This window comes from Vidua chalybeata, chromosome 3, assembly GCF_026979565.1.
Source record: "Vidua chalybeata isolate OUT-0048 chromosome 3, bVidCha1 merged haplotype, whole genome shotgun sequence".
Taxonomy (NCBI): domain Eukaryota; kingdom Metazoa; phylum Chordata; class Aves; order Passeriformes; family Viduidae; genus Vidua; species Vidua chalybeata.
Genome location: NC_071532.1, coordinates 3,629,051 through 3,691,109, shown reverse-complemented (window position 1 = coordinate 3,691,109; position 62,059 = coordinate 3,629,051). Strand labels below are relative to the sequence as shown.

At 44.1% G+C, this 62,059-nt stretch overlaps 1 protein-coding gene across 1 annotated transcript; it reads right to left on the bottom strand.

Annotated features, from left to right (window-relative positions):
* Nucleotides 1–2,240: 2,240 nt before the first annotated feature.
* On the bottom strand, nt 2,241–29,358 carry MRPS5 (mitochondrial ribosomal protein S5). Its single transcript, XM_053939210.1, has 11 exons — nt 29,275–29,358; nt 27,767–27,904; nt 17,435–17,560; nt 16,905–17,138; nt 14,452–14,486; nt 7,770–7,860; nt 7,027–7,073; nt 6,309–6,366; nt 5,441–5,503; nt 4,173–4,309; nt 2,241–2,795 (listed from the first exon to the last, which is right to left on the bottom strand). The coding sequence occupies exons 1-11, from the start codon at nt 29,339–29,341 to the stop codon at nt 2,571–2,573; spliced, it is 1,221 nt and encodes a 406-aa protein (XP_053795185.1). The 5' UTR covers nt 29,342–29,358; the 3' UTR covers nt 2,241–2,570.
* Between the last annotated feature and the right edge of the window lie 32,701 nt (nt 29,359–62,059).

Genomic DNA, 62,059 nt, shown 5'->3' with positions numbered 1-62,059 from the left:
ATCTCCTTCCCTCTGCCTTGCTTTGCCCTTTGCTTTCCCCTTGCCCACCACACACCAGTTCACACCAGCCTGCACCAGTCCCCACCTCGTGTCCTTCTGTCCCTCCCCCACAGCATCAGCCCAGCCTTGCTGGAAGCCAGCACAGGGGAAAAGCAGCCGGGTGCTGCTGCCATGGGAGTGTCCATTGGCTCAGGGCCACCCTGGAGGGACACTGGGGGAGGCCCTGTGGCCCTGGTGTCACCTGGGCCCAGATTTTGCCGGGGGAGGGCTGGGCAGATGGAAGGGACACCCCCACCACTCACAGAAAGTGGAGCTGGAACTTTGATGCTCTCCTGGTGTGAACCCCAAGCAGCTGGGCAGGGGGAAGGGCTGTCCCTGCTTGGCACGGGGCTGCAGGGCCCCAGCAGGGGACAGTGACACTGGGAGGAGTGGCTGCTGAATTGCAGCAACCTTCCCTGCACGGTGGGAAGAAGAGAAAATGACACCAGAGAGGTTCACCGTGCCCAGCTTTCCTGTCATCTCAACACAATCCCAAAGACTGCCGGCCATGCCCTGGAAGCTGGGCAGGCCAAGGGAGCTGTCTGGAAAATGGCACGCCCCCAGCACTTCCTGAAGGGAAAGATGCTGCCCAGAGCTCAGAGAATCTCCCAGGACCTCCAGACCACGTGTGCTGCACAGCTCTTCCCCAGAGAGCCTGAGGGCAGCCCTGACTCCAGAATTTGCTGTCACTCTGCTGGAAACATTGGGCACGATGGACACTGCAGGCTAGCAAGCCTTTTCCCTTGGGGACACTTCCATGGGGCCAGTGGCACTCTGGCAGGGCTCCCCAGGATGTGGGAAGGCTGGCCCTGCCGTTTGTCGAACACAAGACACTGCAGTCCCTGCCTGCAGAGCTGCTCCCAGCCTGGCCCAAAATCTCACACCCTGCATTTGCTCAGGAATTCCCAGATGTCCCCAGACTGGTATCCCTCCATCGCTGGCATTCCCTTGCAGCTGTAACTGGATGCAGCAGCCCATTTAAAAAAGCCACATCTCAGCCTTTTTTTTCAGAGCATTTGCAAGTCCCATTCACACTGTTGAAACACTGGGCCTGTTGTGCCCCTGCAGCCACCACCAGGTTTCAGCTGGTTGTGAAAGTGGAATCCTCATCCCTGCCCTTCTCCAGCTTCCTCAGCAGGACGAGGAGGTCTGCAGGCATCTGCTCTGGAGAGCAGGCAATTACATGCTAGTTAAACCAATCTGTGCACCTGAAGGCAGGCAAAGCCTCAGTTCCTATTAAAAACAAGATTGCAGACATATCCATTAACTATGCCCAGATTGTAATCTTGGTTGCTCTTGCTTAACTAAGTGGTTTAACCACCACGTTAACTATTCTCCAAATATTTGCATACTGGATGCCTTGCCTCCAGCAATGTAGTAGAACCTCCATCTTCTCCTGAATTGCAGGAGAATAATTTGATTTTTAATAGAAAATTATGGCCAGCACCATGGAAAATGCAGGAGTTTCTCATTTTGCAGCCAGCTCTGTCTGTGAGCAATGAGCAATCTGTGTGCTGGGTAGAACATCTACACAAGCCCCTGTGTTAATATGAACAAACCTGTGGGAACAGTAAAGCCACAAAAGATTAATTTTATGTAGGGACCTAAGCCCGACAGCAGAGATGCCAGCTGAACATGAGCACACACTCCCCAACAGCAGCTTGATGTGCTGGTGACAAGAAACTTTGCAACCTGAACACCTGGCAATCCCTATTGAAGGTGTATTTTGACTGAGCTGGCAAACAGGAAAAAAACTTCATCCCACTGCTCAGCAGGCATGGCCTAGGAACTAGAATTTTCATTGCAAGAGTGAGATAAAACTCAATTAAATTCACCCTGCCTGCCTGTGTGTACACAACTGCTGTCTTTAGAAACCTGCACTGCAATCAGTGTAAAACATTGCTCCTAAATGTCTTTAACACCAGAACTCCAAATGCAAATTCCCAGGCTGGTCTTGAAGGCTTTCCAAGGTATATTCTCCCACACTACCAAAAGAGGTGGCCCGAGCATCTTTTGGCATTTGGGGAAATGCCACGACAGGCACGCAGAGATTGGGAGGCAGAACTGAACCCCTGAGCCCCAGCAGCGAGACACTGGGTGGGCACATGAGCTCCCACTACAGCTGCTTGCTTCAGCACCTCCCAGACACCAGCATTTTGCAACAACGACGAAAAGAAAAGAGGACCCAAACAAACCCAAACTAAACCCACTCTGATGATTCTTTATTGCTTTCACAATCTTGTATTTTCAACAGTTTCCCAAGAGCTTGTGAAAGGAACGTGGACAAACCATCCTCTGGAATGGAGTAAATGCATGCCTGAAGCTGAAGACTCGTTCTCTGGCTGCTTCCATCTGAACATTCCCACTCAGGCAGGCTCAGGGGAATTGTGGGAAAGCAAACAGTGCTCCTGGATGGCAGCAGTGACATGGATGGCACCTGCTGCCCTCCCCTGAAAGTCAAGCCCGGACACCCTGCCCTGAGCCCGGCTTTCCCAGCTGCACTGAGCCGGGGACGCGGAGGGACCCAATTCTCAGCACGCCGCCCGTCTGACCCTGGCCCAGGGAGATTTCAGCATTCCCTGCGCTTCCTTCACCTCCCTCCACTCCAGCTTTGTGTCTGGAACCTCCTCCTCAGGCTCGGGCTCCTCCCGGACAGTCCCCTGGGGCAGGGCCACCACGATGGGCAGGGGGCCCTGCTCCTCCCGGAACTCCACCACGTAGAGGCTCTTCTGGTTTGCCAGCTGCTGGTGAGTCTCCTGGGAGCAGGACAGGGAAAGGACAGCCAAAACAATGCTGGCTTTACTGCAGGCCAAAATCTACACGGGATGTGGGGCAGGGGAAAAAGACCCCAGGAAGTAATTTCCTAATAAACAGTTTAAGCACTGTGAAAATGAAATGGCTTATCTTACTGGACAAAAATTGAGATAGCCTGAGCTCAGATACACTAATCAGCCCTACAGTGTCATCCCAGAGGAACTTGCTTCTGGAAGGACATATCCTGCTCATAAACATGCCTGTTGCCATGTTAGTGCTCCTGTTGGTAGGAAGGTTTTTATGTCTTTATGTGGATATAATCTTTGTTTTGATAACAGAGAAGTGCCTGTTACTGCCCAGACAGGTGGCATTAACTAACATAAAGATACATTCATAAAGATATAAATGTAACATTATTTTCAATGACACCTGTCCCTTGCCTACAAGGTGTTTTGATAACACTCAGATTTTACAGAGTAAATGTTTACAGGCAACAGGAAAATTTTCCTACTCAGGGCAGTGAAGAAAACTTCAAAAGCAGTAATTTATACAGAAAGCCTTTCTTCTGTTTGTTCTGTGGAAGGTTCTCAGAGACTTCCCCAGGTGTGACTGCCCTGAGGTACTGCTAAGCTGGGAGATCTGTGACTCCCATCAGGCAAAGAGGATCACAACCCCCTCACCTCCTGAGGCTGACCTGATGACACTGGCCAGGGCAGGGTGACACACCTGACAGCTACAGCTCTGCAGGGCTGTGCTGGGAATGGAAGCAGCTAAACCTTGGCAGCCACCAAAACTGCAAACAAAGGAGATAACCAGGAATTTCCAGAGGGCTGACTCATCCTGAGGCTGCTGTTCAAAGGAAGGAGGATGAAATGCTGCATGCTGGAGCTTTTCCATCAGTTCCAGGCAGCTGGCTCAGACAGAGGCATCTCCATTGTGAGCACTCAGAGGTGGAGGGAACACCACCACCTCCCTGACTGAATTCAGAGATCTCAATTACAGCAGCAACAGAAGCAGCTGGGGCTTCACTCCTTGCTCAGTGGGAACTTAGAGCACAAACAAGCAGCAGCCACCAAACCTGGCCCACCATTCCCTCTGCCCAGCATTTCTCAGTAGTCAACAAAACCACACCAAATGAAAGCCCGGGAATTCAAATGTCCCCTGCAGACACCTGGCTGTGGAACAGACAGAGTTACACAGAGTTCCTGACTGGACAACTCCATCAAACTGCTGAGGAATGGAAAAAAAAACCCCTTTGCTGATTTTATTTGCCCTTTGTAAGATTACTTCACTTTAAGCCTGGAATATAAACTGTTTGCCCACAAACTGTTCCATCCCCTCCTGTCCCCACACCTAATGGGCACTGGGAGTGCACCCACCTGTAGGGTCAAGCCTCTGAAGAGAGCTCTGGTGATGTTAATCAAGTTTTTGGATCCAGTGACCTTGGCATACATGTCCTTAATGCCAATTAGCCTGCAGATGGTGATAATGGCTCGGTGGCAGTGCAGGCCATACCCTGGGGAAAAAAAAAATTACATAAATGAGCATTGTGTGATTATTCAAAAGCACACAACTGACTCAGAAGAGAGCACTGAGATCTCTTCTTTGCTGTTTTTGTTACCCAGCATGGTAGAACGCATTAGATGTTGCAAATGGCTCCAGGGGCTGTGCAGAGGCACCACTTCCCTTTTCCTGGCCCAGCAATTGGAATGAGTTACACTTTGTCACAATTTTAGTGGCACAGAGTGAAGGAGAGACAAACATATTTCAAAATCCACAAACACAGCAGAGGTTTGTGTGTCATCTGCATCCCTCTCCATAAAAGAAATGGAGATTTTATCAGCTCCAAAGCATAACTGTACTACATTGGCATTAACTGCAAATGGTTTCTTACACTTGCCAGGTTTTAATGCAGGAGAGATTTTTTTGAAGAGTCTACTTTTGCTCCAGAGAGGTTTGTTTCACATGGCTTAGCTCTAGTGATCTTTAAAAACTACAGGACAGCCTTGCTGCTGCTGAGTAAAGGACACAAAATAGAAATACATCCTGGGGACCAAATAGCTGGAAAGCTGCAGAAAAGGGCTAGAATGTTTATTCTGGTGAGTTTATCTGATTGGAGACCTTATCAATTAGGGAATTGAGGGAGAAAGGGGAAACCAGAAACAAAATATACAGAGACACAGACCTGAAAGAAAACCAAAGAGACAAGGAAAAGGAAAAAAAAAACACCCCCCTAACTGATGAGCTCTCAGGATACTTCAGGTGCCACTTCCAGAAGATCAAACTGACTTCACAACCACCAAGGCTGTAAAGAAAGGGAGACCTGCAGTGGGAGGGGTGTGAGAATTAACAGCTCTGTACAAACCCACCAGTGGCTGGAGCAGGACCAGGGTCCACACCTAGGTAATTCAGAACTGAAGGAATTACACTTAGGAAGAGTGAGAGAGCTCCCACCAGTGTAAAGGGGACAAATCCCAATTTCCAAGAGCAAAGCCATGTCAGCAACAGTAGGTATTTCTAAAGAAAAATGGCTGATGATTTTCAACATTGAAAACATGGTAGACTAGACACTAGATAAGTTTAAGTTCATAAAATAAATACCAGTCAGTAATTGTGAAAAATTCAAAATGTAAACTTCTTTAATTACCTTTGTTTTGTTTCTTCATGCGGATTTTTGTCCTTTTAAATTTCACAGAAATGTCGTGGTAAACTGGAGAGGGGAGAAAAAAAAGGCATTACAGATAAATTCTTCCTTCTAGAAGAGCTTTAGCTAGTGCCTTTCTTTTTCTGAACTATAAGTTGGTTTTACTCTCCCCTGACTTCTTTAAAGGTAAATTTCTGGAATAGATTAGGAATGCTGAAATACCTGTGAATACTATGTTACTATTGAAAAATAGGTAGGTGTGCCTCCAGTGAGCCTCATTTGGTTTTGAACTGAGCTCACATGACACAATTTGACTCATAGCTTTTTTTAGTAATCTAGTTTTTAACCTAAGATTTCCCCACAGGCATCAGCATTCTTGGATTTTCCATACAGAGTACTAACAAAAAACTACCAGGAAACATCAGGCTGAGCCTCCAGCCCAGGCTCTCTCCTGGTCAGCACACATGGATTGAGTCCCAGGGAATCACCTCTGACACAGAAAGGGGAAAAGCACAGGAGTTCACTGTGAAGAAAAATGCCCTGACAGTATCTGAGTCCCTTAAGTCAAACTGTGCCAGAAAAGATCTAATCTTGCTATTAAGAGCCTGAAATACTATGCATTAAGTACCCAAATTTTAAGCACAGATCCATGGAATTGTTTGGGTTGGAAGGGACCTTTTAAAGGTCAGCTGGTCCAACCACTCCACAATGAGCAGGAAAACCTTCAACTAGACCAGGTTGTCAAGAATTATATAATACAATGCATCAGATCAGAAAAACTTGATTTAACTTTTTTTTTTATGCTCTGCAAGTAGTTGCAACCAGTTCTTGCTGGCATATTCAGTGCTTACATTGAAAGAATAATACTTACTTGTGTGGTTCTGATACAGCTCTATAAAGTGTAAGCAACTTATTGCTTTATTCTTTGCCTAGGGAATAAAAGCAGAAAACATTTTTCTCCTTTAATTCTTCTGCTAAGCGTTTGCCATTTACCATTATTCAGTTAATTAGATAGGAAAAAAAGAAAGAGAAAAACAACTTAGGAAAACAAATTTGCCACGTCTAAACTCTGTGGAAATGAAGATGTTTAGTCTGGAGAAGAAGAGGCTCAGGGGAGACCTTGCTGCTCCCTACAGTGAGGTGGGGGTCAGTCTCTTTTGCCAAGAAGCAAGGGGTAGGATGAGAGGAAATTGCCTCAAGCTGTGCCAGTGGAGGCTTAGATGGGAAAAATTTCTCCCCTGGAAGGGTTGCCAAGCTCTGGACCAGGCTGCCAGTGAAGTGGCTCAGTCACCATCCCTGGAGGTGTTTGAGAGATGTGCAGACAGGGCACTGAGGCAGCTGCTGGACTTGGCAGTGTTAGATCAACAGCTGGACTGGATGATCTTAAAGGGCTTTTCTAACCTAAATCATTTTTTTCTGACCTAAATCATTCTATGATTATCTGCATCAAGACTAACAAAGCAAACACATGGACTTACTTCTTTGCAAAGACTACAAATTATACTGATTATTAGGGAAAAAAAACCCATAAGTGTGGGTATGAATTACTGTTAATTATCATCAAGTAAAAAAAAATTCAATCAACATACTTTCCTTAAAGCATTTGTCCTGTCACCTGCCTTCCCTATGGCAAAACCTGCAAGACAGAAAGAGGCATTTTATTGCTGAGAAACAGATGAAGCAGATGATCCTCAGAAAGAAAAGTGGAAAAAACCAAAGAGCTTCACAGCCACGTTCAGCATTTAAATTTCCATTCCACTGCACACACCATACTCAGCAAATGGTTCAGAGAAAAATCACAGAGACAAACAGTTGAGGAGTTATGAACACCTAACATCTGGATGCCAACTGCTTGTTGTCAAAGGGGAAAAAAAAAAAAAAAAGGCTTAAGCTGTTTTTGTGTATTTGACCAAACTTTGTTTCCAACAATTGAGTAGTGGTGACTGCTTCAGACAAAAGAGATAATCCACTCTGTTTAAAAATAAAGAAGGGAATGAAGAAAAAAAGCCTGGGACAACTTCAGTTCCATCATTTATGACATCTGGATTACAGTGCTAACACATTCCATGAAGAAGCTTTCCAAAGAAGAGGCAGGAAGAGTTTCTTTCTGCAAGAGAACCACACCTTCCTCTCTTTACAGATTTTCCTCCACTCCCAAGTGCAAGCAAAATTCAGCTGGAGGAACACACGAGGCCTTGAATCTTTCACATAAGCAAAGTTCAGCCAAACTCTGGCTGACCATGAATCCAGCTGTCTTACTAAAGCTGCCACAAAATATGCCATCATCAGATGTTACCTTGTACATGCAATAAATGATGCATTCAGTACATACCTGCAGCCCCTTTGCCATTCCCAACAACCACTAAGGCACGTACTGATTTTTTCCTGCCTTCCTTTGCCTTCATACAAAACACATTTCTCACCTGAAGAAAAAATAAAACAACACAAAGCTTCCTGTTATTGCACATAGTCCAAATGGGTTGGGTTTTGTTAGTTTTTCTTTTTTCTTTTTTTTTTTAAGAGAGTCAAGCTTACAAAAAAAGGTATCAGAGGTTTGTAGTATACACTTAAAATATCTATACTGCCTTTGTCAATGGGCAGCATCTGCAGTGGGACACTGGCTTCAAGGCATTAAATACATAAAGGTTGTTAAAAATCCACACTCAGAGAAAAAGCTACCTCGTGAAAGTTACCTTTCATGAAAGCAACCCCTCTGTTGTGCTCAGCTGCTCAACAGATAATGCTCTAATGCTGCCAGCTTTATGTGTGATTTCAAGCATGATGAAAAAACATGGGGAAAAAAAAAAGGGAAGTAATACTAATATTGAGAAAGTGACACCAATATTGAAGTGGCCCCCCTTGCATTTTAACATATTTTAGAAGCACTCTCAGGAATTGCTCAAGGTCTGCCGTTGCTTTACATGGATTAAAATTTAGGATTGAAATCTACTTGTATGCTGCAGAAGGCAGTCTCATTAAGAGAGGGGAAGAAGCCTGAAGCTGTGTCAGGGGAAGTTTAGGTTGGATATCAGGAAGAAGTTTTTCACCCAGAGGGTGGCTGGGCACTGGAACAGCTCCCCAGGGCAGTGGTCACAGCACCAAGCCTGGCAGAGCTCAAGAAGTGTTTGGACAACAATCTGGGGCACTTGGTGAGACCCTTGGGCTGTTCTGTGCAGGGCCAGGAGCTGGACTCAGTGATCCTGAAGGGCCCTTCCAAGTCACAATACTGCATGATTCTATCAGCAAGTCAGTGCCTTACAGCCCCCACCTTACATGGTCTAATACAGCCCAAAGTGCACAAGAGACAGATGAACAGGTGGGAGGGAGAGCATGTTCTGGGAAAAGGGAGCACAACCTGACCTAGAGAATGCAGAATGTGGCAAAAGGTCACTAAAATGGTGAGATAAGGGGAAGAGACTGGTTACATGCCAGCCCAAACCAGCTGCAGTCTGCTGGGGTTTAGAAATACTTCAGAGTTTGTCCTTTGGTGAACTTGGCTCATTTTTGATGTGCAAACCACAGCTCTGAAGCTGTGGCTAGCTGCCTGTGAGTGGGGACCCCTAACACCAAACAGGAATTCAGAATGTGCTGTGCCCTTAAATCCAGGTGAGAGGCAGCTAAGCAAGGAGCAGCTTAGGCAAGCAGTGATGTAGATTCATTATGCAGAACTGTAAATAATCAAACTGTAGAAATATGCTTGCATTTTTGGCTTTCAGTGTGCTAGCTTTACCCACAGCACCCCTGTTGGAGCAGAACCATAAATAAATCAAATAGCTCCACTGTGTGTGCATTGGCTTCTTGCACACTGGGTGAGAGAACCCAATTTTGGGACAACAGTCTGAGATCCTCTGTCCATCTGTTCTAGTTCCCTTGGTTTTGTTTATCTATTGAATTAAATGTTTATTTAAATGCAGATATGCAGTTTATATGCTGTATGTAATACAACAATTATATATAAAGTATCAAAAGATAATACATAGCAGATATAAAAATCCTTTTCCATATATGTAATTCTTCAGTAAGCTACTCTGGTAGTAGTGTTATGCATCTGAAAGTAGATTATTAGAAAATACTTGGTCATGGTTTAAAAATTCACCATAAGAAATCCAAACAAACAAACAAAAACAAACAAACAAAACCCCCCAAAACAAACAACACCCCCCAAAATTCCACTGCCTTCACTAGGTACAGATTATGGTTAGGGTTTCAAAAATTTCACCTTGCTTTCATTAAACTAAAGATGCTGCTTAATTCAAGGTGCCCACACATTCTAGACAGCACTTTGAAGAAATACCAGCCTTGCCAATTGCTTATTCCAAGCTATTTTTCTTTCTTCAAACTCATTACTGACAAGAACAAGCTAAAAAACCACACCCCATAGATGAAAGTGCCTGTGTAAATGGGCTATTTAGAGAAAATGCAAAATAATAATGGAAGAAGAGAGAGTGAAGCAGAGTCATCTCCCCAGGAGCATCAAGAGAATACTATTTTTGCTTTGCACACACTTTTATCTTCTACTGCCAATCTCAGCAGGTAGCTGTACAAAAATAGAGTCAGCATGTCAAAAATAAAGGATGTAATGTTTGTAGAAATCTCCTCATGGATTATTCCTCTCCCTTTCCAGAATGTGGCAATAAAGACACATGCAAAGAGCTTCTGTGCCACTCTTCAAACTGCACAGCCTCTGAAAAGTGACTGAAACCAAGGCACAACCACCCCTATGATCAGACTGCCACCCAAGTTAGACTGAAAGCCAATTTTTAAACTTTGAAAGCAGGTGCAGCACATGCTCAACCTAAATCACAGTGTACCTCAAATTAACTGTCTCCTTGTATCCACCATCCAGTGGTGAAATACTGCAAACTCAGCTTGCTTTCTAGAACTGAGGGAAGAGCAGCACCTCAAAACCAAAATGAAACCACCTCACACATTTATTAAGAGGAGAAACGACAATGTGGAAGTAAGTTACACTCAAAGACAGGCTGCTAAACATTATTATGCTTTCAGCAGTTGCACTTGGTTAAAAAAAGGGGTCAAAATCCAACACTTCCTGTGAGGTTTTGCTTCTGTAAGAGCCAAATGCATGACTGGCCAACTTGATTGCCCCTGGGAATCCCTCCTTTCCAGAAATCCTATTCTAGTCATGATTTCTAGGAACCTGCCACCCCTAGGCCACACTCCTGACACTGCCACTCTTTTGTTTTGCTGCTGTTATGCAGAGAAATGCCTGCACAGGCTGATCCCCTCATGGGCTAAGAGCCTCTGGTCCCAGCACTTCTCCAAGGTACAAAGGGAAAATGAGATAAAATGAGAGCAGGGTGCAGTGCTGAAAGAAATGCACTTCCATGCCAATGAGCCTAGACAGGGTCAGGGGCACAGCTAAAAGGTTTGGGAATTACCTAAAAGAACTGAGTAAATCAACTTGTTAACAAACCCCAAACCCACGTTAGCTACATCATGTCCCCACCAGCATTCTGTGCACCAAGGGTAGAGCAGATGGGTACACAATGGCAGAACATCTCCCAGCTGCAATTTTTACATTGAAATGGTCCATGGTCCTTAACCCTGCACCCTCAGAGGAGGAGATGCTCTCCCCATCCAAGTACCCTTACAGAAGGATGGGAGTGCAATTCCCCCACTGAGCTCTGCAAGCCAGCACAAGCACAAATGACACAAACACAAGCAGCACTCATAACCTTGTCCTGTTCCTCTCTCTCCTCTCCCAGTGTGGCTTCATACTACAGCTCCCAGCTGAGTACAGATCCTTTGGATTGACCCCCCAACGATGCATCCTCAAAAGTCACTCTGCATCTGCAATGGCTTCATTTCCTTTTCAAAGGATGAGCCATAATTATGCCCAATTAAAAGCTTCTGGGTGTTCCAAATGTCAGTTATTTCTTCCATACAGCCTGACAGGTAAGAGATAAAAATCATCAAGTATTTATTAAATAGAACCAGTTGAGGGTAGCATTCCTAATCTCTACTTTTAGGGCAGGCCAAAATCTTTTGAGTGCTCCAAGAGTATCAGAAATAGTGACCTCTCATGTTTTCCTGTGACAGGTGGCTTCAGGTGCTATCTTAAAAACTGTCTGAAATATTCATTGCCAGTCTAAAGACACTATCAGTATAATTTAGGGAATAAAAGACTTCCCTGTACTCTAAAAGCAAAATCTAGAGCCTACAAATAACTCTGAAGTACTTCTGAGGCAACATCTCATTAGAAGTAAATTATTACTCAAAGAGTATCCTTTGTACCATATAATTTTTTAGTCAGGGCTGTCAAACAATGGATCTCAGACACTGTAATTCATGCAGCATTTCTTTTTCACAAGGCTTTTTTTTTTTTTTTTTGCACCCATTGCTAAAACAACTCCCAATGGCTTATAAAAAGAAACAAAAGGGTTTGGGCTGTGCATTAAAGAATATTCTCTTTGTCACAAGTAGCAAGTCTACCAGCTTGGGCCAAGAAGAAGCCAAATGGACTGAGAGAAGAACACCTAATGCTACTTTGCAGTTCAACACTCGGACACAAATCTCTGAGTGTTTCTGTTGGTTTATTTAAAAATGACAGTACCATACCTGAACCATCTGGCTCAAAACCAGATCTACTGTGACACTGGAAAGGTTGCACTGACCCTGCTAAAATGGAGCTGTGATTGCACAAAATTCTTCAAGTTGCCTTCACCAGAAACAGGCAATGGAAACAAAGAAGCATGAACCAACCAGCAAGTGATCACCAAGCACAGTTTTCACAACTGGTAGAAGGCAATTTTCAGTGTTGGACAAAATCCCTTTGAGATCTGTCTTTTGCAAAGGGCTTTATTTATAACTTTATCTTCTCCTTTAGAAAGCTCCCCTTAATGAGAGACTCAAAGGGCCACCAACCTCATGCTCCGTGCCTTCAGGCCCTACAGAGCACAAGGTCTCACTTTCTAATTTTAATTGCACTACAAGGCAATTACTATTACAGCACAGGAAGTCATGTAGGCTACTTTTTTTTTTTTTTTTTTTTTGCTATGTTACCATGTTCATTTTGGAGAAAAAGAAAAGAAAAATTCATCTGAGGGTTGATGACACATGAAATGAAGCCTTCCAGTGAAAATAACAATGGCACATGTCAGCTGCACCTGTAGATTTTAATTACCACTGTGATTATATTATGTTAGAACACCAGTTAAGCATTACCATCAGTTCTATTTAAAGAAATTGTTCTTATCTCTAATACGAACAGAACAGGAAATGTTGCCTTAGGCTGGCAGGGAAAGTAAGAAACAGTTAACCCAACTTCTAGCTGATGTGAAAATCTGAGCTCGTCTCTACTCTATTTTTCAGCCAGGAGAAATCAAATCACAGCTTTTATGCTTCTGCATTACCAGAAAACACTTTAATAAGCAATTTCTCTCTTTGTTTAGCAAAACAGCACAGCCTTTTCAGTAGCACAATCACAACAGAAAGGCCCTATTTTAGCTTTGTTCATAAGGCAGTCCTTTAAAACTGGCTCTGAGTTTCTTGCTGTGAAGCACAACTTCCCAGCAAACGTTATTTTAATCTCCTGTACTGTTGTGAAGGCAAAGATAATGGAAAACACATCCAGAAATAGCAGCATGTCTCTCACCTATTTAAGCCAGGAATGCTAAAATGATCTATTTATTTCAAAACTCGTACTTTTTATCAGAAAATTGTAAGACTCGATTATCTTGAGCTCACCGCTGCTTTTGAACAGAGAATTTTTGCTGCTGCTATTTTTCTGCAAAAGCATTCCACTTTCTCAGTTCACATCTGTGGCAACCTCATGTAACAGCAGAGCCCCAGCCTGCTCCTAAAAGCTTTTTTATTACTCAAATATAATAAAGCATTGAGACAAATTTCTACAGCACATGGAACCACTGCAGAGCGACTCAGCTTTGCTGCTTGTAAATAATTCTGCCAGTACAGAAGGGCAAACTCCCCTGCTCTGGCACCCAAAGTGAGAGCCAGCTGTGACATGGCACAGCAGCAGACCAACATTCTCTGCTCTGCAATGTGCCCCTTCAGGCAGCAGAAGGCACTGCCAGCTGCAGGGCTTGGGAACAAAAATCACTTCTTTTAGGGACAGTTTCTGTGCACTTTTCACAAGTGGCCTTCAAACACAGGCTCAGCTAAAGGCCAAGTGCTCCAAATGGTCTTTGCTGTATCAGTCAAAGCCCATAGTGTGGCCCAGTCCACTCTAAAAACCCACTGAGATATGAAAATGGGTTAACAGGTCACAGATTTTGTCTCTCCATCCCTTCTGACAGGTTACCTAACTTGTTTTTAAAAAGCTCCAATGACAGACATTCCATATACTCCCAATCCATTCCAGTATTCAAATTCCCATTTGCAAGTCATTCTTTATGTCTAAATTTACCTTGCTTTTTATTTATATCCATTGCTTTTTATCCTTTTCACAGCAGACATCTAAAACAGTTTACATCTTTCCCCTCTGCAGGATTTAAAAAAAAAATACAGAAACCAACTCATGACTTTTAATTACCCAGACTGAGATTACAACACAGCATCATTGTTTCCCATGTCTCAGGAGATACCAAAACCCACTGCAAAGACTGGGATTTATCTAGAAAACATTCAAGCCACTGGGTAGAATTCCAACTGATGGGCATTTCAGCAAAATGCAGAAAGATAATCAAGGACAAGGAAACCCATTTGCACATTTATCAGGACAGGAGAGAAACTTCTCTGGAGTAGAGCTGTCAGGTAGCTCAGCTTCTGACTTGCCTGATTATTCTTTTAACTTCCAGACAAGGAGCTGTGGTGATATTTTTTTGTGTTATGAAAATGTTTCTCTTAGCCCTTCCCTCTCAAATGAAGAGACAAGGCAACTCACTTTCTCATAGGTTGTGCAGCTGAAACAGAAAACCAGACTAATTCCTACTGCTATAATACTGACTTGGCAAAGACTTGTTAAATAATTGCAAGGTCAATATATAAAGTGGTGGTAATTCTTCAAAGTCCCTGGAAAGATTTGCAATGCTTACCTCGATGACTCTTGTTTCAAAATCTTCATAGGTTTCTGTAGGGAGAAAAACAGGGAAAGAAAATCACATTTCCTTGTGTTACTTGTCTAGCAGCACACCCCCTGTAGGTGGGACAAATTAAGAAGGACACAACTTCCATGGAGATGTAATTTATAAAGCAGACTCAGCAAGAAGTAGAAAAGGTAAGAGAAGAATAATTTGAACCAGCAATGTAAACTGCCTTCTCCCCTAAATACTGCTCTAAAACTGCAAATAAACCTCAAATTTCATATATACAGAGCAAAAGCTGTAAATCATTAAAATCACCAGATGGGTCACTTCCATCATGACTAAAGTATTATCCAATAAAAAATATTATCCAATATTTTTAGAATATTCTGAAGCTTTTACCATACAATTAACAGGGATTCAAAGAGATTTGGGGTTTGGACTAGATGACCTGTAAAAAGTCTCTTCCAAATCAACCTATTCTTTGATTCCATGATTCTATGGAAATGGAAGTACTTCTTTATTCACACTTTTGTGAAATTCCAGAAGGGGGAGGGGGAGCACGAAACAAAACAATACATGACCACTTCAAATTATCATAGTCCTTACAACCTCTTGCTTTTCCAACTTACCCCATGAACAAGAGCATTTCAGTGTAACACTGAAAACCTTTACTTGGTGTAGCTACACTGAGATTTTGGAGGAAAGTTTAGAAGCCTGCAATGGTGTAGAACTGGGGCCTCAGCCCTTGACCAAACATTGGTTTATTATTTACACAAAACCTCCAAGATGTTTATAAGCACGATCATCTTGGCACAGTTTAGAGACCTGTCGGTCTGCACAAAGCAGATTTCTGGCTCACAGTAAGGATATGAATCCTAGAGGCAGTCTCTGCTCCCTCTGAAGCTCTTCAGTTGCTGAAGAAACACTGCAAACTTGGGAGAAAAGCAATTTGATTTCTAAGTGGAAAACACTGTTCTTTCTCTACTCCTAGAACAGTCACAGTAAGTGACACCAGGGAATCCTGTCATGCCACAGTCTCAGGCCAAAAGGATTCACTGGGTTTGGCAGTTTCAGGTCTGCTCTTCCCATCACCTTGATATTGCTTTGCTTACAGGGTATGGCTCAATTCCCCTGCAAAGATCATTAATCCTCTGAATAAAAAGAAAGGAACTGAAAGAATTGTGGGGGCCTAAAGATCCCTGACATTTTTAGCAGATTAAAAGGAAATCAGTGCATGCTGATCAGAAACTGCTTTTTCTCAAACACATTTGTAATACAGGCTGACAGCTTCATTCTCCTTTTTTGATTGCAGTGCCCTTTCCTCTTTTTGGCAGAACTTGATGTGACTAGAACAGGCTCCACACTTTAATGCAAGTAATCCACATCAGCAGCCAGCCAAAAGCAAAATCAAGGAAAGCACCAGAAGGTAAAGTTCACAAATGCATAAACACTGTTTACAACAGCTGTCACTTCTTTTAGTGGGATAAACTCAACACAGTCTTGTGTTCAGGGTATGGAACGAGAACCATGGCACTTCCTTGACTTGCTCCATGTTCCACCACTGACTTATGGGGAATTTGGAGCAATTAATCTCTCAGATCTCCTATTTTTACACAGATTCAGTGACAGTTGGCCAAGTCCATTGTCCCATCACTGCCTTCCACAGAGTATTTGCTCTTAGGGCAACAAAATGAAATGCAAACAGTGCTAGAAAATTCCACCTGTCTTTCTCAGCTCCTCTTACTATGAAAGTGTACAGAAAGATGTCAATAAGCAGAGTTTTACAATAAAAACTCAGCCCAACAGGAGTTGACAAGATTTTTTCATATTTAATTAGTTGAAAAAGATTAGGCTTCTAAATGTTAAAGCTAGTAGTCTGAATAACAGCACTGTAAAAAAGTCACCTCTCTGCTGTACAAGTAAAAGCTCCAGCTTCACTATATTGAATTACTTAGGGAATGAAAAATATAACTTCTATAGTTATTATGATAGTTATTTATTGCAGCTTCTTCTAAAAGCTACATTCAAACTACATAATCTTTAACCCTATTTCATTATTTGAACTAGAATTTCAGAAAGATTGATTTATCCCACAGGATCCTTTCAGAAACTATTAAAAAAACCATGACTATACTTCATACTCAAGACAATTGATTCTGGACACAGAAGAACATTTCCATCCTTCAAGACTCCTGTAGCAGTCTGTGACATGGCACAGTACTCTGTAAAACCACATAAAATCATTCAGTCTGTAATGTGACAGAACAGTCTAACAGCTGCAGGAAATAAAGCAGTGTTTTAACAGATTTCACTGGTGTGAGCAGTACCTGCTCTTTGATTTAGCTTGCTTGTGTGTGGGCCTGGAACAAAGTACAAAACCAATTTTCAATCACAGAAAAAGCCTGGATCTCACTTTCTCCAAGTCCCCCCTCAGAAAGGAAGAAGATAATTGGTTTTCTTACCTCCATTAGGACCAGGGTCAGGAGGATCCAGAATGACACCTCCCCAACACTTTCCACTCCATCCTCCCTCTCTCTTGATTTTTATTTTCTTTTTCTTCTCAAATGTATCTCTCTGCTGAATGATTTCAGACTGAATTCTCTCTCGCTCTTCTTTTTTTCGTTGGGCAACTTCCTGCACTTTCCCAGTTTGCAACACAGGAGCATTAAGACCAGGCCAGAGGAAACCAGAACGTCCTTAGAAATAACAGAGATAAAATTATCCTTTGCTCCAAATTAGAATTGCAACTCTGGACTCAGGAAAAATGCAATGAAATGTAAAATTCTCACGTATTTCAAATGCATTCTATGATGCAGAATTTATAACTGGAAAAGCAACAACAACATTAAATAATCATATAAAGATTTTTTTGTTTAAAGACAAAGCAGCTCTGGCATCACAGAAAGGAATACAAATTTGTCTACTTATGAAATCAAGAAATATTGTACACAAAAACATCAAGATGTCTTCAGCTTTGCATTTGTGAATCTACCTTCACCAATCTCCTGGCCTCTATTGAGATTCTTCCTTAGCTTCCTCTTCTTTTTCTTTCCTCTTCCTTTCTTTACTCCCACGCCAGTCTCTGCCAAAGCTCCTTTCCATAGCTGATCAGCTGTCACTGAAATAAAAAAAAAAACCCAAAAACTTCCTTAAGTTACATTCAAGTACAGCTTACACTGGAAACTGAAGCTGAAATATGCTTGATCTTTGCTTTGCTGGAATTTAAACTGTAGCATTACTGCCTTGCCAAGAAAGTAATTTCTTACTCTGTGCATATGTATTTGGTACAAAGATGAGCCTCTACTCCTGATTACTGCACTGAGAGAGGCAAACAGCCAAGGGCATGTTTTCTACAAGGTTTTCCAAAATTGATTTAAAGACAAATATTCCTAACAACTAACCAGTATGGTTCCAGATCATGAGAAGAAAATAATTCATTAGTAAGTCAGAGCAGCAATACCTTGCAGTACATATCCTAGGACATCAATCAGTGACAGTCAACTCAAATCACCCCTAAAAATATCCAAGGGTTAGCCTGCTTTAAAAGCCACAAAACACAAAAAGTTAAGCAAAACATAAACCTGTTGCCATTCTCAAGTTCTGAAAATACAATGTTCCCCTTATTGCCCATGTAAGTGGAAAGGAATGTAAGGAGGAAGGAATGCAAAACACTTTAAGAGCATCATCACAGAGCTCTGGCTCTGTCAGGCCTCCTCAGGCAGTGGCTGTGGCCAGGACCATGCACTGCCTTGGTGCTTCATCCAGCACAGGAGAGCAAGACTCAGGAATCATATTAAAGAGTTAACTGCAAACTCCTACTCACCCAGCTGATGGCAATACAGGACACCACAGCAGCTTAGACAAAAAAAAAAAAAAAAAAAAAAAAACACAAAAACCCACACACACAAAAAACACAACAAAAGAAAAAATTATACCAAAAAGAAAGTGATTATGTGAAAAGATACCAGAGATAATATTTCACAGAATCACAGAGGATGGGTCAGGCTGGAAGGGACCACCGTGGGTCATCTGCTCCAACCTCCCTGCTCAAGCAGGGCCACCCCAGAGCACATGGCACAGGATGGTGTCCAGATGGTTCTTGACTGTCCCCAGCAGGGGAGATTCCACAGCCTCTGTGGGCAATCTGTCCCAGTGCTGGGGCCCTGCACAGGGAAGTTCTTCCTCATGTCCAGCTGGAGCTTCCTGAGCCTCAGCTCCTGCCCCTTGCCTCTTGTCCCATTGCCCAGCGCCCCGAGCAGAGCCTGGGCCATGCTCTGGCCCCTCCCTGCAGACCCTGACAGACACTGATGAGGTTCCTCTCAGTGTCTCTTCTCCAGGCTGAACAGGCCCAGCTCCCCCAGCCTCTCCTCACAACTGAGGTGCTCCAGTCCCTTCATCATCTTTGTCCCCCTCTGCTGGACCCTCTCCAGGAGCTCCAGGTCTCTCTTGTCCTGAGGCTCCCAGCACTGGACACAGCACTCCAGCCTGGCCTCAGCAGGGCTGAGCAGAGGGCCAGGATCACCTCCCTGACCTGCTGGCAGTGCAGCTCCTAAGGCAGCCCAGGATGCCCTTGGCCTTCTTGTCCCCAGGGCAGGGCTGGCCCATGGACAGCTCCTTGTCCAGCAGCACCCCCAGGTCCTTCTGTGCAGAGCTGCTGCCCAGCAGGTCACCCCAGCCTGTGCTGCTGCCTGGGGCTGTTCCTGCCCACGTGCAGGACCCTGCACTTGCCCTTGCTGAGTTCCAGAGGTTCTTCCCTGCCCATCTCTCCAGCCAGAATGCAGAAGCATCACCAAGGTCCTGTTTGCAGATCAATGCTATTATGTGCTTGACCCAGGGCCAGCATTACTATGGCAGTGTAAATCTTGTCTTCTCTGATTACAAACTGATTTTGTTTATTTAAAGTAGACAAAAAAAAGTCAGTAAAAACTTTTAACCAGGGTAAATAAAATAACCACAAAATCACTGCCACTTTCCACCAGCAATTCATTCTTTTCAGAATAATGTGCCTGAGAGATCCGGCCCCACAGACTGGAAATGCTTTGGGACTGGGCAAGCTCTGCCATGCTGACAACACAGTGAGGAACAGAAACAATCCAGGATGCCCAGAGGTGCCACTAAGTGCCCAGGTTTATTTTTGTACTAAGTTTGTTTAAGGTGTCAAGGTGGTTCTTCCAAGAATTTGACACACACCTATTCACTCAAATAGCTTTTTCCAAGTAGGAAGCATAACTGATTCCTTTTTGAGAATCCTGAATCCAGCAATCAAAGCTCAGTACAATGGAAAGCAAGTACACAAGGAAGGACACAGAACTCTGCAAGTCCAGGGAGCTACAAAATAATATTACCTCAAATCAGCCAAGAGCAGAGTGGCTCCAAAGTCACAACAAACCCAAAAAACCACTGTGTATGAACAGCTCAACAAGGCAAAACGTGTAACAGGGATTTTGGCTCTACTGCAGACAAGTGGAAATCTGTGTATTACAGACCAGCACAAATGCCTGTGGATAACAGCAAAGTTTATCCCACATCTTACATGCTCTGAGGCAAGAACTGAATTTGCTCCGGGGTAGGCTTTAGTCCCTGCAAAAGAGAAGATTTGTCTGAAATTACATGCTCTTTTCTGGACATTCAAGTGAACCCTAATGTTCAGAGGTTTGGAAGTTAAAAAAAAAAATAATCCCACAAACAGCAGCTGTATCAAATACCTTAAAACCAGTGTCTGAACTGTCAGCCACTGAAAACCTTCCAGCTGATTACAATACACCAATGCATGTAGCTGACCTAAAGGTGTGGGGGAAAAAAATCAACAAAAAACCCCACCAAAACCAACAAAAACTTATATAAAAACACATTACCTCCTTGCTGCAATTTTTTTAGGGAGGGAAAAATACAAAGTAAGTAGGTAACGTGTTTTTCAGTAAATTCATGCTAAGTGATCTATGAGGCTGTTCCATTAGGTGGAAGGCTGGTCATCAATCCTGTTAAGCTTCTTAGCTGATTCAGAAAACACTGTGTAACTAGCAATTCTTTTTTAAAAATTATAATCCTGCTAGCCTGGAAACATGGAATCACAATAAAGGCACTTATATTTTTCTTTGTAAGGCTATTTTTAAGCTGGAACAGTCCTTCAATCTGCAGTTTGTGTGACCCCACAAAGGGTCAAACAGCTACAAAGGAAGCTGCAGAGGGGCAGCAACATGCAGTTAAGAGAAAAGAGCAGCTCTGGAGCTGGTAATAAATGCCAAAAAAAAATCCTGCACTTCAAATATACATACAATCAGATCACTTTAATTCCAATAGAGGAAAGTAGCAAAGGTCACAGAGCAAGGACATTGTCTTGCACCAGAGGAGAACATTCAATGCCAACATATCCATCAAGAACAGCTCAGGCCAAGTCAAGCTTTGGCCTCAAGCACTGCACAAATTCTGACAAAATTAGAACCAGATGAAAACATCACTTTTGGTCCCAAAGTGCAGTTCATCTCATCAGTCTGCAATAATGCCATCATGTGTTTGGAAAGCAGCTGCATTTAATGGAACACATCAGAAGCCTGCAGGCTGCAGAGCTGAGTTCTTTATAGGATGGAGGTATCACGCTGATTTTAAGACGAAGTGACAAGAATGGGATGTGAAAGGGATAGGCTGTCATCAGGAAGATTACAATGGTGGGGACATTGCTTATGACAGACAGCCAACACACCACTGGAGAAAATAAAAATCTGCGTGTAAGAAAAGGTCAATCTGACTTGGCAGCAAAGCACCAAGGTGATTAGCAAGCACACACAGAGGCAGCAGGAATGTCTTGATTTGGAGGAAGTAACTCCAGACAGAAAGGACTCTCTGCACTGCTTTCACACTTGTGGAGATGTTCAGGAATGAAGACACTACAGCAGAGATGCAGTGTCTTTGAGATTGATGGGCTTATTTTATTTTGCCTCTGTAAAATAGGGCGCTGCATGCATTCCTCAAGAGCTAAAATAGAGCCAGTCATAAAAGCCACTACACATTTTTAGTCAGTTACCCAAAAGCACAGAACTACTGAGTGGGGGGAAAAAGTGTCATCTATAAGATTTGATTTTATAGACTAGAAAAACATCCACTACTGAACTGAGCTGAAAGCATGCTTTATGCAAGCTGATCACTAACAAGAGTAAGTCTGTGTGACATCACTCCATTTAGCTTAATCTACACAAAAGGTATTTGTAATATTCTGGAAAGGATTTGGATTTGTGTCTTTTTATATTATCCCTGAATATCAGGAATGAGACAGGTAATTATCAGATTAATATCTGGCCACACCTCAGTAAACCAAAAGCATTAAAAGACTTGCTGTAAGCCCCACCAGAAACCAGTATCCTAGATACTCATTAACTGAGATTAAAATCAGAATTGTCTCCAGCAAGATGAGTTCACAGTTTGCTGAGCATACAAAGAAAGACAAAGAGCAGTAAGCTGGAAAACTGAAGGGAGTAAAAGGAGAAGAAAGAATCAATTTTGTAGAACAGCTAAGTAGGTTCACTTCTTTCCAATACAAGTAATCTTTCCCTAAGGATTTTGGTGACAAATAGCCTGTGGCAGCACAGCAGCAGATATACAAAGACATTAATATTGACATAATAAAAAGTCTAAAGAACTTGTTATAATAATCATACTTCTACTTATAATAAACAGTGCCTCAGTGCACTGTTGTCCACTAACAGCATTACATTTGTGCAGCTGTATTACCTAAGGAACTCAGTAAGGTCTTTTCAATCACTTACAAGTCACAGCCTGGAATACACACTTTTATTAACAGATGAAATCTTACAAAGTATGATATTTCAACCCCCTTCCTTCTCCAGACATCAATGCCACCATCTCCAAAAAAACCCCAGGATTCAGAAAAAAACTGTTTCGTGCATATGAAATATGAACCAGGACAGAATGTGCTGCTACATATTCTACTACAAATTTAATGATAAATTACAGCCTATACCCAGCTGCTTAATGACCACAGTGAGACATTTCTTCTTGGAAGCAGACCTTTAACTTCATTAACTTACCCCTTTTACTTAATCCAGAAGTTTAACACACTTATCTGGAACCTGGAGACCCACACTCTTCCTGATCTGAAAGACTTCAACCTTGGCCTCCCATTTTCTGCAGGAATATACATCTCTCTGTTGTTTCACAAACACCATTCCAAAAAATAACTTTCTGCTTCCAGCTCCCTTTCCACGTGTACTTCAAAGATTCCTAGGACAGAGGCTGGCTACATCAACCACTCTAACCAGGATTTGGCAAAGAACTGCAATTTAAGTAGCTTAGGTTAGGAAAAAGGAGTGCTCCAAAAATCTAAGCTTATGATGTCACATTCTCTCTCCACCATCTTACAAAGTGTGCCTGACAACACAATCCTTAACTACAAAGCATTTAGGGTAAAGGTGCTAGGAAAAAACATACCCAGAGCAGCTGTCTTAAGAGCAAAACCTACTGCCTCACTGCAGTGGCTGAACATGACTCAAATAATTCAGATGTCATTTCCAATTGCACGTATTAACGTTCAACGTCAAGCTCAATTCTTTTGAGTGGCTGGAGTCATTCTCACAATAACATTAAAAGCTACTTCCAAAACAGCAGCAGTGAGCCATCCAAAACAAAGATGGGAGTTTGGATTCTTACACCTTAATCATCTTCAGCTGAACTCATACACTGTTCAAAACCTGTCAACTCAGTTCATACCATCTGTGATCCCTGAGAAGTTATGTTTCTAATGTATTTTCCTCTTAGCTTTAAACGTGGAAGTCTTTCATTCCAAGACCTACTCAGGCTTTGTAAAGTTACTTATGGAAAATATTTAAATCCTCTAGGTTGAATCCTCCCCTCCATGATTCAAAAGGGAATATTCTGCAGATGATAATACAAAGAGATTTATTAATGAGAGAAAAATGGAACAATGGCATACTAATACCAGAGGGATTACTTTTAACATGAGAGATTCTACACAGACTCATCAACATCAGTGTGTCCATCCCAAATGAGAACTGCTCTTGCCACTTGACCTCTGAAATCCAACTGTCTTGCCTCCATATGACATCAGTTCCTTGATTTCCTGTCTAACCCTGGCCCATGAGCAGAAAAGCATGGATCTATAAATTCTATAAAAAATGAGATATAGTGCCAGATTATTCTCAAGTGTACTAAGTCACCACACTCAAAACATTGTGTTCTTCAAAGAAAGAGACCCTTTTTCAAAAGAGACCTCTCAGCCTTTAAAAATGGCAGCATATAATGCATATCTGATACTGAAGGTAATGAGAAGACAAAAATCTCCCTCTCCCAGGTGAGGCCATTAAAAACCAGGGCTGCTTAAGCAAAATACATGCTCCTCTTTGCAATTCTGCCTCACCCTCTGCAGTTGTCATCTTCTGAGGGTGTTATCTGTGAGCCCTCCAGGGGCCTTTGCACAAACCTGGGAAGCCCTGAAGACTGTGAAGCGTTCAGCCTGGACAGCCACTACTGAGGCACACAGCATTTGCTGGGGGCATCCAACTGCACAACTGCCAGAATCTGGGCACTGGAAATGTCTCACCACAAAAACCAGCATGAGGCCATGCAAGAGATCACCACCACGGGACAGAGAGAAAAGTGGTTTTAGATAAGAGTTCACAGAAAAAAAAAAAAGTTAAAAATAACAACTGCACATACCTGCTATGTTTCCACTGAAAACTTAAGCTCAGTTCTACTTCTCACTGCTAGATGGATTTCCACAAGAGTGAAACAACTCATCTACTACCAAACTTTCTCTGTTTGATTCTTTTAATACAAGTCTGAAGCTCTTGGGGCTACCCAAGATTTAAATTAATTAATTTAATTTAATAGCATTGTTAAAAAATGCAAAAGCTCCAATTATGCGGGTTGCATAAAAATTTTGTTTAGGTGGGTCTGCAAATTTGTTGGCAGAAAAACACATCTATAGTCTAATTATTTTCTCCCCCAAGAATGGGAAAGTTTTGGGCATTTTCCTCAAAATCCAGAAACAAAACTTGCATCCTGATAGTACAACAAAACCTGGAAAATATTCCAAAAGATGCATTCACACTGCTACACTGACACAGGTGGAATAACTCCACTGAACTGCAAACCTTGAGCACCCTTCCACAGTGCACCCAGATTAGAATTTCACATTTTCTAAAACTGGCAATTTGTCACAATGTCAGCACAAGTTGTAGACATGGGATCGTCAGGTTGATTGTCACTCTCAATTCAAACCCTGAATAAATCCAGCTACAATTCCAGCATCTGAGAAATTGTACTTTTTCTCTTTATAACATTTTATGAAAAACCAAGAACCTTAAATGTAGCTAGTATATGTTGTTGTAAATACTACTGTATTTTGGAGGTTGCTTTGATTAGTAAAGCTTTCATTTTTTATTTTTAGTAACTATCATGGCTCAGTGTCACCAGATGGATATGGAGAAAAGAAATTTCAGTGAGGTTTCTGCAAACTAAACACTTTTGGCTTGGTTCAGTTCCTCAAAACAAAATGAAAATCAGAGGCTAAATGCCTTTGAAAAGTAATATCATAAAACTATCAAAATAAATACTGTAAAAAAACCCCAATCAAATCAAAATCCAACAGAATACCTCTCCAGGTACAATTAACTATAAGGCATTCAGTCCCCTTTCTTTTGATTAAAAGCAATTAACCAACTATTTATCAACATACAGACAACTCTCTTGTAAAAGGAAAAAAAAATTAAAAGCAGTTGTACAGATGTAACTCTTTACATCCTTAATGCTGAAACATCAAAACTCTTCTTATGGTACCACTGATAATGACAAGAAGCAGCTCTGTAATTATTTATCTGGAATCCTCATACTTAAAGAAAAATTCTTTGTAAATTGAAAAAGTAAGCATTTTTAAATTCTGATCATGGAGTTAGACATGGCTATCAAAATGAACAATTTAGCCCAAAGAAAACTCACATATGACTACAAAAACATGGTACAAAATGTAATTAAGGAGCAGCCTCAAGGAGCAGTGGAAGATGCTCTTTAAGGTCCTTCCTACCCAAACCATTCTATGATCCCATGGCTGGCTCCCAAGGGTAGCTAATGGAATTACCTGTGAGCAGGACAGTATAATTTTTATATAGCCCCAGCATCAAATAAAATATATCTCACATGCACTTGGATGCAAAACATGATGATGAGAAAATCATGCTGGTTTGGATGCCTGGGGTCAAAGATCATTCCTAAGGCTGGGAGACAGCCAAAGCAGTAAATAAAAACTGAACTGCTTCCCATGGTCAGGAGGGTGGAAAGGGCAAAGAATAAGCCTGCAATAAGAAGAGAATTTTACATCATTTCCCTAAAAACTCACTGGAATATGTCACAGCACAGGAATAAACCCCTGTGTATGTTTTTGTGTCAGAGTTGCAGGAAAGAAGTACCTGGGTAAGGATCAGAGACAAATGCCTAGGATAATTGCAATTCTTCCTCTTTAAATGAATTCCTTCTACTTAAACCAGCCAAACTATTAAAAATAATAGTTCTGTTGAAGGTATAGATGACCCTACTAATAAGAACACAGTAATATTACCCAAGGAATGATGTTAAATCATTAAGCATTCACTAAGGAGAGAGAAAAATCCAGTCTCCCTTCTCAGGCACAAAGCTCTGTCATTTGGCTGACACTTCACTTGACAGCTACTTCACAAAAAATGGTCATATCTGCATTTTAAATGTTTACATAAAATGGTCATATCTGCATTTTAAATGTTTACATAAAATGGTCATATCTGCATTTTAAATGTTCACATTAAATGGTCATATCTGCTTTTTAAATGTTGCCACTCCTGAAGCAACTGCACTGCTAAGGAATGGAGTGATTTATACTGTTTGTATGCATTTCATTTGAATTGTGAGGGTTTTGCTTTTTACTTCTGTAAGAGAAAGTGTTCTTAGAATAATTGTACTTTGAAATACAAAACCCTGAGTCTTCTGAATCTCATGGCTACTGCCTCTGCTTAATACATAAAGGAGGTACACTTTCATTTTTCCAGGTTGTTACATCTTATTAAAGAAGCCAATAGTCTCAGGTAGTTTGCCTAAATAAATAAAATTTTACTAAACAACATGGATGTTTTGTTTCAGCAAATATTTCTAATCCAGTCATTTAACTAGACATCTGGAAAAGCTGCTGGTAAAACAGAGCTCATCCAGAGCTTGTGAGTATGAATACAAGGCTAATTAAGGAAATAATCTAACCTACAAATCCTAATCACACTGCAATCACTTGTGGTTTAATTTAAGATAAACAAAATAACAACATTCTCATCTTGCTGCTGCTTGTCTAAACGAGTTCTCCCTGCAGGTGGCATCCTTAGAAAGCCTTTTCCATGCACAGCCTGCAGTTCACACTGCAGCCCTTCCCAAGCCTTTGGACACCTCCCCACCCTCAATTACTTGGAATCAGTCAATGGTCAAAATCTGCTGGATAAAATCAGCAGCAAGCCCAGCCTGACTGTTTAACCCCTTTTCTTGAGCAGATGTAAAGAAAACAAATGCAGTATTCTGTCACCCAGATGTTGAGAATAGGAAGAGACCACCAGCTCTGAGAGCCTGATTCTGCAGAGCTCTTAAAATCTATGGATTAGACACAATCAAATTTTGACTCTCTAATTGCTGCAGTTATCTCTGCCAGAGATTGTGTCCTTACCATCTCTTCTCTTCTCCTCTGGGACAGGATAAGGAAGCACAAAGCAGGTGAAAAAGCCCCCCAGCTCTCTCAGTTCACAGTCCTGAGTGTGAATTTAAACAGCCACCATTCCTCTGCTATGCTTAGGTGTGAAAAAAGCTAAGCATGGGTGAAATTCCTTTCAGGGCTGGAGGAAAACACTGCACCAGAGCAGACAATCTGCAGGGGGGTTACCAACAGTTTTAGTGCCACTCGTTCTACCATTGCAGCAATTCCACTTTTGAGGCAGCACAGCTTGAACAGCACGGCTTGCCCCTGGCTCAAAAATAATTCAGGAGATAAACACACAATTTATGCTCTCAATAAAGGCCTAGGAAACAGAGGGGAAGCTGCTTCCTCCTCCCATCCAATGACATACATTAGAGGGATTCACTGTGACACAAAGCAAACCTTTGTTTGCTATTAAAAGATGATAAATTGGTTTTGTGCAAGCACTTCTGTCAACACCTGCAGCAGCTGTGTCAGGAGACTCAAAAAAAGTCAGTACACACAGATTTTCATGACTGTGTCTCTCCAGAGCAGTGTTTTCTTTCCCTCTCCTGTTTGCTACAGTTAATGATTTTTATCCAGCTCAGGACTTACAGGTATTGAAGAAACTGCTTTTCCTGCACTGCTCCACTGTCCCAGTCCAGGGGGCAGAGAGGGAGCACCGTGTCTGGAAAGCCCATGCCAGGCTGGAGTAGGAACTGCAACTCCCTTTCACTGGCACAGCAGCAAACCCTGGGAACAAAGACAGACAGGTGTTTAGAGACAGCACACCTCCTTCCTTTAAAAACTGTATCTTCTGCAAATACAGGCATGGGGAGAGAAACCAGTGATTTTCAAAGGGAAACAGACTTGAACCTTTTGTCTTGAAGTGCAAAGCAGAACGTGTGAGGGAAAACATTGCAACAGAAAATGTCACAAAGAGAAGGCACTCCATCTTGCTGATAGAGTAATTTTAATGAATTATTAAGAAGCAGTTGCAGCCTTTTATTTTTTTTTTTCCTGGTTTACCTGCAAGAAATGGTTGGGTTTTTTTTAAGGATATTCTTGAGACTAGTCTGTGGAAATGTTTCCCTCCTCTAAGGAAAACCCACCAGCCTGTTTTCAAGCCCTGCTTAATGTTCAGGCTCTAACCACAGTTTGGCACCACTTCATTAGAGACTGCCCCTGAGGATGAAAAGAGACCTGAAATTCACCAACTGCTTAGATTTTTTGCTGAAGAAAAGAAAGGCAAGAAGGTTTTTAGAGGACTGTAGAAGACAGAGATGTTTTCCCTTCCTCCTAAGTATACTTTAAAAAATACATTTGAGTTTTGAAAAGCGACTGAAGAGGATCCAGGTGCCCATGGATTCCTGGATGTGCCCACGGATTCCTGGATGTGCCCACGGATTCCTGGATGTGCCCATGGATGTCTGGGGGTGCCCATGGATGTCTGAGTGTGCCCATGGATGTGCCCATGGATGTCTGAGTGTGCCCATGGAAGTGTGGGTGTGCCTATGGATGTGCCCATGGATGTGTGGATGTGCCCATGGATGTCCGGTGGTGCCCATGGATGTCTGGGGGTGCCCATGGATGTGCCCATGGATGTGTGGATGCGCCCATGGATGTCTGAGGGTGCCCATGGATGTGCCCATGGATTTCCGAGTGTGCCCATGGATGTGCCCATGGATGTCTGAGGGTGCCCATGGATGTGTGGATGCGCCCATGGATGTCTGAGGGTGCCCATGGATGTGCCCATGGATTTCCGAGTGTGCCCATGGATGTGCCCATGGATGTCTGAGGGTGCCCATGGATGTGCCCATGGATGTCTGAGGGTGCCCATGGATGTGCCCATGGATGTCTGGGGGTGCCCATGGATGTGCCCATGGATGTCTGGGGGTGCCCATGGATGTCTGAGGGTGCCCATGGATGTGCCCATGGATGTCCGAGTGTGCCCATGGATGTGCCCATGGATGTCTGGGGGTGCCCATGGATGTCCGGGTGCGCGCCCTGAGCGCGCTCCCCTCGCCCTGCGGGGAACCCCCCCGCCTCCCGCGGCCTGCCCGGGCCGGTGGCCGCTGCCCTCCCCGCGGAGGCTGCCCCGGCTCCCCGCGCTGCCCCTTCACCTCGCCAGGCCGCTCGGAGCGCGCCGCGGGCACAGGCCCGCCCGGCCGCCACCACCGCCGCCGCCATGACGGGCCCGCGCGCCCTCCCGGCCACCGTAGCGAGGTGCCCCGCGCGCTGCCTGACGAGAAGGCGCAGCGAGCGAGGGAACGGCTCGGGTCACACCGCGGCGGAGAGGCGAAGGGCGGCGGCGGCCACCCCGCTGAAGCCTTTGCTGCCGCGGTAGCGAAGCCTCTGCTGACCCTCTCCCCGTGCCCCGTGAACAATGCCACCGGCAGGCAAGCCGTGCACAGCCGCGAAGGGAAGGCCCCTGGCAGGTCCCCAGCGCCCGCCATGGCGCGGCCTCCGCCCACACCGGGCCCGCGTTCTGTGGAGTCTCTCTGCTGGAAGAGATTCTTCTCAGGTGCTTCTGTTCCCGCTCCACCGGCGCCTCGTAGTTGGGACTACACCTCTGAAGTTGTTAGTGCTTCATCTCCCGACGCTTGGAATAAATAGTGGCATTAGGGAGGTGCTCAGGTTTTGCTCTGGGCGAGCCCACTCGAGAGAGACATCCATTACTTCTTTCAGAGTTGTACAAACCTGGGTGCTCGATGATAGTGCAAAAACCGAGGAACGAATGCTCACTGGTTACAAGTTTCGTGGTTCCCGTGTTAATCAGTATTCTCTGTTGTTTAATGACTCTACTGTTTAATGACTCTCTCTCTCCTCATGCTGACTAGTCCGCATGCTCAGGCTTTCTCCTGCTCTGAGGTGGGCTCTCAGCTGGGGGCTGTGATCTGTCCCTGCTGGAATTACCTCCTACCCAGGCACAGCTGATTCAGCACAGTCGCTGAGCTGTCTTTATTGGTTTCTTCCTTATCTTGGGAGCTCTGCTAAGTGTCCTTGGGGCCCATAAATTCTGCATTGTGTCCCCTCTCAGTGGTACATCCTTGTCCCCAAGCCTGGTCTGAGATCGCTGAAGCAAGTCCAGCCCCAAACCTGAACGAGGCAATTCAGCCCTGGCTGCCTGGGTGAGAGTGAGACATTCATTCTGAAGAATTAAGAATTTTAGGAAAGTTCAGATGATATTTAAATTAGATGCTGCTGAGTTAGCAGAAGTAGATAGAGAGGCTTTGTTCATAGGTAACAGTAGATCTTAGGTAAGAGATCTGGGATTTAGTAACTCATTGCTTGTCAATTCATGTTTGGGCAGCTGTGCTTATCATGAGAAACAGAATGTGACAAACAAGATTTCAGGGACACGAAAACAGCTGCAGACTTCCCATACCTGAGGAATCCACTGAACACAGGCAAGCCACAAGGGTTCATTTGTCACGCATGCACGGCAAAGGCAGAAAGGTCAGGACGAGGAAGACTTATTTTACTCCCTCATTTTGGGGACCCCTCCCCAAAATGGACCCCGAGTCATTTCAGGGACATGCTCAATAGCCTTCTTGCCAATTAGCACACGAAGGGAGCCGAGGAAGTGACGGGGATATGAATATGCATTCCTCTTTTGTGTGTTCAAGACTTCTGTAAATACAAGGGCTTTGTAAGAGCTGGGATCTTTGCAGTGCACGTTAGGGAGTTATCCCACGTGCTGCCCGGCCATTGTGCAATAAACAGACACTTTCTAACTTTAACCTGTCAGCGAGTTTTTGTCTGTCTCAGCTGGATATTGATATTTGATCGATATTCATATTTTAGTAACTCAGGAGCCCGACCCCGCCTGGGCTCCCCCTCCTGCCAGGGAGATGTGTGAAAAACACCTTCACTCGCCTGTGGAAACATGGAAAGTTTAATAAAGGGCAAGAGGAGGCAAGGAGCAGAGAGCAAAAGATGTTACTGAGCCAAGAGCACCCTGTTACCTTCGGGGACACCCCTTAAATACCTTTTAATTACATCAGCCCTTTGCATATTCACAGACCCTCATGCACAGTAGGCTTTTCCCCAAACTAGTTTGCATGTTCTAAGAATTGTTTGGCCTGGCTCCTCCTTGCATCTGCCTTTTCAGAGCATGCAGATCTCTTGGCTGTGGTTTTTAGTCCTTTTTTTATCATCACCTCCAGTTTTGGGCCCTGGCCCACGCTGCCTTCAGACGGTGAGTGCAGGTGGTTGGCAGATCTGTGTCCTCATCCTGTGTCCATGGGGTGTTATCCCAGCCCAGCAGGCATTTTAACACGAGCACACTGATACCAGCTAGTGCACTGAGCTCAATTTACAGCAGAAATAAAAGCTGTACCTTTATAACAAAGTTACTTCAACACCACACATACAAAATCCACTTTTGTTTTTGCAAAAAGCCAATATTGTAATATATATATCTATAACAAGCTGTGAAGACTGCTGAGGTCACCTCTGAGCCTCCTTTTCTCCAGGTTAAACCCCCCCAGCTCCCTCAGCTGCTCCTCACAGGAATTGTGCTCCAGCCCCTTCCCCAGCTCCATTGTCCTTCTCTGGAGTCTTTCCAGCCCCTCCATGTCCTTCCCGAATTGAGGGCCCAGAACTGGACACAGCACTCGAGCTGTGACCCCCAGCAGTGCCCAGCACAGGGGACAATCCCTGCCCTGCTCCTGCTGGGAAATGAATTTGGGAAATGAATTTGTAGAGAATTGTTAAAGTCTGACAGGAGGTTTATGTAGTATGTGTTTGTATGTAAATCTTGAGAGAAGAAATACTGATTTAGAAATGTTATGGAATAGGACAGATGTTGTTGAGAGAGAACTAGAATGAGAAATAAATTTTGAAGCATGGTTTTATAAATAAGATGAAGAGTAATTTTGTGAAGAATAATTTTAGATTATTAACTATAAAGTATTTATAGTATAGTGCAGTAAAAGTTGATAAGCTAAGGAATGTTTATAATCTATTGTAATTAAGAAATAGTTGGGTTTTGATTGTAATGGTGTGAATGATAATATTTGTATTGTTTTCTATATGAGATTGAAAATGGAATAAAAGTTTTAAAAATGTTTTTTAGTCTAGATGCTGTCGTGAGTTATCTATGTAGTGTAAAATTTTTGATTGTGGGTATTTTTGTTGGGTTGGAGATAAGTTTTTTGTTATGAAATATTGATAAATAGTAAGTGAGGTGTCTGTCCTGAGCTGAGGGCCAAGAATTGTCCCAGCACAGGGGACAATCCCTGCCCAGCTCCTGCTGGCCACTCTGTTCCTGATCCAGGCCAGGTGCCTTTGGCCTTCCTGGCCCCCTGGCTCGTGTTCAGTCTGCTGTCACCTGTGGGAAATGAATTTGTAGAGAATTGTTAAAGTCTGACAGGAGGTTTATGTAGTATGTGTTTGTATGTAAATTTTGAGACAAGAAATACTGATTTGGAAATGTTATGGAATAGGATAGATGTTGTTGAGAGAGAACTAGAATGAGAAATAAGTTTTGAAGCGTGGTTTTATAAATAAGATGAAGAGAAATTTTTTGAATAATAATTTTAGATGATTAGCTATAAAGTATTTATAGTATAGTGCAGTAAATGTTGATAATCTAAGGAATGTTTATAATGTATTGTAATTAAGAAATACTTGGCTTTTGATTGTAATGGTGTGAATGATAATATTTGTATTATTTTCTAGATGAGATTGAAAATGATGTTGAACCTCACACAATTGGCCTCAGCCCATGGATCCAGCCTGCCCAGGTCCCTCTGCAGAGCCTTCCTGCCCTGCAGCAAATCAGCCCTGCCACCAAAGTGGGTGTCATCCACACAGTACTGAGGCTGCTCTCAATCCCCTCATCCAGAGCACTGATAAAAGATATTAAACAGGACTGGGCCCAGCACGGAGCCCTGGGACACCGCTGGTGACCAGACACGTTCCGGGTGCAGAATTCCCCATTCCCCACCACACCCTGTGCCCAGCCATCCAGGCAGTCCTTACCCCAGCAAAGAGAGCCCCTGCCCAAGCTGTGGGCTGCCAGCTTTTCCCAGACAATGCTCTGGGAGATGGTGTCAAAGGCTTTGCTGAAGTCCTGAAGGTGGACACATCCACAGCTTTTCCCTTTTCCCCACCCACTAGTTCGGTCATAAAAGGAGATCAGGCTGGTCAGGCAGGACCTGCCTTTCCTAATCCCATCCTGGCTGTCCTGTGTGTGCCCTGTGCTCACACTCAAGATCTGCTCCAAAACCTTCCCAGGCTCTGAGGTCAGGCTGACAGGCCTGGAGTTCCCCAGCTCCTCCTTCCAACCCTTCCTGTGGGTGGGTGTCACACTGACCAACCTCCAGTCCCCTGGAACCTCTGGGTCAGCCAGGGCTGATGGTGAATGATGGGCAGTGCCTTGGGGAGCCCTCCCAGCAGCTCCCTCAGTGCCCTGGGATGGATCTCATCAAATCCCATAGACTTGTGAGAGTCCAAAACGTGCTTTAGGAGCTGCTCAGGACCCTAAAGTCCCTCACAGCAAGGGTAAGAAGGTGGCCTGGCAGTTCAGCTGCACACACCTTGTCTCCTTGGGTGCAGTGCCCTTGGGGTGGGATCTGTCTCTGCACAGTGCCTGCCACTGTGGCTGTGGGCCATTGCCCTGCCAAGGATGAGAAGGCAGAATGAATTCTTGCTCTTTCATAACATTTTTCTGAAGGGAAAAGAAACATTTTTCTGAAGAGAATTTTTTTCTGGAGAGGCTTCACAGCAGTTTTTTTTTTCCTTCTTATTTTCTCCTTTCTGTCTTTCTCTGCTTTCTCACTGCCTTTTTCCACAGCAAAGGCAGTGGAGTTGTTGGTCTAAACAGCATCTTCTACAATACAGACATGTTTGTATACTGCATTACCAATCTCCTTCCTGATGCACTGGTTTCAGAATTAAAGACTACAGTAATAACAAATTGCTTCATTGGCATCAGTGAGCAGAAGCACACGGCCCACAGTGCCTTCAGTATTTGTCATACGTTCAACATGCAACACAATGATTGCTTTGTACCTTATGGGACAAAAATACACCCAGAAACTGTAAAGAAGAATTTCCTGTAGTGCTCTGGCAGATTAGCTGCTGGCAGAAAATTGATGCAAGACATAATCTTTTAAACAGGATTTTTATCTCACCTTCTGGCACTTTAAATATGCCCATTCTCACAGTGTTAAAGATATCACATGTGCCAGGACGTGACCCTGCAGTGTCACCCTGGATAAAACCAATTAGTCCCTCATAAATCCCTGCAGATATGTTCACTGAGATCTTTCTTTCCAGTTCTTCCTTTTGGAAGTAATTGTGTCATGTAGAGAATTAAACCCTCTTTTATATTTATGCACTGGGTGATGTAATGGAAATGCCACTTTCTGCACATCATTTACCAAAGAGAAGGAGTTTGCCTTGTACAGATTTGTTACCCAGGCAGTGAAATGACTGTACCTTGTTACACTGGGACAGCTGCTCAGTGCCAACGGTGTGAGCAGGGCTGGGTTTTCTTGTCTTGTGCCAGTGGGAATTGCTTTATGCACTGACCAGCCTCTCAGAATGCTGCACAGAATAAAAAAGATGGAGAAAAAGTAATATACAGTCCTGAGAGCCAGTTCCTGAAGTTCAGCTTGAAGATTAAACTCAAAGAGGACGAATTTCCTCCTTCTTGAGAGTTACTGCACTTATTTACTTCCCACCCCCTCTAAAAAATGGAGCTACATTTTAAGGAAAGAATTTCTAAAAGGGTCTAAACCGTCTTGGAGCAAAAACTGTGTTTAGTGTCACACTGTGCTCCTGTGAGACACACATCAGGTCTGTCCTGCCCTGGAATACTTTCAGCAAAGTGATGTTAACAGCTATTTGTTTGCTGTCTCAGGGCACAGAGAACAATTCCATCATATCTGATAACTGATTTGGATCAGGATTAGTCATCGATTTGTGAACAGTGCTGCTGTCACTGGGAGGGGCACAGTGCAGGCTGATAATGAACCATAGAAGGGCAGGCTTCCTGCTCCAATAAGGGAGGAATTGTGCACTCTAATGCCAGCAGACAAAAATTCCAGAGGAGATGTGATTTTGATTAGGGGTTTCCCTGTCTCTGAATAAAAGCCAAGTCTCAATCTAGTTAATTTGTATCTGCAAGACTGATAATTTTAAACAATTGATAACATAAAACCCTGGGGTTTTTTTTTGCCTGGGTCATTGCTTGTAAGTCTCTAATGCTTCAAAGTCACTCCCCAGTGCACATTTTCCCGTTGTAAAAGCAATATCAAACAAATGCATCACACTGCTTTGGCTCCTCCTTGGTAGGAACTTCAGATCTGCAGGGAGGAAGCAGAATAGATTCTCCATGGAAACCTGGAGTTTGCTTTTTGTACATCTTGGGGGCTGATGACTGAATCCTGTTTCAACGAGGTGTCATGAAAGATGCCAGTCCAAGGCCATCAGCAGCATCCATGAGGCCATGAGGGTGTACCTTGCCAGAGTGCAGATGCCTTTGGTACCAAAGTGGTTTTAGGGTTTTTGCCAAAAACCTGTTTCCCCTCAGCCTGGCAGCAGTGACTGGCACACCATCTCCTAGGTGGTCATTCCTTAGTTTTGTGGCAGCAGAATCAAAATTCCCTTTGTAAATGCTACCCCTACAGTTCCTGCCTGTCTGTGCCATGGTTTAACCCCAGCCAGCAAGAGTTGCTACAAGAGTGTACCTCTGGGACCAGAGATCAGATGCCAAGGAGAGTGGCAAAACCAATATAAATCTATAAATCTCTGCTAATCTAGAGGTGCTGTACAACTGCTGAAAGCAGGCAGCTTTCAGTAATTTGGAATCTTCAGTGGGTATTTGATAATACACCTGCTCATTGATTTGGGGTAAGAAACATTCCTGCCCTGGTCACTATGCTTTCTCCTCCTCTCTGTCTCTCCCTCTCTTTTTTCAGTCCATTTGTCTCACATTTGTCTGATCACTTGTTTTCTTCAGGAGTTCCAGGTACTTGACTTTTCTTATTATTTGGGCATAAGCATCAGTTTTATGGAGGTGGTGGTGACATGTGAATCCCAGGTGCTTTCATTATCAGGGATATCCACGACAGAGTTGCAGCAGCTGTAGCAATGCTGCACCCAAAATCACTGTGTGGCATCAGGTGAAACCCTTGCTGCCTCTTCACAATAAAAAATGATACCAAAAACTATACCAACATTCATATCTAAAGCACTTGCTGGTTGCTCTGCCTGGCTACTCCTTCACTTTTGATACACAGCTGGTCAGCTTGGGCCCTGCAACTGCTGCTTGTGCTGGGAGTCACGCAGCAAAATCAGTCACTCGTAACACTTAACCTGTTCGGAAGGCTGTGCAGTCAGAAAAATAGCCAATCAGTTATACAGACCAATAAACAAAGCAGGATCTGGCAGGCCCAGAGGCTGCTCAAAGATACCTCCCATCCAGGATAACGTTCATCACGCCCCTGCTTGGCCACACATTTCCTCAGATCTGAATATGATTGTTACCTGGATGCATTGTAGTTGGAGTCTGCATGGCAGCAGCCACACACACAGGAGTAGTAAAAAAAGCAGCTGATCTGCTCTTCACATCGTTTGTGTGTTCTCCATCCCATTGCTGGCAGGAACAATCCATACTCCACCTGTCTCACACACATTATTTGCTAAGCAGAAGGCTGCTGCCCCCAAAAAGCAGCTGCTGGCACTCAGGTGTACAGTGGGCACATCCAAAAGCTCTGGCTGAGCTCTGCACTGGCAGCAGAGCTGGGACACACAGGCACTTGCTGTGGCAGTGACAGCACACCTGACCAAGCCAGGGTCTCAGCACAAGCTCTCTTGTCACCATTGTGCTGGCACGAGCAGATCCCAAGGGCAGGAAATCAGAGGGGGTCTGTCACACCAGGCTTCAGGTATTCTACCCTTGACTTCCCCAGGACCTGGTGTGAAATAGAGGGTGCACTGAGGAATCCTACAGGAGCAGCTGCTGCAGTTAAGCTGGACACTCCTGTCTGCCAACCTCCTCTTCCAAAGGCTCCTTGCCAGGGCCACTGTCACGTGGCAGCAGGAAATACAGCTGCAAGCTGTTGCTGGCAGGCTCAGGTCCCTGCCTCTGGCTGAAGCATGAGTGTAGACAACAAAAAACAGAAGAGGAAACTTTGGTACTGGTCACCCTGAGAGATACCACTTACCACCAAGGAAGGCAGAAACTCTGTACAGGACCAAGGCATTCACTACCAGCACTAAACCTACGAGTTGGAACCTCTAAGCTGGAACCTCTAGACCTCTAGGCTGGAAATTCTCCTTTGACTATGTGGGGTCTTTGTTTTCCTTCTCTAAAAACGTTGTACTGAGAGAAGTAAGAGCAGTGTTTGTCATGGAGCCACTCCATGAGGAACTTTTACCTGTGTGCTATCTGCCAGGATAAGAGGTAATTTACTGACCTGCAGTATCTCAATTTTTCTAATGACTACAGGACCCTCAGGACAACATTCTCTTGCCTATTCTTGGGTTGTTAAATAAGCTCTAGCAGTCAGTGCTGGGAACTCAGGTGACTCAGAGCTGGCAGGAAAAGATAGCTGAAAGATAGCTGCACTTACTTGGGTTTGCCTCTTTGCTGTGCTGGTGGCAAGGATGATCCTGCCACAAAGTTCACCATCTTTTGGACTGCACTCCTGGGCTGTCCTGCTCCCTGGCAGCCCAACACCTCACATTCACTTGTTTCCCATCTGCATGACTTGTCTGAGCAACACCCAGCTCGATTTATGGATCAAAGGCTTATTCATGTGACAGCAAATAAAGTGAAGCACCAAGCAAAAAGTCAAGTCTCATGCTGCTTGCCTGCAGTAGTAGCACAAAATTAAGGGGCTGGAGTGCTCAGAGCTGGTACTGGGGGACTCCTTCTCTCCCAGCAACAATGAGAACCAGCCTGCCTTGTCTTCCTGAGGAGGAACCCAGTGTTTTCCCAGAAGTCACTCAAGGTCCGTAGAAATCAGTCCTAATAAGAGTGACATGTTGCCAGGGACTGGGACATCTCTAGAGAATGTCAAGAAGCCAAAGGGTACATTGTGAATAACAGAGATGAGAAGTTATGGCTCAGAAATTAGATGCTTTCAGGCACAAAATGAATGTTCATTTTGCTTGAGAGGACTTTAAAAAAATTAAAGCATACTGTCATCTCCTCTTTAAACTACATCTCTAGAAAAGAGATAATGAGATTTTCTTTTTTGCCTCCCTGACAAGTCAGAGATTAAAGAAATTTAAAATTAATGCAACACTCAAAAAAATAAAATAAAAAAAAATAAAAAAGAAACTCCCTGTCTGCCAATCCTGTGAGCTGGTGGAGGTGACTTGGGCCAGGGCAGCTGAGCTGGTTTGTGTCAGGGTCTGAAATGCAGAGCAAACAAAGGCAGAATAGCTGTCAGACAGGTCTGAACTCTCTGCCTCAGACATCCCAGCATACTGAGGGGGCATCTCAGCCCCTTCTCTCTGGGTGTGGCAGGTAAGCATGAGCACACTGCCAAAGAGGATGTGAAAAGCTACTCTGCCCATGAGGAAAGGCTGAGAGAGCTGGGGCTGTTCAGCCTGGAGCAGGGAAGGGGCCCCAGGGAGAATTTTTTGAGTGGCCTTTCAATACGTGAAGGAGCCTTAGAAGAAAGACAGGGGCAAACTTTTTAGTAGAGCAATTAAAAAAAAATTGCAATAGAATGGGGGATAATGGTTTAAAACAAAAAGAAGGTAGGTTTAGGCCAGGTATAAGATATAGTTTTTTATAATGAGAATGATAAAATGGTGGACCAGGTTGCCCAGGGAGGTGCCCCATCCCTGGGAACATTCCAGGTCAGGTTGGATGGGGCTCTCAGCAAACTGGTCTAGTTGAAGATGTCCCTGCTAATTGCAGGGGGATTGGACTAGATGACCTTTAAAAAGTGCTTGTCAACTCAAGTGATTCTATGAGGGCTGTCAAAAAGCCTGGCAGGTGGCTCTGGGAGGGGAGGCTGGTGAGAACAGGCTTCCATGAGGCACCTGAAACAGGCTGGGGAAGATTCACAGCAGGGACAGACAGCTGCATCATTTCTAGCACATTTAATTGAGATGTTCCTCCTTCGTTTTATTGCTCCCTACTTATCTGTGTTTCCCACCTTTCCTCTCCAGTACTGGTTTACCCACAGCACGAGGGTACCCCTGGAGGGGCCCTGGCTGATGCTGTGATGTGTTTTCACAGGCTGAGATCTCCAGGCAATTACAGACTGACTGGAAATCAGTGGAACAACTTCACAGCCACATCCTGTCAAGATTTGATCTAAGCAATTGTACAAAAATTGAGAACTAGTATCTTCACATGCATAATGCATGCTTTGATTTTCTGCTTGCTTGGCATCCTTCTAAAGAAGCTGCTGAAATATTTCATCAACAAATGAAGATCTCAGCAGAAGCCTGAGATAACATGCTGAAGGAGAGGAAACCAAAGCAATGTGAGACACTAGATTTTCCTGAAGTCAAGTCCTGTCCTGCTCCTCAGCATTCCTGTGGCAGATCCTGACCTGTGAACAGTCCAACCCACTGCTGAGGGCCCAAAGGTCAGGCTGATGTCTGGCCCTGTAGTGGACAATGATGTCCAGGCAGCTGCACAAACAACAGTAGCAAATCCCAAGGGCACACCTGAAGGATGCCCACAGGAGCACATCACTGCTGAGGCCAGTGTTCTCTTGCCCATAAAAGAGGCAAAGAACGAGGCAGAAACCTTTTATTTGTGCTGGGTTTTGGGGAAAAAAAATTAAAGCAAGGATGTTTGGAAGCTCAAAGAAGAATGGTCTCCTAAGAAAGAGGTTTAATTTCCATGTTGAGAAATATCACTGGAGCTCCAACTTCACTTAGTGGGTTTTGCCAGTGTTTATAGCCAGAAATGAAATAACTACTTAGAGTATCTTCTCCCTGCCCCCCCCCCCAAGTAAAGCAATGAAATTTAAATTACATGCAGTGAATAATTTTTTAAAATAGAAAGTTGCTTGAGCACTTGTAAGCAACTGAAAGGGATTATTTTTGATTATTTTTAGCCGTGTGTTTGGGGTGCTCTGCTCCAGAACACACCCTATGGAATGCTATTAGCACAGTGGGCCAAAGCTTTCACTGGTGGGAAGTGGCATTAATTCCTCATTAATTTCGCAGGTTACACTGACCTCACTGCTTCCCCTTCCTCCTCCTGCCTTCGGAAAAACCTGTCTGGTTTGCCAACAAAGGATACTTCAGCCTCAGCGAGGAGAACTCAGTTACTAATAACTGAATCAAGGGCAATATATCCAGCCCATGGTCTGCAGTCTGTGCAGGCCTTTGAAACCACTCAGGGTGTGCAAACCCCTCCATCTTACAAAGAAAGAATCCCATAAGTGCCATGGAGTAGTTCAATACCATGGACTGAAGCTAAATTTTTGGGACCTTCAGGGCCTGAAGTGCAGAATGAACTCTGGTAAGAAAATTTGGTCTTTAGGCCAGATGACCCATGGTGGGACAAAGTCATTTAGCAAAGAACAGAGGTCTTCCTTGGTGGAGGCACACTGTGTCCCCAAAGATCCTCTTTCCAAGCAATAGGAAATCCATGCAGAGAAATCTGTACCTTCAGGCCATCTTTAAAGACCCCCAGAAGAAACCACCACCATGGATAAAAGGCTCTTGTCATTGCATGGTCACACCACAGAAGCAAACTGGCAAACTGGGAGCTTTATTCTCTCTTTTTGGATGGCCATTGAGAAAATACTGGTTTTAGATATATCCTTGCAAGAGTGTGAAGCTCAACACCTGACTTCAGAAAATAGAAATTCTCTGTCAAGGGAAACAAACAAACAGGGTCTTTTGCTTTGGGAAACTAAGAGCAATGCCTTTTCCTTTTCCTTTTCCTTTTCCTTTTCCTTTTCCTTTTCCTTTTCCTTTTCCTTTTCCTTTTCCTTTTCCTTTCCTTTTCCTTTTCCTTTTCCTTTTCCTTTTCTTCTTCATGTTGTCTTCAGCATGGAAATGAAAGGCACATGGAGAAACAGCTGTTCCCTCTCAGGATGGGAGAGGATAAACCCTTAGGCCTTTTTCCCCTGGCAAATATTACCAGGAGGTGAAGGTCAGGATTGATTATGGAGGTTTCAAAGGTTTTTGAAGGAACCAAGTGTCCCAACCCTACTGGCCATCAATAAAAAAATGTGTCTTGAAAATTGTTTCAAGAATCTTCTTTTTATTCCTCTGAATGAGGCAGTCATAGACATCCATTGCTCCACCCACAGAAAATAACACACAAAAATATGTTAATGCTGGAGACTTAAAACCTTAAAGACTCCAAGATTGCTTACATTTATTGCTGGCTTCAAACCAGTGCACCTTCTGCTGTATCATCAAAGTGAAATAATAATAATAAAAATGTAAAAAATAACAGTGGTGAGAAGGCAAACCATTGCTGTGTTTAAATCCTGAAAACAATGCATTTTAAAGACTGGTTTAGTCATCAGAGCAGCCAGAACAATGAGGAGTAGAAAAGTGAGTTATCCAAGCTGCTAGCAAAAACCTGCTCCAGGCAGGGTGAGAAAGGCACTTGTTGACCTGTGGCAGGTTCACAAGAAGCTCCTGAACTGAAGGGCTGTCCTGCAGAACTGCAGAGCATTTGTAAAGCTGATGAAAGCCCAGAACAACATGAGGAAAGGGATGGGCAGTGCAAGCATTGTAAGGAAAACAGACCATCCTGTTCCACTCCTAAAATCCTGTGAACTAGCTGATGAAACTATTGCCACAGGAAGAAATGGAGACTATTGCCACTGCAGCCAAAAGCCAGCAAAAGGTAAGGACATGTCTGTGGCTTTGTGAAGATTTCAGATATTGCATCTCATTATCATGTATTGAAACCAACAGGTTCAATTGTAACATCAACTTGCTTGAGTTTGAGCACTCTTCCTAGAGGATCTCCAAGGCATAGAATGGGGCATACCTCTGCCTAGACCTGTCCTCATGTAGCTTGGGAAGCTCTTGGAGTGATCCCTGCCTTTATCAAAAGGGAACAGCTCCCTGCCCCAAACCAGCAAATACTCAGTGTAAGATCCCTGCCAGCCCCCAGAGGTTCCCCATTTTGCTTCAGGTTTTTTTTTTTTTTTTTTTTTTTTTTTTTTTGTTGGTTTTTTTTTTTTTTTTTTGTTTTTTTTTTTTTTTTTAGCTGTGCATGTCTCAGCAGCTAAATGGGACTGGCTTGGATCAGCTGCTGAGGGATGTAAATGCTCCAGGGTGAGCAGGAAGTGACACCTCCCTGATCCTGCCTTGGGGATTTTTGGTGTCACTTCGCCCACTCAGGGTGTGCAGCCGAGCTGACTCACGTCTGGCACAAGAGCTGCACAGGCCTTCCCTGTGCTCCCAGAGAGCTGCACCTGCCATGCAAACCTCGCAGCCCTCAGCAAAAGAAAACCTCAGTTATTACTCTCATCCTTGTTCCCCCATCTCCTCTTTGTGTCCCCATGGGTTTTGCTGCATCTGATGGCACTCACCAGGGTGCAAAGTGTTGACACGTCCCGGGCCCTGGGGTACTCTCAGGGTGTTTTACTTCTGGTCTCACCAACACCTGCAGTATTTTCTCCTGAACCAAGGGAGCCTTTTCTCCATGCACTTGAAACATAAACTTCAAGAGATTTAGAGATTTTAGAGGAGCTAAGATTTTAGTTAGAGATAAGCCTTACAGGAGTTAATTAAAATAAAGGGATTCTGTAAGTAGGCCTTGATGAAGTTAAGAGTTAGTAGTTAACTAATAATTGATTGCTTGTCAACACAATGTTTAGTTAGCTGGGTTTATAATGAGGAATATAGAAACTGACAAATAGCTTTTAGGAACATAAGACAATTGTGGGCCTCCTCTGTTCCGAAACCAATTGAAGACAGGGAATGGGAGTTCTACCAAGGTTCATTTGTCACATTTGCATTGAAAAGGTAGAAAGATCAGAATGAGGAAGACTTCATTTACTTCCTCATTTTGAGACCCCTCCCCATTAAAGGGACCACCGACCCATTTCAAGGAACAAACTACGCATGCTTAATAGCTTTGGGAATGATTAGCATACGAAGCGAGGAATGGGATGTACTAAATGATGAATATGTATTTGTATTTTGGGTATTCAATTCTGGTGTGGATAAAAGGACTCTGTAATCATTTGAAAGGTGCAGTGTGTATTTGGGAGCTGTCCCGCACGCTGCCCGGCGCCGCAATGAACATACACTTTCTAACTTCAAACTGTTAGAGAGTTTTTGTCCGGCATAGCTGCATATCGGTGCTAGATCAATATCCATATTTCTTTAATAAATCACACTGCTGGGGAGTCCTCCAGGGGCAGATTCCCCCTGCCATGGGACAGAAGTTCTGCTCATCCTGGCAGTGCCCTCACGTTCTCCCAGCACCTGCTTTGCCCCAGGAGCAGGCAGGGACTGCACAGTCCCCACTGCTGCCACTCTCCCAGGGCAGGGCAAGACCAAAAGCTCCATGAAAACGAGAATGCACAAAGGGATGTGTTGGCTGAGAGGATGAGCAGAAAACTGATTCCTGCTTCTCTGCTTGGAGTCCACCAGGAAGGCTGGAGGAGCCTCTAGAACTCTCCATGGCTTTCCTGATTCTCTTCCCTCTGTTTCCTCCCTGCGTGGATGATGAGTTGGGCAGCATCCAGGCAATTGAGCCCCGAGCTCAGCCAGATGAGTGGAAAAATCCAGGACATAAATACCGAGCTGGAAAATTTGTCTGTGTTCAAATTAGCATTAGATTTCACAGAACAGGAGAAATACCTTCCCCTAAGAGAATGAGTGTCTTGTTTTTGTGGGATATAGGAACTGTAAGAAATCTGCCAAAGAAATAACATCTCCATTTTCTCTGCCCCTGCTTCCCCCTGCCCCCTGCAAACTTGAGTGAAGAGAGTTTGGAGGTTTCCATAGTTACACAGCACCACTAAGCAGGAGGGAAAAATACTACCTTGGGGACCGAACAAGAAAAAGAAAAAATATGTTTATTAATCCATTCACTTTAACTGCTCCCTGTTGACTACATCCCAATTAAATTAGCTGTGTAGCAGAAGAAGGCTGCTGGTGAAAATCCTGTGAATGCCCCACTCATTTGTGGGTGTCAGAGTTTGACTCAGAGCGTGATGTCTCTGGTACTTCTCTGCCAGCCTGGCGCTGCAAGTGCCTGAACAGATAATGGCCAGCGTTCTCCCACATTGCTGCTCAGCAGCACCTTAAGTAGTGACAATGGGGACCTCTTGTGGGATCCCATCACAGCTCATCACCAACACGCAAAACACCGTTCCCCAACCCAGGGAGGGAAGCCTGGCAGCAAATTTACAGTCAATGATCAGAGGATGAGGCAAGTTTCTCGTCCTGCTCTGTTTTCTGCCTGACACTGAGCTTTGCAGGCTGCATTGTACCAACAAGGCAAAAGATTCCAGTCTATGGCAAACTGTTTGTTAGGAAAAGTGGATTGATTCAAGAGTTTTCCATCTCCCTTACAAACATCATGCACTGGTGGAAGTGGACAAAACAAAACTTTTTGAACGAGTCTAGGACAAAGCCAAATCTTCCCAAATAAGATTTATGCCAATTAACTTCCATTCTTTGGTTACAAGCAACATACAGAAAAGCTGCTAAAAACAATATTCATATTATTATACTCAGTTCTGTCTTGAGGTTGGGGTGTGTGTCCCTTTTAAATCTAGGGAGTGTCCCAAATATCTTAAGGAACGTTGGACATTACGGTATAATAAAGTACTTAATTTTTTCAGTGGATGCCATATGTTGTATTAATTGTTAGGAAAAGCAAAATCATACCACCATTTATGAGCAACAGAAGTGAAATTATGGCTTTGATGCTTTGCAGATAAGGAAGAGCCACTGTGGGACAAGGATCAACCCACAGGGCTGCACATGGCCCTTGACAGAGAGAAGCAGCAGCAGCAGCACAAAGGGAGGAGCTACTTGGTACCTGTGGACACAGGAGGAGAAACACAGAAGTCCAAAAGGGGAGAGCAAAACGTGGAGAAATCCCAAGATTGCTGTTTGGGAGGAGTAGGGTGGAGACAGGAAAGGGAAGGGTGGCAAGTCCAGAGCAGATACTTGATTTGCAGGAGGACCTGTGTGGCAGGCACATTCTTCTCTCAGGATTTTTTCAGAGAGGAGCACAGAGAGAAGAAAGAGAAAACAGTTTCTGTTTCTGCTCCTTGTTTTTCTCATGTGGAATGTGCTTGGAGAATTGTTTACCTGGGGTGATTGCTTGATTGGATTCTGGTGAGGATTGTTTGAGCCTGATGGCCAATCCAACCCACCTGTGGCTGGACTCTCCAAGAGGATCACGAGTTGTTAGTTAGTGATCGTTAGTGTTATGGTAGTTAGAAAAGTAGGTTTGTAGTTTTAGTATCTTCCTTTCTATAGTATATTAATGTATTATAGCATAGTTATAATAAAGAAATCATTCAGCCTCCTGAACTGGAGTCGGACATCAGCATTTCTTCCCACTGGGTTCACCTCATTTACAACAGACCTGAGATGCTCAGATGGAAAAATCTGCCAGGGCCATGCAGTGGCTTCACAGGCAGCATGCCCCCATCCTGTCTGGAAGTCGGTCCCCTCCTGCCATGCTATCAGCTGGGAGGGCACTGGATTGAGATGAATGAAAACCACTCTCACGAGGAAAGCAGTATTAGTTAAAATGTCTTCTCATACATTTAGTTAATTACTAAGAGAATTGCTTTAATGCTACACAGAATACACAGCTGTGTTTAATGAGCTGCTGAAAGGCTTTCTGGGCAAACTTTAATAATATCAGTATTCTCACTGAGGAAAATTGCTGCAGGGGAAAATGCAGCTGTTTGCACCTCAAATGTTCCGAGTGACAGCTCGCCAGCTATTATCTTTAGGGCACACGGGAGTCTGTTTCATTAATGTGAAATGTTAAATATTTATGTTTATCACCAGTGTGCAGCCGCCTGGGCAGGCTGCAAGCCCAGCTCCTCTGGTGACACAGAAGGCAAGGTTAGGTTAAATAAACCAGGACAGGTTAAACAGAGCCAAAACCCCTCCTTTTCACTTCCTGCCACAGCTCACCCTTCCCAGGTCTCAGACCTGGAACCACCTCACGCTTTCCCTGGGACTCTCTCCAGCAGGCCTACATCCCCTCCATGAGGAATGGACACAGCTCCCCAGCCCACAGCTGACCTGCTACAATTAGCAAAGAGCCAGTTGATTGATTACTCAGGTGCAAGGGAAGACAGCAGCCTGTGGCACACCTTCCCTGGGACAGCACAGCTGTCCCCTGTCTGTGCCCCGGGTCACTTCAAGGGCTGTCCAAGCCAAGAGCTGCAGCTCCTCCCCAGGTACAACCTGCAGGGAGCTGCATCTCGTGTATGGCTCTGGCTGTCAGCTGCTGACAGTTTTCTTCTGAGGACTCGCCCTGGGACTCTTCTCCTGCCTCTAAGTGACTTTGGGTATCGTGATGAGTTGAGACAACCTGAAGCACTTAGAGATCTGAGAACACTGCGAGAAGAATTTGTTTGCCTTTGCTTGGAAGAAGCACAGTCACTTGGGAAAGATAAATTTCAGCGATGTTTCTGACATCTATAAACAAAGTCAAATATTTTGACTGTGGCGATGCAGTGACTGCCATGCATTAGAAATACAGTCAGAAGCACTTTCTGCTGAGCACTTGATCAGGCTGGTGGGTGCTTGGTCTGCCCTCTATTTGTTGCCTCATTCAGAATAAAGTACCAATGTTCTGAATATAATTTGTGAATACATGACTCTATTTTGAGCTGAGGAAACGCTTCAGTCTTTTCCGATTCTCAGAGTACTTGAAGGACCAAGTGCAAACATTCTTGCCTGTATCATTTATTGAGGAAAGAAACCATTACCTGCAGCAAGAACAATATCTTAGCTGTGCAATTATGCTTATGGCTTGTCATCTGCCACTAATGCCTAAGGGAAAGAGAGCTTTTTATTGCAGAATTATGCTGAAAAAGAAATAAGCACCTGTGTGCTGGGGAAACCTCACATTAACTTGCTCAGCAATAGTGGCCAGGTCTATTTGCTCCTTCTCTTGATGAACATTCTTGCTATGGGGTCATTCTGCTTGATGACTCTTTTCTCAGGTTGTGAGGAAATGCTGTGGATGCTCCCAGCCCACTCTGTTTTTTCCCTGGATGCCTCTGTCCCTGCCTCGGAATTACAACCTACTCTGGGCATAAATGTATTTGTGAATATACATGGGGCCATCAAATCCCACTTTGCACTCTGCAGTTTTTAGATCACTGCTTTGAAGGAGGCTCACAAGATATTTAACTGACTGAGTTGCTGGATGGGAAGTGGCTTGTGGATGGAGCTAAGAGCTTTCTGAAGATTTTTTCCCAAACCAGGCAATTCTTCTCTGAGCCTCTTTGATCTTCAGTAACAAGACCTCCCAGGAGACTTGCAGCTCTTCCTGGCTTCTGCCAGGCTAAAGAGAACAGTATTTTTTTTTCTCCTTTTTTCTCTTATTGAAGCATTTTGCCTTCTGGGCATGGTTTTCCTTCATAATAACCTGATTTTACTTGTCTTTTTTTGAAAAAGGAGAGATAGATTGGAGAAAAAAAAAAAAACAAACCAGCAAAAAACTGAGGCCAGCCAAATCTTTGTCAAGTCAGATCTAATGTTGTGACCTGAAAGGAGATTAAGAATGAGAATGTGTCTCTAATCAGTCCTATGGAGAGAAGAAGAACCAAGGAGAGGCAGAGGCTCCAAAGTTCACAACAGACACCTTGGAAGTGATGCTGGGAATTCTGTGTCTCATCCGGGAGTTCTTCATCTTCTGCATTCTCCTGCAGCAGGTGACAAAACAGAGAAAAACCAAGAGAAGCCTGGATTGTCCCCTGAGCCACCAACCTGTACAAGCCCAGGGCCTGGATTTCCATGGCACTCCTGAAGTGACAAAGAGCACATCAGCTCCACGTAGGAACAACAAGTTCTCCTCATCCCTCATGGCCAGTGCAGAAGTCTTGTTTTCTTTGCTCTGCCTATGACTCATGGAAATTTTCCTCCAGGTGTGCAACAGACACCAACAAGGAGAGGAGCTGGCTAGTGACAGTCTGAAGGATCACCATTCATACAAATTCCTGCAGGTCACTTGGATTCATGCACTAATTTAACTGTCTCTGATTCTCTTGGGGCTTTTTTTTTTTTTTTTTTTTTTTGGTTTGGTTTTATTTAGGTTTTGTTTTTTGAGTTTTTGTTTTTATTACTTGGTCGGTTGGTTGTTTTTCTTTGTTTTTTAATAAGAGAAGAGCTGTCTTGTCCAAGTAAGTAAAACATTCCAGACCTGAAGGGGTTTGCAAAGAGAATTGACAGTTTCCTGTAAGAGAGCACATATGTGGAAGTGCCAGAAGAAGCAGCAGGGCACAAGTCAAGGAATGGCAGACATGCAGCAAGTCAGGAGAGCAGCTGTGCCATCCAGAATGGAGCACAGATCATTCCTGGGAACTGGCAGCAGATGGAACTGTGAGGACTGCTGGGTGCACGTTGGTGCTGGAACACCAGTGGTGTGACTTCTCCCTGAGTTGCTGGAGCCAGCTGAGGTCTGGGCTGGGTTTTAAAAGGAACAGTGACACAATGTCATGGGTGCTATCAGGAGACTTGGAATCTGTTGTTTCTAATCTCCTGTGTCACCACAAGGAACCCTGGACAGCCACGTCTAGATGCTTGTGAGTGTTGAAGAACGGGAGAGAACAGAAATGTGTCTTTCCAGAAACCAGAAATGGTTTAAAATCAGCTTTGTCCTCCCCTTTTACAGTGCCTCACCATGAGTTTTGCCACAGTCCTGTGTGCTCTCCACTGTCTCTGCCCATTTAGCCCCCGGGGAGAAATACCTCTTCTGATAACAGGAGCTGACCAAGGTGCCAGCTCCCGTGTTTGGGATGAGCAGTTTGGCATCTTCCTGGGCCCCAGATCTCCACAGAGACGGGGACTGCCAGCCATGGAGGCTGCCAGGACACGGGCAAAGGCATGATGCAGTGTTGGCAGCAGCCCAGCTGTGGGTCAGGGGCCTGAGGCTCCATTCTCACGTTAAGGAAATTTCCCTGTCAGGCCATCCAGGAGCCACTCTGGAGTCCCTCTTGCACCACCTGAGCTGGGACTGAAGCCCCTTCTCAGCTACACCCCCCCACTCAGAGTCAGACCAGGTTTCCTTGCCAGCTCAGCCTCAGGTGTGAATTATGTTGATAATACAGGATGGCAACTGCATGAGCTTTATTCCTAGAGATACTCTGGACCTCTGCTACTTTGGGCTCTTCTCGTTTGTGCAGCCACATAAATGTTTAACAGGAGATGACCTGCAGCTTCCTTGGTTACCAATGGCATGAACAGCTGAATCTGGCAGCTGTGAGCTCTTTTTCTCCAGGGATTTGTGCCTAACAAATGCTGAAAGCCATTAAAGACCAACTCACCTGAACAGATCACTTATTTTTCATAAATTAGGAAAAAAAAAGCCATTAATGACTGCATAATAAACAAATGGTAAAGCCACTAAGTGATGCATTCTTTTTATTGTTGGTAGGAAAATGCATATGGGTGAAAGATGTGCCCGGGAATGGCTTAGGATGCTGTGTCCTGACGGAATGCCAATGCCATGGAGGAGAAAAGATGGGAGAACTTGATCTGTTTGCTCTTGTGTCTCTATCTAAACAAGAGCCCTGGGGCTGACAGCCCTCAGCAAGGCTATTTCCCACCTAGAGGAATGCTGGTGTCTTTGTGTTCATTCAAGTCAGAGCAAGAGCACACCAGGAGGCAGAGCTGAGTAGCAGAAAAATGCCCTGGGAGACAACTTGGAAAAAGCAGGTTTATTCTCAGCTGCAGGACAAAACTTGTGGTCGAGCCAGCTCCTTCATCTATAAAGCAGACATCTGTGCTTAGAAAGTCAGGTGCTGGAATTGTACAGGAGCTGCTTGGTGGAAACAGACCAGCTTTAAAAAATGACAGTTGTTCTTGGAAATAAGTCATATATTAAAAAGAAAAAAAAATCTGTATATATCTGTATGTATATATTTTTATTTATACCTACCTATATTTATTTGTCTACATAAATATGTATTTTGTATACCTATATTTATGTACAAATGTGTATATTTGTTTATATATGTGCATGTATACATACATACACATATTCACATGCAGAAATAAATTGATTCTGTGCAGGACCAGCATCTCAGCTTGTGCTATTCTCCTTCTCACTTCTCCTTCTCCTTATCCTTCACTTTCTCCTTCTCCTCCTTTTCCTTCTTCTTTAATGAAATGGAGTGAAAAGGCTTGAAAACTGTGAAATGAGTGCCAGGAGGCAGAACAGAAGGCTTCTCTATCCGTGTAAGGATTTAAATAACCCAGCTTTCAGGGGCAAGGCTCAGAAGTTTTGAATGCCCTGCCTCTAAAAGCAGTTCTCAGGCTGCCCTTCCTGTGGGTTCCTCCAGCTGACATCTGTATTAAATCCTGCCAAATCAGGGGGAGATAAGTGCTGAGGTATACAATTTATACCGTGGTGCTTTTCTGGTGGTGTTGATATGGTGTTTACACTAATGCCCTGCATAAGAGAACTTTTGGGCAGGTGCCCAAAGGAAGGTCAGGGTCCTTGACATCGTGATTTGCTCTTCCTGTGATCAAAAATCCATTTCCACACAGGGACAACCTGCAAAATGCCCAGGTGAGGCATCTTCCTTCCCCTCAGCCTCTGGGGAGTTCTCTGCGCAGCTGGGATGCGCCACAGCGGTTTCACCACAGAACTCCACCAGTGCTGGTGCGAGACGAGTGCTTAAAACCTGTGCTTAGGTCTTTAGGAAGCCTTTGAAGTAGTTTACCCATCTTTTAATCAGTACCAAGACCCTTTGAAAGACCTGGAAACAACGAGAGCAAACCAGAAAACTTCATCCAGCCGCTGAAATCGAAGCGCGCAACAACGGAAGAAGAGAGCAATGCCCAGGGAACGTATCGAGCTGGAAACAGCAGCACTGCACATCCAAAACAAAGAAAACCACAGTGCACGGAGCAAACTCCCAGCTCTGGGATTCACAGAGCAGTGTGTTTGGGCTAGAGACTTTCCAATGGCAGGGGTTAAAGAATCAAACATGTCATCACCAGCTCTTATTCCAGAGCCCAAGCGAGGAGGAGGAGGGCTCTGGGCTCCATGCCAGACCCCATCACACGGTAACATTATCCAAAGTTCTAGTTAGAGCTGACTGGGAGGGTTTAGACCAGGCAACAAACCCTATGAACATGCCTTTCTGTCAAAGCTGGAAAAAACCTTGTGAGAACTGTGTGGTTCTGACAAAAAACCACACGGCGAAAATGTTTTGCGCTTCATTTTGGAATATTTTATTGCATCTGCTGTTATTTCTTGATTTTGTCTTTAATATTCTGACATCATGGGAGAAAATATGGAGTCAATATTTTTATGGGAAAATGCCATGGTCGGAAATCTTTATTTCTGTGACTCTCCATTTAATAGGGCGATGGATTTTTCACAACACATGCTGGAACAGGGACCAGAGTGACTGTGGGATTGCCATCCCTGCAGATACCCAAACCCCAGCTGAACACGGCCCTGAGCACACCCATGTGACTGGAGCTGCTTGGAACAGGGAGTCAGACTTGAACTCCTCCCAGCCAACCTTCATTCCTCTGTATTCTGTGATGCAAAGGATGGGAAGAGGCTTGCTATGACACAGGAGAATGAAAGCCTAAGGAAGATTCCCCCCCCCCCTTTTCACTCTCTTCTCCACAGAAAATCACGAAGTGCAAACCATTAAATTTCAAAAACCTAAAAATATTCCACAGCGCTGCCTCCTCTGGCAGAGAGTGGTGGGGTCATTTGATCTCCCTTTTAACACAGATTTTTTTTTTTTTTCTTTTCAGTTTAACATCAAACAGCTCCAGTTAGAAGTGGGACCTGAAGGATTTGCCCTCCTTGGACCTGGCCTACTCCTGCAGCGTTGTGACCAGGCAATCCAGCCTGGAAATTCACAGTGCTGGGTGGAAGGCACACAGCAGGGACTGACAGCAGCACCAGCTCCCCTTCCTCTGCATTTCCCAGCTGCTTTTTCCACAGAGCCCAACAGGATTCTTTGCTTTTGCAGACGGATCACCACAAGTGCCTGTTCTTTCATGTTAAAGGCAATTAGTGGATATTTATAGTGCAGCCCACGTGGAGGGACTACTTTGAATTTAAGTGCTTTGGGCCAGTCCAAAGAGAGATTCGTGACTGTGGCTGCCTCTGCTGCCATTCTTTAACTTCAGATTTAGTAGCCCTCAAACAGTTTCTATTTCCTCTTTACTCAGTGCTTCAATACATCCACCTTGACATCCCCACCTCTCCAAGGCCCCAGTGCTGGTGGCTTGGGAGCACAGGAGCTCCCAGGGCTCGGAGCAGGAGATGGAAGCAGCTGCCTGCACTGGCACTGCCCCTCTGGCAGCTGCCAGACCCTCCTCTCTCGTGGGCATCCGTCCTGAGGTGGGCCCTGGATGAAATGTGTGTGCAATATCCCTGATGCAGTGCCATGTTCTGGCTACCCCTTGCAGCTTCCCTTCCTGAAGGCACTGATTTAAACAGACCCCTGTCTAGAATTAGTCCTCTCTTTCTCTCTTAATAACACTCTGTACTCCATGCTGCAAATACTTCTTCCTGTGTTCTGCTGCATGCAGAGAAAATTAAGCAGCACAAAAACCTTTGCGGTTCAAGTGTCCCAAATGCCATTACACAGCCACTTTCAAACTCTCAGCATTTGCCATCCAGGCTGCTTAGAAGGAATTCACATTAACAATATATTATAGTTGAATATTATGCAGTTAGAAAATCAGATTTCCTCCATAAGAGAGACATAAGCACTGTAGAAAAAAAAAAAAGCAGTTTATGACATTGCAATCAACCACTCTTGTGGGGTGGGGGAAAGTACAATAAAGTTCACAGAGGCAGCATTAAATCTGTTACCTGCTAAATCATGGGTACTTGATTTTTACAGTGACAGACATTTATTTTCCTTTAATGCTTTTTCCCATTATGCATTTTCTTGAGCCACAATTTATCCAGGGCAAAAATCCCTACAGATCCCACGTCCCACGGTTATTTCCCCTAGGACAGGCTGGGAATGGCTGGAAAGCCTGTTTGAACTATGGTTTAAAACTTCCACTTGTAGCAGAGCACAAGCCTGATGGGCAGGTTGAAGCAGATGTGGGTAGAGACTCCACTCAGTGAATTACAAGCACTGAGGAGCCAAATTCTGGACCTCAAATCCTGCAAGGGAACCTGTGAGGTTGCTGGGACACCCACTAACTCACCAGCCACTGTCTCACCTGCACTCCACTCTTACAGCACCTCCCACTTGTTAAGGCCAAGCAACAGCTTTCTCCTGCAAATCTCTCTGCTAATCTTAGTTGAATTTTTAAAAAAACTCCTTCAGATTCAATTAGCAGTGCCAGTTAAGATTTCTGCAGATGTTAAAGCAACCATCCTCCTGATTTTGACGTGTGCCTGACACCAGGCGCCTCTCAGAGGATGGTGGGATCTGTTCCCTTGCCCGTTTGCCTGACCCTGCTACAGGCTTGTGCTCGATGTACTGTACTCAATTTAAATTTAGCTGAGCCATCGTGAGAGGAGGAGGCCCAGGAAAAGCTGCCACCACCAGGCATCTCCTTGCAAGTCACCAAGTTTCCATGGCCCTGCCCTCTTATCTCTGTTTAAAAGTATCACAGTGACTTCCCACGGGGAAGAGGGTATCCCAGTGAGGTTTAGGAGGAAAGCTTAATTCTTGACATTCTCCACTCTCAACTTCTCCAGCATTCACAGAGCCTTTCTCTTTTTCTTTTTTGGTCGCTTTGACCCTGCTCCAAAACTGCTCCTGCCTCTTGATGTGGATTTCAGTGCTTCCACTTCTGCCTTCTTTTCAATACCTGCCCAAACAGCACACATGCACAACCACAGGAACTCCTTTGCAAAGAGAATTTTGGTCCCTGAGAGAGATGAAAACCCCTTATTCAGCCTGCCCAGTACAGGGAGACTGTTCCCTGCCTTGCTTTTTACTTGGCAATTCAAGTTTGACAATTGCGTGGTCTGTTTGCTTCTGTTTGTTTCTTGATGAAATCTGCATGAACTGGATGCTTCTTAATGACTGATAATATTCCTAAATCACATTAGGGCTTGGGGATGCACGCTGACCTCCTCCTTATTTTAGCTTGGCCCTCCACTTCTTATTTCGATGAGTGGCTTACGTTGGGCACTTCTGACACTGGAGAGAACACAGTGGTGCCTTTTGGAACCTTCCTTTTCCTAAGCAGGCACATCACAGCCAAAATCTCAGCTACTTCTTGAACCAGCCCTGCACTGGCAGCACGAAATGATGGCTGTGTATTACCAGCAGTTATAAGTAGTGTTTTACAGAATATTTGCCCCTCTTTGCAATGTGTGTAGATGTGAAGCAAATGTGATCCCTGCTGTTAACAGGCTGGGCAGCTAAACCACCTCTGTGGTTATCCTGATGGTCACCATCAGAGCTGCTGTTCTAGGAGGAAGAAAGCAAGTCTGAGAGGAAGGATGCTTATCTCAGCAGGATGCCTCGCAGTTTTCTTTCCCTTAATGCTCTTTTCTGTCTCAGGAAGTGATATGTTATTAAGTATCCTTTGTGTGAGAGTTCAGGGGATGATGGCTGAGTCTCTCTTTTGCTAGTTGCTAAAGCAAACAGCATTTCAGTTATTTAAATGGAATGACTCTAAAATCAGCATTTACATTAAAAGCACTAAAAACTTCCTCCTGAATAAATGATAGCAATAGATACTGAAAAAGCCCAACAAATATTTTTGTTAGGAACACACAGTGTTGGCCTCTGAGCACTTATGATGAGCTTCACTTTCCAAATTGCTTCAAGAAAAGCTTTCCACTCAGCTGCAGGACTCATCTCTCTTTATTCTCCCATTGCTTCTGTGCAGAGGGGTGCAACTAATTGATGTTTATTTCCCTGGCTGTTAAGAAAATGAAACAATTTCCATTGCTATTTTTGTTTTTAACTGAGGTCCCTATGAGTTAAAAATACATTTCACATTGGCCAATGAAGTTTAGCTGGAAAATGACTAAAAAATAGAAGTTGACAAGAATATAAATTTGCATTAAAAGTCCAACCTAGTGCATTAAAAAAAGCAAGCACAGGATTTTCTGAGCTGCTGTGAGCAATCTGGTGAAACAGCACAGACTCCATAGGACATTTTGGTGTCAACTGAATCTGCTTTGCTGCTTTCCCATTTTTGTGAACCAATTGCACTTTCTTCACCCCACAGATCGTGGACTGCTGCTCTGGCCACAGACCCCGTGTTGTGGTGAGCAGAATGCAAGTGTCTTGTCCTGAAGAGATTTATTAACTGCACTGAGCAAAGACCTTGTAACTGGGGATCTGATTCAAAAAGCAGACAGGTGTTGGTCTAGCTTTGCCTTCAGCAAAATCCTGCTGGCTGCAACACAATTGAAAATCCTCTTCAGTGTCGATGCTTGGGAGCTTGACATCTGACTGCTTTGAGGAATGCTTAGTCATACAAAAATGTCACATTTGGATTCTGCTTCCATTGGTCTGGGGTGTTGCTCTGTTCCTCACACAGAGTGGACAATACCTCCCAGGATTTAAAGGGCTTTGCTCGCTGCAGACTCACCCAGGAGGAATAGATAGAGGTTCTTGTAAAAACCAGGAGCAGCCAGGCCCTTACAATACAGTAGGGTCTATTGTTTACATCCCAAAAGGGTTTTAGAACATGAAGTTAATTGTATCTGATGTATCAACTCCTCTGTTCTGTAGAGCTCATAATGAGAGTCTGGCAAACAATTTCTTCTGAAAAATTTGTTGCATGAACCCAACCCCCTTCCCAGCTGACAGAAGCCATGAATACTGTGCAATTCCTTCAGATATATTCAGTGCTGCCCAAATTAATGGAAATATGCTGTTCCCAACTTGTTTGGGAGGTCAGGTATAAAACCAGCACGGCCAATTCCTGGCTATTTCACCAAACTTTCCCTTCTTTTGGTGGGGAAGGGCAGCCTGTCTGTCCCCCAGGTGAAGGGGACCAGGATTTCTGTGGGAGCTGCTGCCTGCCTTTGGGGCAATACGAGGCACCAGCAAGGAGCAGGGTCAGTACTTGGGCAGGAAGGATCCTGACAGAGCAGGCATGTTCCAGCTGCACTGCCCCCAAGTTCAGCTGCATCCACACTCTCTTAAAATCAGCCTAAATTCACAGCCTCGGACCTCGTGTCATCCCATCCAGCATCTGAGACTTACTGAGGGTTGTGGGGGCTTTTTTGGGTTGTTTTTTTTTTGGTTTGTTTTTTTTTTTTGTTTTTTTGTTTGTTTTGTTTTGTTTTTTTTTTTTTGGTTTTTTTTTTTTTTGAGACTATGAAAGCTGATATCCAAAATATCTTAATAGCAAGCCCTGCTGGAACAGAACAGGTTGGTATTTTTTCCTCTCTCAGCCCACTTACCTAAGGTCAGTCTTGGATCATAGTTAGGAATTGCATAGTCCTTCTTTGCCCTGATTTTTTTTTTTGGGGGGGGGAGTGGGGGTGATAGTGTATGGAGTGGGGTTGTGGTTGGTTTTAACTATTTTTTTTCTTTTTTTAACTGATCACCCTCCAAATAAAACACTACTGGAGAAGAGATGTGACTTTGGGAAACACTTGGTGAGAGAAGATTGACAGAAATATTTCCTGACCCCATCAACCCTGACCCTAAGAGGGCCAAGAGGAATTAGCTGTTGATCTTAGTAGTAGAGAAAATCCTGCTATTGAAAGCAATTGCTAAACAGAGGGGCAGCTTCTTGTGGAACAGACTGGCACTGTGTCTTTTTTTGAACAATTACAGGGTGTTGCTGTGTAAACAGCTCAGTGCCATAGCTTGTCATCTTCTGGTACCTTCCAAAACACTGCATAAAGGCATTATAATTAACCTGAGTGATCTACCAGTATTCAAACAACAATTTTATTTTTTTTTCCCCTAGTTCTGTTTTACCCCATGGCAATGTGGTTAAGGGCTGCATTTGGGAAGATGCACTCAGCTCCTTTCAACAGGAAGAGAGGCCACATTCTTTCAGGGCAAATGGAGCATTAAAGCTCCTCACAGGCCACTGGAAACAGAATTTCAATTGTTTTGAAACAGGTGGTTTCAAAAGCAAAGAGAAAAAACTCAAGATGATTTTTCACCTGCTGCCCCCAGGACTGATAATTCAGTTTGTCACTGCGACTTTGGGTGAAGAACAAAAAAAAAAAAAAAAAAATTATTTTTTTCCACCTTAGTGAGCTTCACAAAACGTGCCCATTGAAGGTGTGAGAATTCCTGAAGGGATGTGATGCTGTTTGCTGTGCACTGTTCATGGCTGGTGATTGTATTTCCTCTTTCTGCACCGAGTTCATTCCAGCTGGTGCCTGAATCTCTCAGCACCACTCATCTTCCAGCTCACCCCGGGATGCACAGCTGGTAATCTGGCTTCTAAAAATGCTTCACAGTCCCCAGTGATATTTTAAAACAACTAAGAGGGGTGAATAATCTCTTTAATTTAGGCCATCATTCCACCTGAACCAATAATTCCTTTAGCTCAGAGGGAATCCAGGGCTGCCTATTCCTTCTTCCTTCTGTGTTTCAAACTGATGGAAGAGACTCACTTGCCATGACTCCCACACTGCTCTGCTCATTTCAGACCTGACCACGCTGCAAACATTTCTCATCATTTCTCCATTATTTAATGCTCACTTTTTCCTCATAAGAGGTCGTATTAACCCAATTTCTTCCCAAAGGAAAAATTACCCCTCCTGCAGATGCCTATGAGGTGCTAGCTAGGAGCCATGGCAGCATGTTTGCAGCAGATATTTCTCCTGTCTGAAAAGAGGAGGGGAGAGGGAGAGGGAGAGGGAGAGGGAGAGGGAGAGGGAGAGGGAGAGGGAGAGGGAGAGGGAGAGGGAGAGGGAGAGGGAGAGGAGAGGAGAGGAGAGGAGAGGAGAGAAGAGAAGAGAAGAGTAGAGAAGAGAAGAGAAGAGAAGAGAAGAGAAGAGAAGAGAAGAGAAGAGAAGAGAAGAGAAGAGAAGAGAAGAGAAGAGAAGAGAAGAGAAGAGAAGAGAAGGAGATTTCAGTTGGAAGGGACCTACAATGATCATTTAGTCCGGCTGCCTCAGTACTTTGAGGCTGATGAAAAGAGAAGTTACAACTGGAAATGAGAACAAAATGTTCCCCATAAAAGCCATGCCATTGTGAGATGCCCTTTCAAAACAACAAAGTCTATAGAGAAGTCCTTGTGTCTGTGTGCCATTTCCAAGAAGTTTAGCTGGCTGATCAGAAGAGGTTCTTTTTCCTGTCACAGGACTTTCCTGTGCAATCACTCTCTGTGATAAAGAAGGCTGAAAACAACATTTCATTGTGATAAAGACCCATCAGCCTCCTCCAGCTCTGTGGAAAAGAGCTTCCCACTGCACTAATTCCAGGGCCCCTCCCCAGCACTGCTCCTGGAAGATCCCTGACACGGGGATGGAGATGCAGCAGTTGGCACAAGCAAGAGCAGTGGAGAAGTAGAAAAACATTGGCTTCCTCCTTATGGATTCTGTGCCTGAGTCCTTCAGCCCCCACAATATGAGTGCCCTCTAGAAAACCCTGGAAGTTTTATTTTTACATTAATTACAGCCCTTCTGCACCTGCTCTACTTGGGCAGCATGCTGCTACAAAAGCACCTAAAATGAACCAGTCTCTCTGCTACATCTGGATAGCACCAAGGACAAAGTGGATTTTAGCCCCCAAATATGCATCTTTGGCACAACTGTAATAATATCCAAGAAAGAATGTTTTTCAGGGATATATTCAGGGGTAGAAGTAGTATCTGTGTTGGGATCCATAAACTTTCCTCCAGGCTTTCTAAATCTGCAGGGATTGCTGAAAGCCTCTTAGCTACAGCCACGTACCTGCCTGATGCAGGATGACTGTACAGAAAATTCCAATTTATTGGGGCTTGCCATCTAAAGTTCATCTCCACCTCCCTGCTCTTGGCTGGGCAGAAGGGGAACAGCTTCCCTGTGCAAGACTTCATTAAGATTGAAGAATTCTTGCTGCATGCAGAGATATTTTGTGTAGCAGGGCTTGGCCATGACTGATGCTTTATATTAAAACTGATTAGTGTTCACAGCAGAACAGATGTGGAACTCTGATTCTTTCCTCTGTGTTAGTTCTGCATTTTTGATTGTGATCCCAAACAACTTTTTCCTTGTCTAGAGAGAAGGCCCATGGCACTATCCCAGCAGCACAAAACTCCTGGGCACCACGCTGTGGGCAGTGGGAGAGGGGTGGCAGGTATGGGGCAAACTCAGGGTGCCTGGGGCTGGCCCAGGTCACACAGCACGTGCCAGGACAGGACACTGTGCCATCAGCAGGGCTGCACTGCAGGGTGGGAAGCAGCAGAGGAGAGCAGGGCTGAAATGCAGCGCTGCCTTTAAAAGAGGATCACAAAGAAAAACTGAAATTAAAGCCCAGTATGAGCCCATTTCCCAAGGCCCTTCCACTTCCTGGGGGATCACCATATTAGATGTTACTATTTCCCCTGGTTCTTGGCAAATTAATTTCTGAAAAAAATTAGGTGAAAGAAAAATGTTTCTCAATGTGACTTCAAGCATGGTGGCATTGCAGGACAAAGCTGGAGCCTTTCCTGCAGCAGCCTCCTGGGGACACTCCTGCCAGAACATTCACTGCAACATTGAGTTGGAGACATTCCTGCTCCTTGCAGGGGTTGGAATGGCATTTAAAAGTTCCCTTCTAACTCAAACCCTTCTGTGATTCCATGATCCCAAGGGTCACAAGCCCCATTCTGCTAGGAAAGCCAAGGAGGAAGGAAGCAAAGCAAGCTCCATCTCCACCTGTGAACAGAGAGATTCCTCCAGGGCAGTTCATTATCACCTGAAAAACCTCTGCTCGCATAGAAAGTTTTTATTTATGCCACAAAATTATTTCATTACTGTGGCAAAAGCCACAGGCAGCACTCAGAGCCTTTGCACTCAGCTGTGGCAGCTTGGAGAGGCACCTACACCTGGCAAAAAAAACTAATGACTTTTTTTTTTTTTTTTTTTTTTTTTTCAGGCAGGTTTTTCAACTCTGTAACATTTTTCTGCATAAGCTACTGGAAGCCATTTGGCCCCTGCACCCCAAAATTCAAACAGGCTGAGCTGGGGGTGATGCTGCAGCCTGTAAGGCTTCGATGTGAGAGTGGGTTTAGGACAGAGCACAAAGACCATGTGCTGAAATAATTACAACCTGGCTAATGTGATGGGCATCAGTGGTGTTATCAATGCTGATAACAACTTCAGATGAGCAGGAACCTACCAGGAGCTGCATATAATTAGGTACACCTATGTGTAATAAATGTATAATAGAGTACATAATGAAAATGATGGGCCACTTAGTTAACTCACACAGTAAGTACATCCCATTTAAGGAAGTGCATTTTAATTAGGGATGGACAGACAATATCCACCGTGCAGGAAATGCTAATGCTGCAATGCTTGATTTAATTATGAAGTGGAAAGAAAAAACAATATTTCAGCATCGTTTCTGGAGGATCAGTTCCCCCTCCTGCACAAATTCTTTTAACTGCCTGATGGGCAGAAGTCATGCTGTGGTTTTACCAACTAAACAATGTACAGGGGTGTGGGTTATGGAATACATCACTCTTTGTAAAGAATGTAATTTCTTGCTGTAGTTATATAAAACTCAGATTAATCAAAGGCCCACATACAAATTTATTTACATGAAAGGAGAAAGGTGGAGGATTTGGGGTGGGGGGCAGCTGCTTTTTGCTTAAATTCTCAGTTGCACAGAAATGTTCTGTTTTCTCTGGTTCCAGTCATGGTTTGTGTGGTTTTGATCAGCAAACATTTTCAGAAGGGGGAAAAAAATTGCCTTTTTTCCTGGTCTTTGTGTTAGTGAGGGACACAGGATCAGGAAGAATAAAGGGGGATTGATGGGATGCAGTGGTGAACAGGGACATTGCCAGCCAGCTGTGCCAAGGAGCCTGGCCCTGAGATGTTTGTGTGCCAGGCCCAAACCTGTGTTTCTTTAAAGGCTGCTGAAAAGCTGGATAAAATCCAGAGGAGGACAATAAAACTTGGCCAGCAGCTGGAGATGATACTTTGCAAGGAAAGAGTTTCTTCTGCTCCAGTTATTGAGAGAGAGAGTGGTTCATGAGCCTTCAGGAGATGCAAATGTTGAAAGGATTTTTCACTGAATGGGGAAAGAAAAGCCTAATGTTTCTGTATGGGATTGGACTTGGGGCTTGCTTTACCAGAGAGCAGATTCCTGACACCAGTGCAAGGGAAATGAGTGATGCAGATGGTTTTGGCTGGCTTGAGGGGTGACCACTTGGTGCTGCATGCACCAAGCAAAGCTGGCTTTGGCAAACCAGGGGCAGCATCTGGCTGCAAATGACTCAAAAGTGGCTCCTTGGTTTTTTAATGCCACTTCTACATCCCTGTGCACTGCACTGCTTTGTCTCCTCCAAAGTGGGACGGGGTAAGGCTGAGCCTTCAAAACCTAAGTAGCTTTAAATGACAGTCCCACTGCTCTTGTTTTAAACCCATTATGTAATGCTTAGATACCTTGACAGAAAGCACATTATAAATTTGGATAAATACACCAACACCATGTTCCTCTGCTATGCAAGGTATCCTTGAAAAGCTTGTGTTTTTTAGCCTTTCCCTCTGAAAACTGCCACCTTTTCCTTTTTTGCACCACAACAATGTTTTGCTGCCTGTAAACACCAGGCAGCTCTGAAGGATCTGCTAAAAAGAGCAAGTCCATTCCCAGGAAGCTTAAATGTACCTGCACAGGAAAATATCTAAGGGCTCAGAAAATAAGGAAACTAGATGTC

What these genes read in the sequence shown, in the direction of transcription:
- MRPS5 (XM_053939210.1), bottom strand. Translation starts at nt 29,341, where the DNA reads ATGGCGGCGGCGGTGGTGGCGGCCGGGCGGGCCTGTGCCCGCGGCGCG. An exon ending in AAGCAGTTTCTTCAATACCT is followed by an intron (nt 17,561 to 27,766) that starts GTAAGTCCTGAG and finishes TTTTTATTTCAG; the next exon opens with TGACAGCTGATCAGCTATGG. An exon ending in CATGAAGAAACAAAACAAAG is followed by an intron (nt 4,310 to 5,440) that starts GTAATTAAAGAA and finishes TTTTTTCCCCAG; the next exon opens with GGTATGGCCTGCACTGCCAC.